Below are 72089 nucleotides of genomic sequence, written 5' to 3'. Positions count from 1 at the left end.
CAGAACCATCACAGAAACATCCACCTATACTGAGCCTTCACATACACTAAATTGGAAGAGTCTTTCTCAGATGTAAGGCAGGAGTGTGTGTGAGCATTCTGTTCTCCCTAAATTGGCTGAACAAAGAATTCCTCTAGCAGATTGACTCTGTGTACAGAAATAGATCATTTTAGCAACATCATCAGATAATGAGCCATTTGTTGCATGAAAAAATTTGCTAACTTCAAAAAGATGAGGCGGGAGAGAGACAGAGAGAACATTTTAATGAAAATCATTTTTAAGACAATAAGTATTCACCTCTGTTTTTTTTAAAAAAAAAATTGTAACCTTTTCTGAATGACATGTCACTGATACCAACATGAGCTATTGCTCCATGCTGGCTCCTATTTTCCCTAAATAGAAATGCCCCCATGATGCAGTAGAGAGTAGTATAGAGACTGCCTGTGCCTAAAGCATCCTCCAGCTGTGGTCCTGTTTGAATTCTTTCTGTTCATATGGGCCTTCTGTCACACCAGCCTTTTGTTCTCGTTTGTTTGCTTAGGTACTGTTTATGGAACACAGTGTGATTAGAGCTGAGGAAGACACAAAGATAACAGGACATTGATAACTGCTCTAAAAGGAGAATATACAATGTCATATCTCATTCTACATAATAATATATGCTTCTTCCTCATCTCTCAGCCCTCTGATCCCATCTTCCTCTCTCTCTCTCTCTCTCTCTCTCTCTCTCTCTCTCTCTCTCTCTCTTTCGCTCAAAGGAAAAACAGAAATCCAATTAGCCAAACTGGTTAAAATTATTTTTAATGGAATCAAGCAGGCTCAGAATCAGGAGATCTCCTTTTAGCAAAATATATGAAATTTATTTTAATGGCCTTGATGCATGTAGTTCAGCTGTGTGGAAGTGATTTATTTCCCATTATTATTTCCTCTAGCATTCCAAATAGATGAGGCTGTCAGAGTAATTACATCTGGATAAATGAGAAATTGGTGTATCGTAGTAAATAAAAGTCAATGTAGTTAGCTGACACTTCAGTGTGACTGTATCATAAAAGCTGAATACTAAGCAATGCTTGTGGTCTGTGTGTAATAGCTTTGGAAACCAAACTGTCTTTCAAATTCTCATTTTACAAATTGGTATTTAACTTCATTCATCATTTGTCTCTGATCACACAGTCAACATACTTAGGAATTAGGATATGGGGAGACAAAATAAGAGGAAGTGTAGTAGTTTGAATGAAAATAGCCCCATCGGGCCCCCAACTGGATCAGGCCACCTGAACGGGTGAGACAGTCAGTTGGCTTGATCTGTTTGGGAGGCAGCTGTGCATTCGTGCCAGGTCCTGGACTCGTTGCATGAGTTGGCTGTTTGAATCCTGGGACTTATGCAGGGACACTTGGCTCGGTCTGGGAGGGGGGAATGGACCTGCCTGGACTGAGTCTACCAGGTCAACCCCGGTCCTCGGGGGAGACCTTGATCTGGAGGAGGTGGGAATGGGGGGTGGGCTGGGGGGAGGGGTGGGCGAGAGGGGGAGAACAGGGGATTCTGTGGCTATTATGTTGAACTGAATGGTGTTGTAAAATAATAATAATAATAATAATAAAAAAACCAAAAAAAAAAAAAAAAAAGAAAATAGCCCCATCGGCTCATAGGACTGTCACTATTGGAAGGTGTGGCATTGGAGTAGGTGTGGCATCTTTGGAGGTGTGTCACTGGGAGCAGGCTTTGAGGTCTCAGATGCTCAAGCCAGGCCAGTGTCTCAGTCTTTCCCTACTGTCTGCCTATCTGGATGTAGAACTCTCAGCTACCTCTCCAGCCACCGTGTCTGTCTGTATGCCATCATGCTTCCTGCCATGACAATAATGGACTAGACCTCTGAACTATAAGCCAGCCCCAGTTAAGTGTTGCACTTAATAAGAGTTGCCATGGCCATGGTGCCTCTCTTCACAGCAATAAACCTCTAACAAAACAGAAGTGTTACTTCAAACAACAAACATGACATGAAACGTATCACCCTTAAAAGGCAGTGTAAGCTGCATGTATAAATAGGTTCAAAAGCTCTAAAGAAAGAGAGCAGGATGGCATATGCTAAACTTGGCAGTCTCTCCAAAACAAACACAGGAAAAAAAAAAATCAAAAGTCACGACACCATTATAACAGCAAGCCTTACCAAAAATATGGATCTAAAAAGACCCTTTTTACTTTTGTTTCCAAACTTTTGAAAAGACACATTTAAAGGAAGTCTGAGGATAATTAACATGGGGTACGGAACATATACGGAACATATACATTTTCGCAGGGGACAGCGAAAGCACAAAGACAAGGAAAATGGAAGTGTGCTTCTCCACGGGTAGTTAGAGAGCAGTGTTTGAAGGGAGATTCAAGTAAGTCAAAGTTATGCATTGTAATTCCCAAAGCAATCCCTGAAGATTAAAACAACGGTCGCACTTCTGTTTCAGGAGTTACCAACAGCTCTCTAATTGGACTGAATGGCCATCATAATAGAAGGGAATTCATGTAAACTAGTCATATAATACTGTAAACCTAGCCAGCTACCCAAAACTAGTGAGGTTAGGGACCTCTTCTCAGGAGAACCTGCTACTGCTCCTTTCCTAAACCAGGATAACTTATAGCTGTGTTCTAAACATTTACCCTCACACCCAGACATTCATGTAGCTCTCACCCCTCATCAAAGAAGCTTGTTTTTGCAGAAGATGGAGAGCATTGCAGAAACACATAAGTGATCAAAATGCAGAGGAAAAACTGGTCATGGGGTGCCCAACCCCAACTGTTACCCCAAGTGTTATGTATGACACTACCCCTAGATGTAAGTCCTAGGGAACATTGAAAAAGAGAGAATGAAAAGATGGTAAGAAACAGAGAACAAGGACATCTGCTTCAAGACGGTGTCTTCTGGAATATATTTTTATAGCTCTAACTACATTCTACTTTTTAGCTTCACATTTAATTTATGTAGATGTGTTTGGGGCCTTCCTATCTCAACTGCCAATCAAAAAATGCCCCACAGATATGCCCTTAGGACAAACCGATGGAGACAATTCCTTGGTTGACGTCCTCTCTTCCCAAGAGCGTCAAGTTGACAATTGAAGCTCATTATGAAAAGTCCCATGACTATTATGGGGGTAACCAACTGACTTCTGATTGGATCTGAGGCCTGCCACAGAGGAGAACCTACAGCTGGTACTATATCCCTGGTCAAGATTCCATAGCTGGTAAAGAGTGTCATGGGTACTAGAGGAAAATCTGTCATTTTGCTGAATAATTATGGTGTCAGCCTTCTTTCCCAAATATTTTTATGTTTATATACATAGACTATTGCGGCTCTGAGCCTTCATCCAAGAAGAGGGATTTTGCACAGAATGGCAGTTAATGCAGAGACTCATACCCTGCTCAAAGTGCAAAAAGTAAGTGACTGTTAAGTGCTCAGCCATAAACAGAACATGTAAGCTTAGGGAACATCACAGAAGAGGCACACACACACACACACACACACACACACACACACACACACACACACACACACGCGAAAGCTGGAGGATTAAAAAAAAGTAGTGTTGCAAAACAATGTCTTCTGAACATGACATAGCAGTGGCACTCAGAAACTCACTGCAAGTGTGGTTATGTGCAGAAGACCTGCACAAGATTAGGCCCGACAACATTCCATCATGATTGTGGGAAAAGGCCCACCCCTTTTAGAGGACTATTGGCAGTTAATGGTTGCTAGGGGGTGACAGAATGTTTTCTTTAGGGATGGAGCCCCTGATAAGTTGCCCATGCTCCAGTAACCTAAATCCCCCCACCCACGTTCATGAAAGCAGAACTAATTAAACTTACACACACACACAAACAGACAAAAAGAACAAGAAAATATGAGGAAGATTTATTAGGGAGAAGAAAGGTATCAACAGGAGAGGGAAAGTGGGTGAAAGAGAGGGAGAGGGGTACAGAAGACTAGAATTCACTACATACATATGGGAAACTGTCAAATAATTAAAAAAAAAAACCAGAAGAGGAAAGTACCTACTCCACTAAGGACAATCACCATTTGAATTAAAGATCACATAAAAATAAAATGGTATACAGTTTTCAAATGCATTCAGTCTTAACAGAATAATTTCAATAAATTAATGAGTTATTAAGCCTATGGTGAATTAGAATAGGAAGGGAAGATGGAATACATCTAGAGAAAATACCTAACATTTCAAAGAAAGCTAGCATCTTTGTCGACATGTATCCTTAGTAGGATCATAAGCAATAAGGTTCCAAACACAAGAGTCTAAGGATTAATCCACTGTAACAATCTAGGCTCTTGAAATGTGCTTCCTATCCTAATTTTGTCCAAACATTATAAATATGGATTTTTTTTTCAGTGCTGGGAATTGAATCTATGACCTTACACATACTGGGCAAACACTCTTTTTTATAGATACATCCCCAGCCCTCTTTAACCTTCAAGATGAAATCTCTGTAGCATAAGCTGGCCTTGAATTTATGATCTTCCTGCCTCAGCCTCCTTTGGAGTAGATAGGATTACAGGTCAGCACCACCAGGCCTGGCTATAAAAGATTCTATCTAATCTCTTCTTTGGTATGGATATTGAACATGGTTCCTATTCTTTTGTTCCAGTCCATGTAAATCCTGGATCCCCTCGCTTTACAGCCTTTAGGTATCTAACTCAAAAGGCACCATTACCTGCAACTATGCTAAGTACACTTTTTCCAATGAAATTGTTGATTTCCCTCTTTGCAGAGTGGAACCCTTAGCTATTTCTGCCAAAGTCACACTTGTATTCACATTCCTTCCTAAAGGGCAGAAAATAGCATTGTTACAAACACAACCATCAGTGCATCAAATTGAAAGTTCAAAGACTTTTGTGTTCTAGTTACTGGTAACATGACTTTAAGAAAGTAGTGTAACAATATGTGTATGAGAGAAGAATAAGTTTTAAAAAAACAATATGAGAACTGATTTTATATATATATATATATATAGTTTACTTTTTGGGAGTCCTTAGACAGATCTCTCAAGGTATAACACATTTTCAATGCAAAATAACTATCTAAATTGGCAGTGTCCACATGTGATTCGATGAGGAGCTGTTACTTTACTCAAAGAAAGACCTGAATTTCAAATTATGTTTTCATTGAATGTTTCTGTAGGATATAGTTCCTTGTAAGTGCTACAAAGCTTAGTGTATTTTACTCTTTAAATAAGAATTTTAGCAATGCAAATTCAAGTGTGAAGATTGTTAGAAGTATGTTTAAAATATCATAATTTGGGAAACTCTGAGAATACCTGGAAATACTGATTTAATATCCTCGAATCTCAGAAAGTAACATACCAGGAATTGAAAACACTAAGAAAGTTGTTTGTATTTTCATTGTGTCTTATAATTCTAAATTGTATAGTTGTTTACAGATAAACATATTTTGTGTTTTTTAAGGAGATATAAATATCCCACTTCTTTAGACAAAAATAACATACTTCACAGAATTGTTATGAATATTCATAGAAATATTTGTATAAATATATACTGTTTTCTATCTCCATTATTTTCTAGAATTAGATGAACAAATAGCATAGGAGTCAGGATCATATTATTATCCTAGTTAACACTATTTCCACAAAGACCAGAGAACATGGAAGCTAGCCCTGGCCTTCTAACCCCTCAAGCTCAGCAGGAGAATTCTAGTTGGATCCTGAAATAAAATTAAACTTGATAATGGCATCTTTACTTGCTTTGTTCTCTATCAACCACTGCCAGTAGCCATAATGACCTGTGCTTCCAGAACACTTGAGGATTGACAAAGCAAGTTCTTGCTGCTTTGGGATGAGGGTTTCAATGACCTGGAGTTCCAACAAAGGAGTTGCAGCATTCAGGTAGATCCCTGGGTAGAATCCCAACAACTGCCAAAGGCACCTAATATAATCACTGAAGGAGCCAAAATGGGGTGTCTCTGTCTCAGGGTGATTCCCTTTTCACTAGGAGAGCATTGACAATGACCAGAGAAGCCCTCTGTGGGCCAACAAGGGCTTTTGCTAAAGAGAGCACTTTGTTTCAAAGGACTCTCTCTCTCATGATCTGAAGAGCCAAAGCAAGGCCAGTCTGGAGGTGGGTGGGGGCATGGTGAGAAGGATCAGGGGAGCGGTGGGAGACCTGGGATAGCAATACATTCTGTGTGTGTGTGTGTGTGTGTGTGTGTGTGTGTGTGTGTGTGTACACGTGTGGGGGGGGAGAAACAGAGGGAGAGAGAGAGAGAGAGAGAGAGAGAGAGAGAGAGAGAGAGAGAGAGAGAGAGAAAGGGGGAAGAGGTGTGTGTGAGAGAGAGACAGAGATTACATATTTACTTAAATGAGAGAAACCTCCTCTTTCTCCTGTTTTCAGAGAAAAAAAGTTTGTACACACATACAATAAATACACCTTCCCCAACCCTCTGTTAATTCCTAGTGTCCCTTAGGTTAAATTAAAGCTTATTTTTATTACTTCTAATATGAAAATCAACTCCAGTCATAGAAATTTCAAGAAATCTACTCATCTTAAGTATTTTTGTGAGTCTAGGGTATTGCAAAGAAGACCTAGCATCATCGGCTGAAGATCCCAATTGTTTTTATCATTCCTCTTCTGCTCCAAAAGCATTCTCCAAACCTCCATTTGCGTCTCTCCTCTCTAATACATAGCTCCTTTAAAATCTTAAACACCCAAGAGGTCAATGTGCCCAGTAAATTAAGTATTTTCAACATTGTTCAGGATACTCCTTTCACAAAAAGTGCATTTAAGTATTGCCATAATTCCAGTTGGTTTGTTTCATTTGAACAACGGGATGATAAGTAAACGAACATATGAATAATTCAAAGACCCGTGACTTTTTCCCCACGTCTCTATGCAGGCGCCAGTCGAGAATTTTCTTTCTTCCCTACACCTGGCTGCCATACAAAGGAAACTACAAAGACACTTCTAGGGCCCCCTAGATAGTACCACAACTGCCACACCCGGCTGATGACCCTATGCAGCTCTAACAAACCGGATAGAGCTTTTCTCAAGTTTCTTAAGTGACACATAGGATTACTTCTTTTTTTATTTAAGAAAATTTTCCACTCATTCTACATATCAACCACAGATTCCCCTCTCAGCTTCACTCCCCAGCCCCACCCTCCATCCAAAAGGGTAAGGGCTCCCATGGGAGTCAGCAAAGCCTGGTACATTCAGTTGAGGCAGGACCAAGCTCTTTCCTACTGCATCAAGGCTGAGCAAGGCATTCCCCCATGGGGAATGGGCTCCACAAAGCCAGCTCATGCACCACAGATAGATTCTGATCCCACTACCAGGGGGCCCCTCAAACAGACCGAGCTACACAACTGTCTAGGATCACCGCTTTAGAAGGGATAATGATAAAAACAGGAGCTAGGAACTGGTTAGGCAGACTTGGGGAGGGGACCCAGCGAGTAACCATGGCAAATATGTTCTTAGTCCAACAGTAAGAAAAGATGAGAGGGAGGCCAGTTTCTCTTTTCTTTTCTTTTTTTAAAGTATTTTTGTTCATATTTTTCCCTTTTATTGAAAATAGATTCTTTTCTCATATAATATATCCTTATTACAGTTTCTCCTCCCTCTACTCTTCCCAATTCCCAATTCCCTACCTCCCCTCCCATCTGTATCCACTCCCTTTCTGTCTCTCTTTAGAAAAGAAAGGCTGCTAAGAGATAACAACAAAGCATAGCAAAATAAAATAGAATAAGATAAAACAAAGACTATCACGTCCAAGTTGGGTAAGGCAGCAGAAGGAAAGGAGTCCAAGGAAGCACACAAGAGTCAGAGACCCATTTATTCGCATACTCAGGAGTCTCATAAAAATACTAAACTGAAAGCTATAATATATAAGTAGATGACCTGGTGCAGAGCCATGTAGGCCCTAGGATTGCAGCTTAAGTCTCTGCAAGTTCACATGAGCCTCCATCAGTTGATTTAGAGGGTCTTGTTCTGATGGTGTCCTCCATTCCTTCTGGCTCTGACACTCTTTCTGTCTCCTCTTTCACAGAGTTCCCTGAGCTCTGAGGAGAGGGATTTGATGGAGACCCAATTCTTTAGCCTACATTCATTACATTCTCTAGGCTACAATTTTTGTTTATCTCCTGGGAGTAAGTGGAAGTTTAAGCTACCACTGGAGCTACTGATCTGGGACCCCTTGACACCTTAAGTCTTTTCCACTTTTTTTTTAAGTATTTTGAAGCAAACTTAGTTAGTAACCACCTAGAAGTGCAAATAAAAAGGACTTGTCTAAGGAGAGTTTCTTTTCAGAGAGAAACCTTTCTTTTCTGAAGGTACAGATTCAGCACCAACAAAAGTTGGTGGGATAAACAGAATGGATTCATGTTTCTCTTGCTTTTTTCTAATAATCCTCCAATTAACCACAACATCTCTTGCTTTGCTATCTCTTACGGTACAGGCACCCAAGTACCATTCCACCTTTATTGTCAAAGCTAAGTCAGGTTGAAGGGAGGGCTTGGTCAGTAGAACACTTGCCTTGTGAGTATAAGGACCTGAATTGTATCTTCAAACAGCACATAAATATGCCAAGCATGGCGTCCCACGCTTGTAATTCCCGGACTGGAAAGGCAGAGACTTGTGGCTCCCTTGAGCTAGATTTCCAACCAGTCTAGACTAAATTGGTGAGCTTTAAGCCAATGACAGACCCTGTCTTAAAGTATGTAAATAGTGTTCCTGAAGATGGCACCTGAGATTTTCCTCTGGCCTCCATGGGCACACCACATTACACACACACACACACACACACACACACACACACACACACACACACACACACACAATTTCAAAAGATAAAAACAACACAGCAGTGTGCTCCTTTGCAGGAAACTTGATGGTGAATATAGAAACCACAGAAGGAGCAGAAGTTTGAGTGGCAGCTAGCATGATAAAATCTAGAACACAGCCTTTTCACTCAGAAAAGCACGTGTTCAAATCTTAGCTCTTCTAGACATTGATAAAAATGACATAAACAAGTCCTCTTCTAGATATTGCCTCTTTGATAAAAATAACATAAATAAGTCCTTAAATCTCCCCCACCTCCTTTTTCTCATCTGTAAAATAGGGAAAGAATAACTATCAGTCCTTTGGGAGTATTGATTAAAGGCATGCAAAGACTTTAGAAACATGGTCAGCCAGGCAGCAGTGGCACAATGCCTTTAATCCCAGCCCTTGGGAGGCAGAGCCAGGCGAATCTCTGTGAGTTCAAGGCCAGCCTGGTCTACAGAGTGAGATCCAGGACAGGCACCAAAACTACACAGAGAAACCCTGTCTTGAAAAAACCAAAACAAAAAAAAAGAAAAAGAAAAAGAAAAAATATGGTCAATATGAAATAGATAATATTAACATTGTTACATTCTTAATTAAATAATATTGTAAAGAACAGAGGAGGCTATAAATATTAAACACATACCTACCAATCTGAGAGATAATAAAAGGGAAGAAGAAAACAATAAAGGATTAGCATGAGGAAAGGGTGGGTGGGATGCTACAATGAGTAAATGTCTATAAAAATTCAGTATTTGGGCATCTTGCCCAAATCCTGGGGTTATGGGGGACAGACAAAGTAGCAATGTGTTATTCCAGCAGCATCCATCAGCTCTAGACCTGTGACTGCTGATCCTACCTGGCTTTCACCCATCAATTTCACTGCTTCCTTTTAAATACATTCCTTATTAGAGATGGGAACAGCTTTTCTCCCCAAATAATATTCCCATGGCTCTCCACTTTACCTTCATCATCCTTACCCACAACTTTTATCCCCAGCCTAACTCCTGAATAGGAAATGGTGTAAGAGAACGAGAAATGACCAAGATGGTTTTTCATGGTTTTTCCCCCCATAGGGTATGGGAGAAGAGAAGAAAGGCCACTGAAAAACACAAAAGGTTGCACAGAGCTGAGCACATCAAGCAAGTCAGAAGTATCTGCAAAGTACTGTAGCCTATTTGGAAACAGGAGTTATGCACTGTGTTATTGCTACAGGAGTAAAGCCAGGAACCAGTGTTGTTTTGCAATAAATTTTCACATGCAAAATCATATTTATACACCCAGAAGGAAAAAAAATACATTCTATGTGTGAAGACAAAGAACCCTTGTAAATCCCACCTTCTTTTGTTAGTGACATTATTTTCCTTTGTTCTAGAATCTTCCAGAATAACACTGGAAGAAAATCTCCAGGTTAGCTTTGACTATCATTTGATGTTTTTCTGCCAAATCCCTTTCTTTAAATCTGCATGCCTTGGAATAAACTTTCTTGTTAGGTACATTTCCACCCAAACTGAAATGTCGGGAAGTTGTTTTATTCTTGAGCAGTTTTATTCTCTCCCAGTTGCTTCCTTATTATCCCTACCGAGAATTTTAGTGTTCTCTCTATTAAAACTCAATCTGCTGCTTTAGAGGTTAATGATTAACTTTAATATGTCTGCGCCTTTAATTGTCATCGAGATTCTGGAATTAAATCAAATGTAATGGAAAGAATAGAATTAGGACCACTGGGCTCTAGTCCCAGTGCTACCAATAAAGTGTCCGACCTTGGGAAAGCATTTGACTTCTCTGGAACTCCATCTATAAAACAAGAAGGTTGGAAGATATGGTCTTCTAGTATCTGTGGCTGTAAAAGTCTGGGCTCCTAGAAACAAGGAGCCCTCAAATTTGAGTAAGTTAACTGGTTGTTAGTAGTAATTTTCTTGTTCCTTACTTTGGTCTTAACAGACAAGAATTCAGTACACTGTTTTCCTTTAACACACAATTGGCATTTGGGAAAGGAACAGGAGAAGAAAAGGGGTCCTTCTCTAACAGTGAGCAGTGAGGCTCAGAGAAGCCAGCTGTGTGGGAAAGGGGGACAAGCACATCAGGATAATGGCAAGATGAATGAACTATCCCTCTGCCCACTCTCTTCTCCAGGGAAGAAAGCTCCAGTAAGAAGGAAACATGGCAATATGCAAAGTTGTGGAGTCTAGTCCCAAAATAGAAATCTGCAAAAACGCATACCTAAGGTTCAGGGAACATTGCAGAAGATTGGGCAGAAAGAGTGTAAGCACCAGAGGCCCAGGGACTTGACTGTGAGGTTGTGTCTCCTTGTAACATCAGAAACTATAGCCCATAAAGTCTCACCAACATGGCCACCCCAATGTGAGCTGAACAAGGAGGACACCAATAAACATGACAAACTGGATGGGATGGGGTGGGAGAGCGGAAACCCACAAGGCTGCAACTCTACACAAAGAATTAACGGCCGCTGAGTAAAGCTGGGGCTGGGAAGAAGTGGTCCTTCCCAGAGAAGAGAATACCAACAAGTTGTTCAGTGCCAGTCAGTCCTGAAAACAAACATACAAGTAGCTCAATAGGACTCAATAAGTTATATTTAGGAATATATATGCATATATAAATGATGAAAGAAGGGGGCATGAATTTTAAGGAGAGTGGGGATGGGGTGGTTGGGAGGTATATGGAAAGGTTTGAAGGGATAAAAGGGAAAGGGGAAATGTTATAATTAAAATACAACCTGAAAAACAAACAAAAATCACTCAGCAACAATTTAAAAAGGGAAGATGGAAATAATAATAAAGCCACCCAGAGCTAAGCCACACAGGGAGGCCCTTCAGGGTAAGTGTCATCAATCATTGTGAAGCCATAGGAGAAGGTCTCTCTCTCAGGGGAAGGACAGCAGCGACTGGTAAGCTAAAGTTTGCTAGTGATCTGATCTTTTGGGCTTTTAACTCTGAAAAGAAAAAAATCATTGTGATGCATTCGCCTAATTCCTTCAACCTCTTCTTGCCTTCCTTTAAAAATACCTCATGGTGGAGCGAAAGGATCCTGGCCCTCCAGTGAGGCCTTCTTCCATGAAAAGAGAAAAAGAAACTAGAGGGGAAATAAAATTTCTGTTCCAGGAAGAGAAATGATCGGGATGGGAGATTCATTTAAAACTGACTCTGGCTACTGCACCTGGTAGAGATCAACAGTTTGCACACCTTCAGATCTAAGAGAGAAGCACCCTGGGCTTGAGAGGCAGCCGTGAGCTGGGGGGGGAAGCTGAAGTATGCAATGTGCTTGGGGTTGTTGCTTTTATGTGTGTTTTTGAGTCTCCCTAATGGAATCTATTTTTAAAATGGAGGAAACAGGCACTGAACTTTCTGGTTCAATCGTTGACAGCCTTTGGCAATAGACATCTCTCTTCCTTTGGTTGCCAGGCAGGGGTGATGCTAAAGGCCTAGGTCTGGAGTTGCCTCATCTAAGGACTTCAGTGGGTGTGATGCTCTGGGAGTCAATCAGATGTGGTTTCTTTTCTATAAAAATGAGATAAGACTCAAGAATATAGATTGGTTGCCTATAAGCAGCGTCACCATGAATAATTCTACTCAAGGCTCATTTGTAAATGCAGACTTAAGTAATTATCCTTAAAAATATGATAGTGTTCTGGGTGCAGATTTCAAATAGCTAATTTCTCCAGTTCCTCTTTGCCTTTTCCAGAGATGGAGGGGGGATGAATTAATTTGGAACGTACAATATGTGGGGAAAGTCCATTTTAATTGTTATATGACGTCGGAGTCCTGCACTTATATGATGAGCTGAGTTCATGAAGCATCTCTCTTGGGTGTATTGCCCTAATTCGCATGGTGATGACTGATTTATAACTCATGTTTTTCCTTATTAATAAATCAGCAAACTAAAATTCTCAAACCAGGATGGTGTGTGTGTATGTCAATGAATACATTCATCCTCCTTGCAGATTAGAGAATATTGATTGCATTATAGTTGAGGAAATGCCCCCATGTTCAGGATTTGCTCCACCCCTCCCTGGAATGAAAGAGGAGTAGATTCTCCTCCCACCTGAATGAGGAGCTTGGCCACACGGTTGCTTTGCTATTGAGAAGGTGAGAAGATACCATCCAACATACCTTTGAGGCCAGTCTTTAACACTTGCCTGTTCTTTTGTGACTGCTTGTGCTTCTGACCTGCTTCTTGAGAAATCCTGGCCTGAGGTAGCCACTGCTCCTTCACCCAAGCCACAGAATGAAAAATCAACCAGAACAAACTTGAACATCTACAGCCTGGAGGACAGCTGCTGTAGCCAACTGCACTGACCTGTGAAGAAAATAGCAAATGTTTGTTGTTGTAAGCCACTGAGACTTGGCAGGGGAGGGGGGCAGGAGGGTGACCATTGTGAAAATTGCTTCAGCAAAACCTGACTTGCACAAAGAATTCTTCTACCAAAATACACACAGAAATAATATAAACACCTTCAAACTGACATCCATGTTAGACATCCATGTTTTTAGACTTTTTTAAATGCTTTATTGCCATATATTTATTACATTTAGTAATGGTTTTCATTATGATGATTTTCATGTACATATACATTTCAATCTTATTCATGCCTCCTGTTACTTCCTCTTGTCACCCCCTCCCACCCACCCGCTTCACCCGACCACTAAGGCTGTGTCACTCATTAGTCATTTCAACCCTTAAAATTAGCCTGGACCTTCCAAAGGAGTTACATCGATCTCTTTCTAGTCATACACTTTGCGTCTCCAACACTGCTACCTAGTCCTCCCAACTCTAAAGTCTCCATATGTTACAAAGAATTGGTCAGTTTTCTAGGCCATGCATCAAGCAAAAAGAATGGTCCTCTCCTAGGAGAGAAGCATCTTCACAGAAGGGGAGCATGATGTCTGTCTCACAATAATGTTCCTCTGTGTCATATACTCACACATGGAAGAGTCAAGTAACATGCGCTCATATTCTCTCTCTCTCTCTCTCTCTCTCTCTCTCTCTCTCTCTCTCTCTCTCTCTCTCTCTCTCTCCTGCAAAACTAGTATCTTCCTATGACTGTGAGGAAAACGATGCAGTGTGCTACCAATTAACAAGGAAAGCTCTCTCCTGTTTCCCCTTAAAGTTCAAATTCCATTAAGCGATGAGTGCTTGGCCATCAATAATTAAGACCTATCCCTGGGAAACATTCCCACCAAAAAAGCTAACAGTGCTGCTTTCTGAATAATAAAGCAGAAAAGGATTTTTCCAAACCACAATGATTTTCTTTTTTTATTTTTGCAATCCCCCAAGGAAGAAGCAGCAGCCATTTTATCAAGGCCCCCACAGCAATTCCGTCCCCCTGGGTAGCACGATTACCACAAAATACTCTGTAGCTTTGCCCAGTGTCAGCCACATACAAATAATGTATCACTTTTGAAATATATGGCATAATGGTCTTTGGAATTAAAAGCTGCTTGAATTTGATTCTAAATTCTAAACAACACCAATGTGTGTCCTTAATTTTCTTATCAGGGGATGCAGCTCTGATCCAGCCTCATCACCACCACCCGCTTTACTCCACAAACATAGAAGAGGGTAACAGGGAGAGGAAGTACATTGTTGATGTCTGTTATTCACAAAGAATTCCAGAATCATGGACGGTAGAAGCCTCATCTGCCTTAATCTGTTGACTTCTTAATTCACCTGACTCATAAAACCATGAAAGAGTTTTGCAAATTGAGAGCTGGAGCGATGCATCAATGGTTAAGAACACTGGCTACTCTTCCAGGGGACCAGAGTTCAATTCCTAGCATCTACATGGTAGCTAACAACCATCTAGACCCCAAGGAATTCGATGTATCCTCTCGCTTCCACAGGCATCAGGCACTTGTGTCGTATACAGATATACATGCAAGCAAAACACACTACACATAAAATAATTCATTTTGCAAGTTTTAAAACTATACTGTAGCCAACCACCTCAAGCATCAAAATCATGTAAATAGGAGTAAGAAGCAATGCACTGAGGATGTTCACTGATTCTGAGTCCTTAAGCCAATCAACATGCAAAAGGCAGTTAACTATGGACGTAGTCAGAAAAAAAAGGGGCAAATAGAAGAGAAGTCAAGCACAGTTTAAGGAACATGGGAGATGTCATCTTAAGATGTGGTGAAAACTGACTATTACCCTCCAAAGTCCAGAGTGAGTGCGAGTGAACTGGACACACTACCTTAACCATAATCTATGGCTCTCAATTTCCAGACATTTGGTCCTAGAGGTGTTTGTTTGTTTGTTTGTTTGTGTTTGTTTGTTGAAAAACAAATTTCTTTCATGCAATATACTGTGAGCACAGTTCCCCTTCCCCAACTCCTCCTAGATGCTTCCCACCTCTTCTTCCACCCCACTTCATACCTTTACTTTCTCTCTTTAGATAACAGATGAGAGAGAGAGAGAGAGAACACAAGAAACCCACGTAAACAAACAAAAACCCAAAATTGGAAGCCATAGTATACAGACAAAAAAACCAATCCAAACAAAGCAATATGAGACCAAACGTCTACAAAAATACCATTGAGGGTTTTTTTGTGTTAACCATCTACTACTGGGCCTGGAGCTTGCCCTTAAGTGTGGTTAACAGGACCAGTGAGACTCCACTGGAGAAAACTATCTTTTCCTTTTCAGTCGGATGTCAGTTGGAAACAGCTTAGAGAGATTTGTATTTTTGAAGTGAGGGGCATCATGTTAGTAACTTTTGGGTCAATGTGACCACACTATCTGAACAAGGTAAGTGAGGAAAGACTCATACTAACTTGTGATTTCAGAAAGTCTCAGTCCATCACAGCAGGAATCCAGTCTTATTAGGACCCATATTTTGGACTGTCACATGGAGTTCTCTCTGGAATGTGACGGAGACTAACTCTGCTGCTTTAAGCAGTCTCCATACCTTAGGGGAGGAAACGCTATCCGGCACCTTAAAGGATGAACAAGAGCTAGCCGAAAACAGAGGGTCGGCAAGCAGAGTACCTGGCAATGTGATGATGCTAACATTGCCAGATGACCCTAAGAAAGGATTTCCCTACTGCCATTTGCCAATATGATTTGTCCCCAAGAAAAGGTAGTAGAAATAAAATCAATAACTAGGGGTTGCACTCTTATGAACCTATATTGCAATTGATTTACTAAATCACCATGTAACCAACTTCACTTAATGCCTTAATAACTGGTTAGTTCTCCCACTAGGAAGCCAGACCTGCACATAGACACATTCTCAAGGCAATTGTGATGATGATGGTCATTCAGAATAACCTCTTAATGTCAGAGAAAAATACAAGCAAAGGGAATAAGGAACTACGGCACCAAAACAGATAAAATAAGTTTTCCCAGTTCCAAAATTCCACTGCCACACATTTAACCAATTAGATATTCAGCTGTATCAATGTCCTTCAATTTTTCTTTCTTTTATTTTTCTTTTTGGATGTAGTTTGGAGGTCTCACATAGTCCAAACACGCTTTGAATTCCCTATGTAACTGAGGATGATCTTTATCTCCTGAGCCTCCTGCCTAAGCCTCCCAAATATTGAGATTACAAGTGTATACCACTGTCTTAGTTTTATTCCTGTTGCTTTCAAAAACACTACAACTAACAGCAAGCTGGGAAGGAAATGGCTTGTTTCAGCTTATAGTTGTAGTCCATTGTGAAGAAAAGTCAAGACAGGAACTCAGAGCGGGAATCTAAAGACAGGAACTGAAGCAGAAACCATGGAGGAATGCTCAGACTGGCTTGTTCCTCATGGTTTGCTCAGCCTGCTCTCTTATACCCAGGTCTATCTGCCCAGGGATGGCACCACTCAAAGTGGTCTGGACCCTCCCGTGTCAATCACTAATCAAGGAAAATGCCCCAGAGGCTTACATACAAGCCAATCTAATAGGGGCATTTTCCCAATTGAGATTTCCTCTTCACAGGTGACCCTAGCTTGTCAATTTGACAAAAAGTATATGAGCAAAACCAGCATGCCCTGCCCTTCTTCATTGACAGCAGAGAATGGGATAAGTAAAGTAATGCTAATCATTTACTCCTTTGTGCTTTCCTCGTTTCAATCAATAGGGCATCACTCTCTAATGCTAAGCTTTTCGGCTTCTCTTTAATCCCTACCCCCACTCCGCACCAGAACTTATAGGTGTTTTCTTGGTTTCTATCTCATTTCTGTAATAAAATATGATGACAAAAGCAACCTAAGGGAGAACGGGTTTATTTTAGTTCTAATTTATGGTCGAGTCCATTACAGTGGAGAATTCACAGTAGCAGAAGCTTGATGCAGTACCATATCCATAACTGAGAAAAAGAGAGGGATGAATGCAAGCTTACTTGTGCTCATCTCTTTTCTATTTTATACAGTCCAGGATCCCCGGCTCAGAGAATAATCCCACTACAGCAAGAACAGCTTTCGCACATCGATTAACATAATAAAGATGATTCCTCACCTGTCGGCCCAGAAATCCATCTCCCAGGTGCTTCTAAATTCTGCCAGGTTAGCAGTTAACATTAACCATCACAAGTGCTAAGCCTTGGGTCATACAGAGTTGTTTACAGAAAGCATCAGGGATGGATGTGGCTGGTTGAAATGGCACCCACAATTTTTTTAGACGGGCTGTTCTTTCTCAACGTCTCCACCGCCCCACTCCTGTAGTAGAAGTTGGGCACTCCAAACACTCATGAAGTATAGTACTCAATCCCCGCATTTCTCTTCAATTAGTTGACCATAATAGTCATCTCTAGCTAATAGGATTTAAACCTAAGTCAGCTGGGCCTTCTAGGAAATCTCTGGCAAAGGAGAGACACAAGTGGTGCCAAAGTTTGCCCCCTTCACTGCGCCTTGACAGAGACCACAACCTAAGGAAATGCCAAGAGACTGACAAGCAGCCTTCGTGTTGTCAACTATTAAGTAAATGTCAACAGCTAGTTCACTCCAGATTTCTCACTTCATGGAGGGGATCAGGAAAAGAAATTGCTTATAGCACTATTGGTTCTGTTTTGTCACTGCGATGAAAGAATCCTTAACTGGCACAGTTCCTGACTCGTTGGGAGAGCTCAAGTCTAGGCAACCAGCACTAACGCCTGAAAGCACACTATGGAACTAGTCAAGTAAGAGCCATCTGTCTACTAGACACCACTGTCATTTCTGTGCCGGGAACAAAATCCCATTACAATAACCCCACACTGTCAGCCCTGGACACATCTTGGTCAGATCCCTAACTTTGTGGCACCATATTCCATTACTGTAACTAGACTCATACCCTAAAGTGGTTACAAGCAGTTGGTGGAATATGGGTCCCATACATGTCTACCTACAAACGAAGCTTAAGTTATTTGGAATTCTCATCTTCTATGTATTTATAAGGTAAGGTTCACCCACGCATAGAAAAAGGGCTGTGGTGTCACCCAGAAGGACTGTACCTCATCTTTTCAATCCTGTGACCTCTCTAGACCATTCTTGCTTCATTAATCTCCAGCCACTGTATTTGACATGATCAGTGGGAATGGCTCTAAAGTCTTAAATTCTGATCCAAATCCTGTTCTGACAGTTCCTTTCATACATTACTTCTCCCTTGATGTTCCTATAAATGTACTTGGAAAATAATGGATCATCTATAAGATGGTAAATGTGTAAAACTGACAGAATTTGATAACTGGGCTGGAAGAACATAAGGACATGAATCAAGAATGGTACCCACATTGTGGGTCTGGATAGCATCGATATGATTACTCAAAGGGAGAATTAAACATGAGGGAAAGATTCAGAAAGCATAACCCTTCCAGTTTACAAATATGCTGGGTTTTGGGAGCATATGGACCACATGGCATCATTCTCTGAAGAACTGGAAGTGTGGCTGTAGAAGACAGAGAGACAGACTGGAGGGATTGATTTGAGAGTCAACAACTTACAGGTGATCAAAGAATCATGACTCTTTCTCATCTACCTTCATCTCCCACTCCAACGAAGGGCACTCAAGAAGCTCAGCATCCTACCCTCAGGCTGACCCTCCTTCTAAGCAAAAGTATACCTAGCTACCAGGAACCAGTCACAACAATCACTAAGAGCTGTCTCCTGATTTATACCTAACTCTACTTCAGCTGCCTTCATTCAGCTCTCACCATCTCTCACCTGGAAGTCCTCAGTCTGTCTCTCATCACACACAAACACACTTACTGGGAGAGACAGAGACACAGAGAGAAACAGACAGCAACAGAGACAAAAAGAAGTTATGCTAATCCTTGGAGTTAAAACTGTCAGCAACTCCACATTACAAAAAACCATGAGGTCTCATTCTCGAATTAGATGCATGAGAGTTGGTCTCTCTGTGGGTCTCCAGCTATGTCTCATTGTCTAATTCATCCAAAATTGGTTCAGCTTAGTGAAGACTATACCCAAAATTTTCTCGAAAAGGATGTTGAGCTTCAACCTATATACAACATATTGTATTCAGGAAGGGGGGATTCCCTTCTCAAACTTATGCTAGGAATATGATTATCCCAATTTGCAAAGTGCCTGTTTGTATTCATAGACAAAGCAATTTTAAAAGTAGTAGTGTATTTCTTTTAAATGACTATAAATGTGCTTTTTTAAAACCACTCAGTAAAGACCTATTGGTCCTCACAATGAGTTTCTACATGATCCCCTTGGGTCCCTCTTGTATATTATCCATCTGTTTCATTTTGTTCCCATCTGTGCAGGTCTTCCTTGGCTCAGCAAGTGGTCTACCGTGTTTGTATGTAAATGCAGAGGTCTTTAAGAAACCTTTCTCCGAAGAGCAGGAGCCAGCAGTCAGCCTCAACCAATCCATCCTCAGGGAGACAGTGGGAGGTAGAAGGCTAAGCTCTTGAACCAGAGGCTATGAGGAAAGAACGCAAAGGTTAAGCCTCTTGAATCAAAGACTTTGGTCTCTTATCAGCTGAGACAGTTCACTTTGATGATGCTACACAGAAACATCAATCCCCGAGTTATTTTTTCACTCTATTGAAACTTCCCACTTCCTTGCAAGATAAAACTAATGCACCGACTAATGAATGAATTTGGTGCCTGCTATGACACATGAGACTGTATTTATCTTCAAGAATCTGATTTGTAATAGTTATAATTTAATGGCTAAAATGCTCTAAGGACTTGCTATTGAACAAGTTAAAGGGTTGAATCCTTACAATTACTTTATAAACCAGATTCTATTGTCACCTTCCTTTGTGCATAGGGAAACTGAGGCTAGATTTAATAACTTCACCAAGACCCAAGTATGTAAGTGATAGCACTTGCAAGCTGTTTCAAGGGACAAGTAAAAAAATTTTAAGATTAGAACATGGTAAATGAGTGAAAAGCCTGAGGAGTATAAACTGCTAATGTGAGAGAAGAAAGACCCAGTCTAGGAGGATGAGGATACTATTGGATGGAGGTAATAATGAATTTCTGCTCTGCGAATAGGAAGACAGACAACATTCATAGCATTGTAATGGACATAGCATGTTCGATGACACACCTAAGGTGAAGAATATGAACAGAACTTTTTCTCTCCCAGAGACAAAAAAAAAAAAAAAAAAAAAAAAAAAAAAAAAAAACCACTGTAATCTCTGAGCATCTCTTGGCCTGTGACTGTGAGGATAAGAAACTAGAATGCAAAATCTCATATGATTTGCTTTAAACTGGCTACTGTAATAAACTATGTTACGGTGAATTGAGAGATTCACTCATTCATCAAATAGATGTTCACTTGCTACTATATGCCAGGGCCTGTGCTAGACATAGGGAGAAAGAGAAAGAAAAATTGCTTACAAAGAGGTAAAAACGGTTTAGGTTAGCCCCTAAAAAATGAGGTTGAGGAGATGGCTCAGGGGTTAACAAGCTGGCCTTGCAAATAAGAGAACCTGAGTTAGGATCCATGGAAAATCTGAAAGTAGCCGCTCAGATCTGTAATCCAAGGACTGGAGGTAGGGCTAGGGACTGGCTGAGCTGCCAGCTTAGCCAAATCAATGAGTTCCAAGTTCAGTGAGAGACTGTTCCAAAAAAATCAAGTGAGTCAGCCTAGAGAGATGGCTCAATGCTTAAGAGTGCTTGCTGCTCTTAGAGAGGACCAGAGTTTGGGTCCTGCCACACACAACCAGCTCCCAACAGCCTGCAAAACTCTAGCCCTAGGTGATCCAACACCCTTTTCTGACTTCCACATGTGCCTTCACCTACACATGCAAGTGCACATATGTGCACGTCCATATATCACACACACAAATTAAAAATTAGGAAAAAAAAATCTATATACTTCCATGGATTTCACTGCATGTTTATAATTACAGTTTTATTATGTTTTGTTTACATTCGTGGGTGATTTTGAAACTTAATCAAACCTGTAATTTGAAAGCTAGTAGAGGAAACAATAGAGAGAAGGAACAAAGAGAAAGCGAGAGATCAAGGGCAAATGCCCAGCAGGCTCTTTGAAAGAAATATTCGATCCCTCTGAGAAACAGCTCGAGAAATACCAGCAGCAGCAGAAAACCAGAGGATAATTCATCTCGATAAAGCCACAGGGCAGCTGCATCTCAGATGGAACACACCAGTTGCTTCCATCGCCATTCTTTTCTTCCTCAACTTAGAAGGCTCTTGGGGCCAGACAAAACAGGGTCAGTCCCCATGAATGATTTCCAGAAAACTTAGATGTTCTCGGCACATCTGTAAAAGTAGTTCCTTCATCTCTAATTATCATCTCTGAGCTTGCCAGATGAAATTCCAACCCCTACCCAGTCTTAAAATACAAGAACTCTGTGAACCATGCATGGGGCCATCTTTCATACTATATTCCAATTATGCTCCTGTAATACTTGCTACTCTTGCAGAAGATCTGGGTTCCGTGGCCAGCACCGACATGGCTGCTCACAACAGCCTACAGCTCTACCTTCAGGGGTTCTGATGGTCTCCTCACGCTTCCACAGGTACTTCACATATGTGGTTCAAATTCAGGCAAAACACTCATGCTCATAAAGGTCAAGTGTTTTGTTTCTCTATAAGGTGTTATATTGGGTTCTCATAAAGAGCAAAGAATGGAGGCAAAATTTAGTGTAGACAACAAAAATCTGCTTGGTGTTGAGAGGTTTTGTTTTCCTTTCATTGTGGGCTTGGGGTGTGTGTGTGTGTGTGTGTGTGTGTGTGTGTGTGTGTGTTGTGTATAGTGTGTGTATAGTGTGTGTATAGTGTGTGTGTGTGTGTGTGTGTGTGTATATATATATATATGGACACACTTCAGTTTGCAGTTTGACGAATAAATATGTGATGGAGAGGTGGGAAAGACGGAAGAATGGAGTGACCATGCACGGTGGAGAGAAGTGGAACTACAGACCACCACAGTGACAGTTGTGGGAGAGGGCAGCGGGCAGGAGAACACGTCATTTCGGCGTAGAGTCAACAGCTTCGTAGTGTGTAGCAGCTTGGAGCTTTTGCAGACTCCCCCTCCCCCACCCCAACATGCTGCCCACCCCACCCCCACAATTGCCCTGGCACTGAGCAACGACAGGTTGTCTGAGATGGAGAACATTCATTTTTCTGGATTGGGCCTCCTCGAAAGACCCCCATGGTTCATGCTGCCCCTGGGTGCCATGTTGATGCCCATGGTCCATGCTGCCACCCCGGGACCACGTTGATGCCCAAGGGTCATGTTAGTGTCTGAGGTCCTGCTGCACCCAGGGGTTATGCGGATGTCCGTGGTCTGTACTGCCACCAGAGACCATGCTGAGGTCTGTGGTCCATGCTGCCACTAGAGGAAATGTGGAGGCCCGTGATCTGTACTGCCACTGACTGTAAAGCAAGCTTCTTTTGCAGTGGTATCGATGAATGCAGACTCGTAGTTGAGAATCAGAGACATAGAAGGATTCTGTGATGATTTCTCCCCACCCCCACCCCCTCCCCAACTTCCCATCCCCCCACAGTCTAGACAGGAAGTCATTGAATAGAACTCTTAAAAATTGTGATAGGGATGCTGAAGTAAGTGTAGCTCTTCACAGCTGATGGCTTCTGGCAGGGGTGGGGGTGTGGAAGGACTCAGTTTTCTTAAAGGGTCGCACCACTGGGAGTTTGACCATGCTCCAGTGAATATATGAACAACACAAATTGGACTTAGTGTATTTTTTCTTTTTTTTTTTCCCTTCTTTTTTGTGAGAGAGGTCACAAGGGTCGGGGGTGGATGTGGGAGGACTGGGAGGTGAGTGGGATTGGGGAGCATTATGTGAAATTCCCAAATAATCAATAAAAATATTATGTTAGGGGGAAAAAAGAAAGACATTTTTCAATAAAAATAAATAACTGTTTTCTTTACATGACTCAGAATTATTATGAAACAAGTTATTTACAATGCTGCATTTTACTCAAATCCTCTGTGAGTTTGGGGCTGGAAGGCCATTGAACTCACACTTAGGAACTTGAACTTGCAGAATTCCATAGCATTATGATATAGTTATGCCAACATATACCTTCAGAGCTCATCAAATAAAAAAGACAGCTATATAATCCACTTAGACTGATATGCAAAATGCCAAAACTAGATTACTTAAACACCAGAAGATTTTTCTTTCTCCCATAGTACTAGAAGCTGTGAATCCATTGCCCATACAGTCAAGTTCTGAAGAGCGTTTTTTTCCTGCTTTGCAAAATGCCCAACCTCTTGCTGTATCCCCACACGGAAGATGGGGAAGGGTGGGAAATAACACCTTGTAAGGCCACAGTTCGGTCTGATAAGGGACCCACCATCCTAACCCCAATTAACCTTCAACACTTCACTAAAGACCAGATCTCCAAATACAGTCACACTGGGAGCATCAACATATGAATGGGGTCACATATTAGTCCCTGGCACAAGCTTTCACCCAGGAGGGACCCACCCTTCACATTTCTTTCAGCAAAGGAAATCACACAGCCATGCCTAAAGTCAAAGGATGGAATATTTTTTCATATTCATGGAAGGAAAGGGGAAGTGGAAATACTGAAGTAATACATACCCAGAAACACCAGAAAATTTTAAGCAGATTTGTGACATAATCATATATGCATCATAGAAAGATCCCTCTTGAACTATGTAGAGAATGGAATTGTTGCAATAGAAAAAGGTTCTATTTGGGGTTGTCTAAATGGTTCAGCAGGTAAAGGTGCTTGCCAATAAGCCTGACACGTGCACATATAGACATATACACTCATGTATACACACACACACACACACACACACACACACACACACACACACACCACAATAATTAAACTTATAAAGGCTATCTCGAAATTCTTCATATAGTCTAAGGGAAGAAAACCCTCAAAATAAAGGTGTGGTGGTAGGAATGGAAGAAACCATGATTGGAGACTTTCATAGACAATGCCAACTTTGACTTCCTTCTGCAAAATGAAGATCCAAAAATAGAAATTCTGCAGGGTCATACAAAAGTGTCAGAAATGTGCCTCCAGTTACAACTATATGTTCCAGATCACTTGATTCTTGAATTGAAAACATGTTTAATTAACTATCTAGAAATACAAATCTCTCTATACATCTTTAAATTGAAAACATGCTTAATTAACTGTCTAGAAATAAAAAAAATCTTCATATAGCACAGAATACATTAAAATAGTTTGGGTTACTCTCAAACTGTTATTATGAATATCATTTGCATAGTGATCTTTAAACAAGAAAGCATTTTGTGTTCTTTCAGGTCAACAGATACAACTGCCTATACAGTTTTCTCTTTTTTTCATATTTTTCATAATCTCACTCCACCAAGAAAAAATATGATGGAAGAAGATACATCAGTATCAGTACAGAGAGATTCATAAAAGTGAGTGTCCCCAAGAATTATAAACTCAAGATGCAGCCAGTATATTATAAAAGTACTTTGAAAATTAAATTGAATCTTTTGTGCAAGTAAAAGAAAGCTACAGCCTAAACACATCCAAGGAAAGAATGCTTTAATGGGGTGGAAATTATTTGTATGACTGTTTAAAAAAAAAAGAACAGGCAAAGACTTGGAATGACTGCTTATTTCTGGCTCTACCCTAAACCAAAGAGTGTGCTCTGGTTTATTTGGTAGTAAGGTCTTCCCCATAAATTAATATTTGTCATTAATGTTTATATAGTAATATCATCTGAATTTAGTTAAGGCAGTTATAAGAAATTAATCCACCCTTCTTGTGATAAAATTCTGCTCACAGCCTATATAGGCACTTTAATTTGGATTCTCCCTAAGCAAAGCCTGTGGAAATAATGTAACATAAGTCATTAATTTCATAGATAATCTCAGGAACAGGAATCAGAGAATGGGAAATATGATATAAGAATGGATAGAAAATGCTACATGGTGAAAAGCGTGTCTCTAAAATCTTCTGAGGACTTCTAAGACTTGGGCAAATGGGTCTTTTAGATTTGCCCAACTGAAGGACAGGAGCCTGGAGCCCTTATCCACTTGACCTCAGCCTTTTCCTAGTCAGTGGTTTCCCTCCAGGTGTCCTCTCTGTCTATTTCTATCTCTATGTATCTCCATCTCTATCTCTTTATCTGTCCTGTCTTTGAGCAGCTCATTGTGCTCCTCTTGGTGCCAGGGAGAAGTCCCTAATAGACAGCAGAGACACATGGCTTACACTTGAAGTAGAACATTCTTAGCCTAGAAGCCCAATATCAGCTTGGCTTGAATAGAACTACCCAGGGCAGCAAGAGCTGAAAGCAAACATGTTCTAACCGGGCTATGACTCGGGGCTGGAGATACTGCTATGCTGGGTAAGAAGAAAACCTTGAACCTCAGCTCTCACAGTGCCTAAGTCGACAGCAGGCATGAACATGAAGACATTTTGTCTTGATTCTCAAAATGTTGCATCTCATCTTTAATTTGGAACTTACCTTTTCGACCATCAAAGCTGCAATTGGAATTACCAAGTTGTCCAGCTGACCTGAAGCAATGTTTGTACCACAAGAGCAAGTCAGCCAAAGAAGCTGAAAAATACCAAATTCATGGATCTAATTAGGGTACAACAATTCCTGAGACCGCTTTCTTTTTGAGCTGGGAAAAAAATTACAGGTTACAGGATGAAATGAAAACCAGAGCATCAGCAAATCAAGAGGGGCCTGCAAGCATGGGCAAGAGGGAGCACTTGATTGTTGGAGATCAGTGCAGCCTGAAGACACACTGGAAGAATTGGGAGAATATGAGGAATGTTGGCTCTCCTTCCTTAAGTTTGTCCAGTGAATGTTAATCTGTGCTTATTCTCACAGGCTTGAAAAGAAAGCAAGTCAGAATTCTAATTCCACTATTACTACCTGTTCCTCATGTGACCTTGAGCCAGGTGTTTAATTTCTCTAAACCTCTAAATTCTCATCAATAAGGAATAATAATTTATGATCTCCAGGACTCTCATGACAATTAAAAGAATAGAAGAGGTAAAACACTTTAGACAGAACCAGAAACATTGTATGTCCTTGATAAATGGCTGCAAGGGCTGTTTTGACATTGAAAATCACAAGCTGTAAGACACCCAGGAAATGCTCAGCATGAAGTCTGGGTCAGTGCTCCCTAAATACTGGCTCTCCTTTCATCCATGTTTCACAAAAGTTGAGAATTTGCCCCCCAAAAAAAAAAACATTCCAACAATGGGCAGTGATCCCTATTCTGAAATAAGAGTTAAAAGATGAACAGCGTGAAGGATGTTTTTCTCTAGGAAATTCACAATGAATGAGACAAACCCTTTCCCTGGCAAAGCTGTGTTTAAGAGTGAAGGTAAAATGTTGGAGCTCAGCTCTGTCTTGTCTTGTTAAACACAGCTTCGACCTTTGCACACATCAGGACACCATCTATGCAATGAAAGCAAGCATCTATACTTGCCTCTCCATGTTTGTTGGGTTGACCTCCCCTGACAGTGGATAACTTTACTTCACTTCAAGTGTGTAGCTAATAAGTAAGAGTTGATGTGAGAAATAAACAAAAAAAAAAGAGGCCCATTGTATGAAATCACAGATGATGGTATCATAACACAGTTTACTCAGTATGAGATGTCCTTACATGTTATGCCCTCATCTTTTAAACCCAATATATTTCCCTGCTGCTTCCACTGACAAGTTTCTATGTCAATCATGCTGAAGATGTCTACCATTCTTCTAATCTTTAATAACCAATTTGGCCCTTTCCTACTGTGTCTGCACAGGATAAGTGACTACTTGATCCCAGCCAGCAATCATTTCAAATGATAGCCTCCAAACTCAGCAAGTGCTAAAAATGTATTATATATATAAATATATATATATATATATTTCAATTGACTTGATTGAGAAATCATGTGAGTTCACCAGAGAATTTTGACCTCTATTTGCTTCTCGGCATTCCAGGAGAATAGACATCCCCGATGTGTAAAGTAGCCACGTCATCTTGAACCAGACAGAGGCCAAGATTGTTTCAATGACCGTAACTAGTCATACCTACTTTCCGTTGCCTCTGTAAGATAGAGAGGTTAGGAAAATGCCTTTAATTTTAGGCAACTGTGTGTGGAAAAAAAAAAAAAAGTCAGCCCAGTTGGTCCAGAGGTAAGCTATACAATGAAATTTGGATTCTATTCCTTAGCAACCTACTAGCTCTCACACCACAAATTTGAATCACAAACTTCTTTCCCCTTCTACATCCAATCAGTGTCTAAAGTAATTAGCCCAATTTATTAACATTTCATAGCCTCCCTTTCTCTCCCACCCCAACTCATCTCAGATTCATTTTACCTCCTATGGGCACCGCTGTAGCCTTCTAGTGGGTCCTCTTATCGTGAGGCATGATCTCAATCCCTAACTCTCCAAACTCCCTTCCACATGGTCACCAGGGCAGCCTTCCTAAAAGTTTAGTTTTCTCGTATAGATGTTTTCTTTAAAGGAATTTGGTGGCAGTTCATTCCTTAAAGGGTAAAGACTAAATATAATCTGACAAACAATATGCTGATCTCACCTGTGACCCTTTACATGACCTTCCTGGAAGAGCATGAACGTGAACTGCTTACAATTCATATGTCTCTGCCTCTGAGCTGAGATGATTTTTCCTTCCAAATCCCATCGCTTACCTGCAGTTTGTTCATCACCTGACAATCCTCAGTCATCTTCAGAGCAAGGGCACTGTGTCCTTTTTCTCATGCCTCACATTTGTTTTCACATGTAGCCACCCTGGAGTAAGAGTACTGTTATTTGAGAAGAATCACTGAGTAAGTGAAAAGAATAAATCAAATGTCTTCTGGTACCAGAACTGTGTGTTCACCAAAACATTTTTTCCTTATTTATTACTACCACTCATTACTAAAACTCGGGTAAACTGGGTCATTACCATAATCTCAGTTTTCAGGTTTATAATCAGAATTTCAAGTTCAAATTCTGGCTCCTTCACTTGCTAAACTCTATAGCGCTGGATAATTTACAAAAAAAAAAAAAAAAGTCTATGTGCCAGGGATCCTTCATCTATGAAAGAGTGATGATGATGGCAGTTTCTCCCACACAGGGTCACTGTGAGGTTAAACAAACTCATCAGTATAGATGCCAGCGTGTGGCATCTAAGTAGCACTTGGAAATCTTGAAAGTAATAGTACGTTAAACAGGAATCTTTGTGTGTGCTCAGAACTGGCAACAGCAGTCCAAAGCTGTGGACAAAGCAGCTGTACAAACCCCACGTTTTAAAACAGATCTGCCAACACCTGGGGCACCGCGTCTCCCCCAGAGATCATGAGCCTAACCCACATTCTTCTGCTTTCCACCACCACCGTAAATCTCTCTTCCTTCACAGTCCATAAATGATAGCGCTCGAGGGGAGATGTTGGGAGGGAACGAAGTCATCAGTGATGGTCCTGCCTTCGTCACCATTTCCAGAGTCTTTGATAAGATGTTAGGACCCCACACCCCAGGAAATAAACAAATGACTTCTGGAGAATGCCTAGGGTGGTGCAGAACGACCACCAGATGGGGGTATGGGCATTCCGTGACAGTCTTCAGAGTCACACATCAAGTTCTTTGCACTTATCACACACAGAGAGTTACTGGGGAAATTTAAATGCCAGCCTTTAGTGAGAGGTGATTTTCTTAAAGTGATTAGTGCCTACTTAAATCTGTAAGATTTTTCCAGAGAGGCTCCTCCCATCAAAGTGAGAAGGGCTGTGTGGCACAATGCCCTAGAGGAAAAGGATGGAAGCCCCTCACCCTAGCATCCTACAGCAAAGCTCTCAGCATCTCCTTCCCATGCAAGAGCACAGAGAGAAGGCAGAAATCTGGGGGCCCCAAGTGAAAAGCTACTTTTCTAGATGGCTGACACTCACATGGCCCAATCTCAGGCATCGAGAAGGAGGATTGTCTTCTCTGGACAAACCTACAGATGTAGAGGGCTGGTGGATGCTAGTCTCACTCAGTTCACCAACCAGGAAAGTCATGGGAAGGAGGCAGAACCACGCTATGTCTTCCAGGCCTGACATGCAGATTGGTAGCATGAGATAAGCCTGATGTCACTGTCTCCCTCCAGAGATAGAAAGCCCTCCAATGCTGTTATCGTAAACCCTTCAAAAGGATAGAAGTGAGGACATCTCTGTGAAAGCGCTTCCCACCCACACTCAATCAATCAATCAATCTACCAGGGGAAGAAAAGTAGAAGAATGGATCAAAGAGCTTTAGAACACAAGCAATAGATTAGACTGTGCCAGGGGAGGGTGCTATATATAATATTTGAGTCACATGAATGACCCAAATTTAAATGGAGCTCTATTTTAATATTTATACATATCTAGGAAACTAAATAATCTTTTTCAGGATTTGTGGGACTTTTGTCATTGCAGGGTTGCAGGTTTATACAGAAAAAAATTTGTTTCATGTTCATGCCCCAAAGAGTAACTACAAGAAGAATTACGTCCTAGAGAAAACTGCGTGTTAACAACAGGGGAAACCAATGTGCCTGGGCCCAAGGCTGCACAGAAGACCAAAGAGGAGAGATAGAGTCCTGAAAGTGTCTACCCCTAGAGCTTTATGTGGAGCAAATTAGGGAAGATCAAGGTGGGAAATAACATGGGAAAGGCAAGGAAATTACCAACAATAGAGCTGGAGGGCCCACTAGTTCCAATTAGTGACAATAAGGAACAACACAGGTTGACTGAGTTTAAAGGCACCATGTTAATGCACATCCCTGAAGTCACTGGGGGTCTGCTAGGTTTTATCTTCATGGAGATAATACATCTTTGAAAATTAGTATTGCCTCCCAGCTGCTTGTGGCTTCTCTGGTTACCCCTGTTTCCATGAAGTTAAAAAGTTAAGCCTCATTTCCCTTCCTTCTTTCCCATTTGGTGAGAAGGGTGATGGAGGGAGGGGCCTTCATCCCCGCATTGACCCCAGAAGTCCAAACCAAACTGGTAGTTGTGAAAATCCTATCAGTTCTAAAGAGAGTGAGCAGGACTCATCCACTTTGTGCTAAGCAGCTGTGCAACTTCCACAGGCATGATAAGGCTTTCAAGATAAAGTAAGAATAGTGTGAGAGTATTAGACCTCAAACTAGAAAGCTGTCCCCCCCCCACGCACACACACACACCACACAGCAGTAGCTTCTCTCTGAGAGAATAGCCTACAAAGGATTAACTCTGCAGGTGACTTCAAAGTGGTCCTGCACACTGGCACAAACTCCTGAGGCAAGCTGTACAGGTGCCCGAGATATTTGCAGCTTACCCCGACCGTGGGAAAGGAAGTATGGAAATTCTTACAGCTGCTAAGCAGCTCAACATGCCCCCCCCCCCGAACAAAGCCCTGCCCTAGGGCAAGACTTCACTATCCTCCAGTGCCCCAAGTCTGCAAAACAGCCATCAGGTTTGCCTCCCTTGGGATGCAATACCATCAGGATGAGTGTGCAGCTGAATACATCCTGCCACAGGATGCCCTCAGAGAAAATGGCCTTGCTACAACAAAAGAGGAGGCACTTGCTTTTCAAGTGAGTTGACTCCCTGAAAAATGCCAGCCTTCCACCATCTGCGATGCCCTGGGGTAAGCTGTGATGTCAGCCACGATGAATTCAGCTAGAAGGCAGTTACTTGCACACCCAGAAGCGACATCAGCCCCAGGTGGTCACTTGTCACCTCTGCCCCCAAAATATACTCTCAAGAACAAGAGAGGACTCGGGTTCTCAAGTACCCTTCTTGCTCACAGATCCTCCTCCTACCACAGAAGAACACTTGAGCTTCTGGAGTTTTATGTAACTTCTGATTAAAAAGCAATTTACAAAATACAAAAGTTTAAGGAAGTCCCTCCCCCCGCCAAAAAATCACCCTTACTATGTTACCCAGACTGACTGATAAATTTGCTGCCAGAATTTTATATTATGTTAACTATGAGTAAATACATGTGCACATAACATAATAAAATTAAAACATAACTTAGAAACGTGAGTCTACAGTGAACAGACATGCTAGAAGCCTGGGAATCAACTGCTTGGGTATAAATCCTAATTCTACCTCTTGCTGCTAATAGATTGGATCTAACAGGTAAATAGTACAGAAACCAACTTCAAAAAGTTGCTAAGAAGTAGATTAAGGGGCTGGAGAGAGGGCTCAGTGATTGAAAACACATACTGTTGACTGATGACTGGAATTTGGTTCCCAGCATCATGTCTCCATCTCCAGGAGCTTCAACAACTCCTGGTTTCCATGGACACCGGTCCCCATGTGCACAAATAGACATACTCACACATACACATAGTTAACAATAAAGTAAGTCTTCATAAATTGTAGAGCAAATAATATAGGTAAAGGTTGTACAGTGGGACCTAGCACATAGTGAACACCTGCAAGTTTTATGCAAGTTGGTGTTATCGGTTACATTTTGCTTTTTTATACAGTAGGCAAGATTTGGTTTTTCTGTGATGCTTTATAGGAATTATCACTGCTCATGTGTCTGAAGCATCACAGAAGCATCAAATCTAGAAGGCTGTCTGCATTGATACCACTCTCAAAAGAATGCAGTGACATTGCCCGTCTCTTCCTGCAAGAGGTTGATGAGACAGCATGGCCGGGGCCAGCTGGAATACCTGAAGGGGCAACGGAAGGTTGTGGAGGTCTCAGCCGTGCCAGCCTCACAGCTGTCCTCAATTACCACAAACAGATGTTGGCAGCTCAACTCATTAGGAATGCAATCCAATCACCTTGGCAGTCGCATCCTCTTACTGGAAACTCTGGAGACGAACTTCCCAGTCCCCGATTCCAGCAGTCATGTCAGTGAAGGTCATTTTTCCAAGCAAAGACTTCATGTGGCAAATCTCCACAGGGACAAGAGCAGTAATTCTCAAGCAGAGTTGACTGAACTCCCCCCTGCAAGATGTTTGGCAAAGACTAGAGATGTGTTTGAGTATCACACGCTGAAGGAAATGGCTGCTACTGAGGTGGGGTGGGCAGTCCTCAGATGTGGCTAAATACCCTATAAGGCCCACAGTGGCATCCCCACCAAAACCATAAATAAAAGAAAAAACAATGGGTGACATCTACTCTAAATGTCACCAGTGCTGAAATTAAAAAAAAAATAAATAAATAGTTGGAGTCCACGTAGGTTAAATACAGACTCAGGGTAGAGGGAATTGTCTGGCCCCAGTGGGGTGGGAAGTGTTGGGGGTCTGTAGCTGACATCACAGACAGGAGCAGATAGGTTGGATCCTGAAACAAGTATATTGATAATGCCTTTTCCTCAGAGTGGAGAGGGAAAAGCAGTCAGAGGATGCACGCTTCCTAAATAAGGGCTGGTACAGTAATCACCCAACTCTATATCATAGAGAGAACAATGAGCCCTGTGGGACCTTAGAGTTAGACAATCGATGCTCAGCTGCAGAAGATACATAGTTCCTCCTGGTGCTCTACGGACACTTAGCTGTCATTCTTCACAACAATTCCAGCCCAGCATTCCTTGGTCACCCTTCCCCTGCCCACCTGACCCTGCCTCCTTCTCATCACCTGTCAGGCTTCTCTTGCTTCCTTCCTTTATCAGAAGCCAGGAATCTTGCTGCTCTAGCTCACAGTTCTGTCCCCATGGCCCAGCACGGTGTCTTCCACACTTGAGAGAAGGCAATGTTGGATGATGGCTCACGGAGTAAATGAATCCAGCATGGGCCCGAAGAAGGCAATGCACAATGCACAAACCTGTGTCCTGTGTGGATCTTGACCTGGTTCGTTTGTTTGGCTTGCATTGTGTCCAACGATTCTAATTTACAATATGCCAAGGCGCTTTTAAACCTGACCATTTATCTTTAAGATAGGAGCAATTAGGTGTGTTCCCAGATGAGGAAAGCAAGACTGGTGAAGACTGTAAAAGCTCTCAATATCGCTGTGCTGTTTAAGGAGCGGAGGCCAAAATGATAGCCAGGCCTAACTCGAGAATTGTCTGCTTTTGTCGTTGAGTACACTATCCACACATGTAGATACTGCATGTGTGCCTGTGGTCGGAGCTCACAGTGAACTGATGAGCCAGGGTATGCAGAATTTGAATCAACGGCACACAGTCCCACTGCAACTTGCAACCATATGCTTGGAAGTGTGTTTCCAACTGCAAAAATGCTGGGAGAACTCAAGGCAAGAAAAGTGGAAAGAGGGGAGATTCCTCAGGAAAATGGTTGCTGTAGCTAGTTATGGTCATGGGCATCGAAGTGAACTTGACAGGGCTTGAATGGCAGTCCCACCTTCCCCAGATGAACTGATCAAAGCTACTGACATACTTGAATCAAGGCTGTCATCAATTCAGTGCATATAACTAGCTACTGTGCAATCAGCAAGGCGGGGGGGGGGGGGGGGAGCATCAGTTAAACATATACGTGATTTGGAAGGCTGGTTATGACAGCCATCCTAATTTCTGAGATGATAAGATATAGAAAACTAAGCCTGTTAAGACCATGAGACTTTACACTTAAGCTCTCTGAACATCCGTTTTCTACCTGCAGACTAGGGATGATAATGCTCAAGCCACATGGTTACTATGGGCAGTTCCACCTGAAACATTTGCAGGACCCAGCACAAGAATTCCAACAGAGGCTCACTCACCACACACTTGAATATTTATAAGTTACAAATCAAGTCAATAAACTATGAAGAAATTAACCTCTTAGCTGGACAAAGACATCGGTATACCAAGCTGAAGGCCAGGCCTGAATTAAAGATCCCCAGGTCCTCAGAGGTGTATACTAGTACAAGACAGCACAGGCAGAGCTGGCCCTGATCCTGCCTGCTTCTTCTACCACCTTCTTGAACTGTTTGAGACCTCACACATCCACTAATGGCCAACTTGGTCCAAGCCTTGACCATGGATGCCTCCTCCCTACAAACAACTATTCCTATGTTACTTCTCCAACCTATGGATACACAGTCTTACTTTGACCAAGAAGCTCAGGCAAGTCACAAACAAGAGTATTTGGAAAAAGAATTCCAGTGTCCCTATATCTGGGTGTGGGTATGGGCTTAGTTGGAATAGACTGAAGATCTCTGAGCTCGTGGTGTTGAATACAGGTAAAGACAAGCAGGCTCCAAAGCTAATCTTACCTGGTCCCCAAAGTGGATGGGCTCAGATGATAATGAAGGGGCATGGCTTGTCAACAACCAGTGTATCGTTGAAACTCTGCACTTAAGTATTCCTGCACCACAGGAAAAGAAAAGCTAGACAGATCCCATAGATGAATGAGTAACTACATATTAGCACCTGTGGCCTGATAGAAAGATGGAAGATATTGGAACACAAGAAAGGAAAGAGCCCCTCATCCATACAGACCTGGATCTGACTCACCTCTCTTGCTTATTGAATCAAGAGTTTCAACATAGGGAGGTGGAGAGATGCTTCTGGAGAGATGGCTCCATAGTTAAGAGCACATATTGCTCTTGCAGAAGACCCAAGTTGGGTTATCAGCACTCCACATAGGCTGGTTCAACTGCCTATATCTCCAACTTGAGGGATCTGACACCTTCTTCTGCCCTCCAAGGCACTGCACTAACATGCATACACACACACACACACACACACACACACACACACACACACATGCACATTTTTTTTTTAATTTTTAAGGGGGAAAAAAAGGAGTTTCTACACAGCCAGTTGGAATCTTCTCTACACAAAAACTACATCCCTTTCTACAATAACATAAACAAACTAGCATAGTAGCCAGAGAACCATGCTCAGGCTAAAAATATATGTCATAACCTCTTTATATGACCTATCTATAGAAAAATTATTTTGATTTTTTTTAAATTTTATCCACAGTTTGTCTTAATTATATTTCTTTCTTAAGTGTGAACCTGCTCAGCATCCTCAAATTTCACTAAAAAAAATTTTTTTCAGTAAGGAAATGAGAAGACCAAAATATTTTCCCTCTGTTTCCTCAATCATAGACATCACTTCCTTTTACACAGTGTAACTCCAGAAGCCCCAGAATTGCTTACACAGCTGTTACTGAGGTGCTGTGGTGAATTCCTCTCTTGTCACCAGCACTGGCACCCTTCAAATGCAGTGTAGTGGTCCTTTCTCCTAATCAATAAACTCACTAATTTTTGCTTCACCAAGCCTTCCTAAAGCGCTTTCGGGTGACATTAAAAATCTTGGCCGTACCCAAGTAGAGAGACTGCTAGGGCTCTAAGGGGAAACTGATCAGGCTTCACAGCCGTCAACGTTGAGCTGGTTCCCCACTGCTAGTAGCACACCTAGGTAACCAACAGAGAATATACATTCTCCATCTGTGTTTTTATTTAATTAGGAGAACTGAAGCTATGTCTAAAGAGGACACTTTGTTCAGAGCTGGGAGGTCCTGGATGCCAGGCCGGGATATCTCACTCACCTGGGAGGCACCACTGCCATGGGAGCATGACACTTGAGGAATGAAGATAAACCTTGTCAAGGACTCAACTCCTGATGTAAACAGTAGAGACCTCAACCAAGGTTTTGATGGTGAAAATTAAAAAAAAAAAAAAAAACGTGGTAGGGAAAAGGAATTTTAGAGCATGAATAACTGAGGGCCTTGAAAGGTACAAGGATTTTTAAAAATTGACAAAACTACATTTTCTTGGGGAGCTAAGGACAGAAAAGTACTGCAGACAGAAACAGCAACATTTTGAGGAAATCTGGCTTTCAAGGAAGGAGATAGTCAGCCGGCTTGAAGGGATAAGTACATCATCTAGGTGTTTGAAGCCACGCATTGAGTGTGCCGATAGTTTCTCCTTCTCTGCTTCTGCCTGCCGCTAGCATCCTCCAAAAATCATCCCCACTGGCGCCACCACAGAGTGCCTGGAAGCAGAGAGACCATTCTTTTAATTACATAATCTCCAACTAGACATTATTTTTCAGTCTGTCAGTAAAGGCAACCATTAGTGTATTGCCACGAAAACTACTCTTTTATGATACTCCTAAAGTTTAAACTAGGTTTTAGGGCCCACACTAATAAAATGTATGCATAATATTTGCTTATCTCCCACCCTGCCCTTGTACCAGCACCTGGAAATTCTGGGTAGTAAAACTGTATCATTCCTGAACTTTTAAAACCAGAACCAGAAACTAGAAAACTCTAATACAACAGTGCCATCTAGTGAGTAGCCTATTTCTTAAAAAATAGAATAATGAAAAAATAAAAAATAAATTAAAAAAAAAAGCACAGACCTATCCATTTCCCAATCTAAAATGCACACAAACAGAACCACTGACAACCAATACAAATCATCAGGCTTCAAAATAACCCTTCCATGCCAGGTTAGACTGTCACATTTGCCAAGATAAATGAGAGAATTTGGGTGGGAGGCTGTGGTTTCTCTGTAGTCAAATGTTAGATAACTGAAACCTAACACTGATTAATGATAGGGTCAGCAATAGATTCTAATCTCCTGGTGCTGAGCTCAATATCATCTCTGTGATCCTGCATTGATGGAGCTGTAGCTCAAACTGAGAGACTGTGTGCTTGTCCTCGCCTGTGCATGGTGCCTGCGTGACATAGGACACTCATGGGAAGAAGGGTCTGAAGGAGGCGTCTTAGGGAAAGCCTATGACATGTGGTTGAATATAACTAACATTAGTCCTTGTCTACTCTGCTCCTTTGTCTTTATCTACATATTTCCCCAAAGGAGAATGATAACACTAAATTTCTTTGAAAACTGGGCATTTGCAATTTCACTTAACAAATGTTGACTCCATGTGCTGAGTACCATTTTAAGTCCAAAAGATGAGCAAATTTCCTCCACGATGAAATGAATGTAATAGGAAAGGCTCTCGGTAGAAAAATAACCCTGAATCACGGTATGATGAGAAATTGTGGTCTGGTTCAGCTATGACAGAGTGGAGCACCTCTCAGAATGAATTTTGATTCCACTAAGAGGAGATAGTGAACAGATGCTGACCCTGAGGAACATTCCCAGTACTCTCCCAGCTGCTACCTCATAGAGTCAGCTCATAAAGGTGAAGAACAGTCTGAAGTAAAGGAGAGGTGTTTGCCTGCCCAAACCAGCATCCTGTCCCATTGGCCACGCCCTCCATGCCAGCATCCTATGCCTCAACCACAACCCCAATGCCAGCATCCTACCTCCTCGATCATGTCCCCCATGCCAGCATCCTATCCCCTGGATCAACCCCACAACAATCATCTGACCCCGGCACCCTTACCATCACCATTCTGGGTTCCACTTCAGGACTTAACCACACTGACAGATGGAAGGTACAAAACTAAGCTTGTCTTCTACCTTTCTCCCTCCTCTTCCAAGCCCAGTTTCCCACAGGGACCTTGAAGCCTTTCCCAAGTGTTCTGAATAAGAATGCAGCATCGTCTATGTTCTGCAATGTCTGCTTTCGGGTCTGTTGCCCATCATGTGGGCCAGCACTCCTTGCACTTCATCTCTGACCTTCCCATAAACCAAGTCTCAGCTGCCTGCCAAGATCTGCCAGCCTGTTTGTGTTTCCAAGGTCCCACATTACACTATCAAAAAAATATCTTTTTGCTGAAAAAATTTTAATTCAAGCCTCTATAATCCCACACTCTGGCTAGATGGTATAAGTTAAACAGATTTCTTTTTGAAGAGTTTCCCAGAGTGCTCAATATTCCAATAAGAGTATAAAATTGTGATACAGTGTCTGCTATATTTCACAAAATTATTTGACCGTAGAAACCCTGCTCTGTAGTTTTTCATGGTAATTCTCTTTACAAAAAGTCTAATTTTAGATCTATCTGTGCCTGCTCTTACTTCAGACCTTCCCAGGACCTTGTTATCTTAGGAAGTTTTTTCTAATGCATCAAAGCCCTGCTCTGCTTTGATAACATAGCCAAATGACTAATACACCCTATCTTTTCAACACTCCACTCTGCAAATGTCTATACCACAGCCTCTAGGACACTTTGGTGTCCTTCATTTATTTTGTGTTTTTCTCTCTTTGCTTTATCACGGATCCCTTTAGAAGAAGAATCTTGTTCTACACGCAAGTTTCCAGGGCCAGTCTTGGGGGCATGTGGCACATAATGTTAATGCAGGAAAGGAAGGAGTCAGGAAGGAAGTTGGGGGCTGAGTGAACCCAGATTAGAAAAAGTATAACTCAAGGTACTGAAGATGACTCGGTCTATAAAGTACTTGCCTCACAAGCATGGGGACCTGAATTTGACACCTCCCACCCCCAGCAGCCACAGTAAAAAGCCTAACATGGTGGCCTGCATGTAGCCCCAGTACTGGAGAGGTAGAGACAGGAAGTACCCCAGGGTTTGCTGGCCAGTAAGTAATTCAGATTAAATTAATTCTATTGAATTCCTAGATATAAAAAGAAATGCCAAATAGTCTCAAATAAGGTGTAAGCATATTCGTAGCTGCTCAGAAACTCTAACATGCACATTATGATATAAGAAAACCAAAACCTGACCTAACTTGGAATGCAAACCAAAACATAATTTTTTTAAAAAAGCAGGAGACACTGAATAACGCACCCACTTTGTAAAGTCACACTTGTAGGAGGCTGTAGCTATCTGGTTATCTAAATGCAAGTCACTTTTGTAATTATTTCTATTGTTAATAAATTCCATCCAGTTCGGGTAAGGCTATCAACATGCTAATGTGAATTTAGATTTTGAAAGAGAGAACTAGCCGATAGTCACAATCGGGTGTCTGGATTTCTCCCAATTACCTCCCCCAATTATATCCACACCTCTTGCTGACATGTTTAATCTCTTTCTCCGGGCCTTACCGACAGCTCACGAGGAGGAAGAGTGCTAGCTTCTACACTGCTCAGTAGAGTGTGGGTCCAATTTAAATAATTAGAAGCCCATTTCATTCCTCCTCTCCCTCTTGTTAAATGTACTTGAAAGGAAACGGCACGCCTGGGCTTGATGCCTTTAACTTGTCCGAGGATGACTTATTGACCTCCTTTAAGCCTTTTTTCCCCACCACCTCCTCTCTGTCCTCTTGGACACAGAGGATAATTTAAAGCTAGTGGATGATAATCAATAAGTCAGGGTCATCTCAATTGCCTGACTTAAAGGTCTTTGATTGAGTAAATCATTAATTTCTGCTGTCTGTTTTAGCCTTCCAGTTAACCATGTGGCCTGGCTGGACCTCTTATTCTTTAAGTAGATGAGGACAGGAGCCCCACAGACATTTCAGCTGATGAAGTGATCTTAAGTTCCACTCAGGCTTGGGCACTGTCTCCAGTTTTTCAACAAAGTAACTTTCCTTCCCACCCCAACCCCCACCCCCCCACCCCCGTCTCTTCATGTAGTTAGAAGTCACTTCCCATTTGGCAAAGGCTTAAGCCATAATTTTATTGCTTGACATGGAGACGTTCATATGTGTCATTTTCATTGATTACATTCCCACTGATGCCAGATTTTGTAGAGTGTAAGTGAGTCAGTGCACTCTCCACTGTTCTGGTTTTGTGTGGAGCACGATTCCATTGTATTTGTGACAGATGATGATTCCATACATTTGAGACTCCTGGAAATCCACTCTTAACTGCTGACCTGCTTTGGGACTAAGGGTCTGTGTTCTTAGGATCTGCATTTTTAACAAGCGTTGTAATTCTTGCATACACAGATATTTGGGGTCCTCTGGTCTAAAAGGGATATAAAGTAAACAACAGCCTTGGCTCTAAAGTGAGTTTATAAGCAAGGGATGGAAAAAGCCACAGGAACTTTGCTTCAGGAAAAGAGGGAGAACAGAAAGACATTAGGGACTGTTTAAGATGTCCCTCACCTGTGAAGGTGACCAAAGGGTGACAGACAGAAGGAGAATGATAATGGTCCATCAGCTGCAGAGACTAAAACCCTTATACCAGGAGTTCAGTGTCCTTAGGAATTTGTAGAGTGCAATGAATAAATGCCTCAGATGCACAATGAAAGTTAACGTTTATATGAAAGTAGGAGATTAAACCAGAAAGGTATTTTGTGGATGGATCTGGCCTGATACTTAATAATTTATAAAAGCATGTATTAGAGGAATGTGGGAAAAAAATAAATGGAAAGATGATCAGAAGTGTCCAACAGCCAATGCTGTCTATGGCTACTTCACACAATGTAACTTAGAATGTTAACGTGGCTATATGGTTAAGACATTATTGTGAATAAACCTGATAGACAAAGTTACTATTTTTTCTTTAAAACCAATGGGTATCTCAGAAATGGCATTTTTGAGACTATTAATTAGTATACCAGTATGTTAATACCATTTTTCCTCAGTCTTTGACCACTAATTTTAGCATCTGTATGTAGAACATCCTTGTAAGAATTATTAATAAATCACCATTGTTATCTAGTGGTGATTTAGTAATTCCCTAATTTCTCTACATTTACTGGATAGAATTCTTCTATAACAAAGAAACTGAGCTCAGGGGAAGAGTGCTTGGCTAGATGCTATTAGCCCCAGGTTTAAGCTTACTGCAAATACACATGCAAGTGTATATATAAATGGGTGTGTGTGTGTGTGTGTGTGTGTGTGTGTGTGTGTGTGTGTGTGTGTAAGAAAAGAATAGGGGTACTGAAAACATAGCTCAATGGTTAAAAGCAGCACTGGTTATTTTTCCTGTGGACCCTGGTTTGATACCCAGCACCCACAATGTGGCTCACAACCATCTATAAATCCACTTCCAGAGGATCTGATGTCTTCTGTGGTCTCTGACCTCCACAGGCACTGCACTCATGTGGTGAACAAACATAAAAGGCAAAACATCCTTACACATAAAATTAAGATAATTTTTTAAAGATTTAAAAGAAGATCTGAGTGTTCACTGCTACTGGAGCATTATGTTCCTAAGTCCTATAAGCAGACATAGTTGAGAAATAGAGGTGGTATTCTAACCCATGCATATATACTCATACCTATTCCTTTATCAATTTTCCTGACTATGCGCTAAAATCTGTGTGTTTGTATTGATACTTCTAGTTCCAACCACAAGCTTAATTCTAGCCCCTTTCCTCATTATCTATATATTCACATACTTGCTTAGTACTAACATGAACAAATGTTTTACTTATAGAATTATTAAACCATACTCGTGTGGCAAAAAAAGATGATCTAGAATATATTTTGTGTACAATTCATTTTTAGCATAGTAACATCCAATCAAAATGCCATTTTCCAAAGTTACATAGTTTAGTTTTTTCCCATTCATTTCACTGCTATGACATTTTTCATTTGTATATAACTAATATTATTTGATTCTAGTTTAATACATTTTACCCAATGACAAGACTCTTGTTAGTGTATTTACTTTGACAGGTATGTAAACCATCATTGTTCATAATTTCCTTTTGACCAATTTAGAGATATAGACATCCAAAAGATGCCAGAGACAATCTGGGTGTTTATTATATATGACTATAAAATACAATATTCCTTTTTAATAGTGAAGACTTGAGTTATGAAATTTTATGCCAGGATTAGACAATTGGTTTACTTTGCCCTCTACCCAAATATGATTATGTCTCTTCTCTTCTTTATCTTTGTGTGTGGAGGCCAGACATCAATGTGAAGTATCTTCCTCATTTTTCTCTAATTTCCTTTTTTTGTTGAAACTAGATCTCTCACTGAGCCTTGAGCTGTTTTGCCTAGACCGGCTGGCCAGTGAGTCCCTGCAATCCTCCTGTCTTCACCCTCCAGTACTGAGATTCCAGACATGCACCATCACTCATGGCTTTTGCATAGGAGCTGGAGATCTGAACTGGGGTCCTTCGGTTTAGATGGCAGAAATTCTGTCCCACTGAACCATCTCCGTAGCCTCTCTTATCCTCGTCACAATGATTCTCCAACCTCATGGACCTACGGAGGCTCTTGCTCCACACCCCATACTCATTCCAAATATAATCATTCCTATAATATAAAAATATATCACAGATAAGATTGTTCTGTTTCACAAGCCACTAATACCATGTTATCTGCTTGAGGCTTTTAGTTATCTCTGTTTCTTTGATAGTTCACACTAGAAAATGACAATATTAATGCTATATTTGTAAATACAAAGACCTACCTGACACCCATAGAGACTTTCAGTGTTCCCAATTTGAGCTGTTCGGTGGCAGCTATCCCTAAGAATTTGCAAGGATTTCCTCAAAACCAACCATGAAAAAAATCCCTGTTTCCAGAATTATTATCTGTGACTAAGGAGAACACTATGTATAATAGGTGAAAGTGAGTTTCTAGGATTAAAAGAGAGAGCTATGTGCTCTCTGGTAAACCTTGTCCTCTCTCTAAGCTGTAATTCCCTCATGTGATAAGTAAAAAAAGTTATATTCATATGATTCAAATAATATTTATGTTATTTTATATAAATACATTAATAATACATCTGTTATACGTTATATTCATACCATATATAAAATATATCACTCTTTACAAATAAATTTAGTTGTTGTGTAAATAAATGGAAGTATGTGTACCAAAATCTTTGTGAATTTTTCAACACACATACAGCACTTAGAAAATGCCAGCCATTATTTCATACCATTATCATTTGTCATTTAAAAGATAAATAGGGAAGCTGAAGAGATTATGGCTCAGCAGTTAAGAGTACTTGCTGCTCTTCCAGAGGACCCAGTTAGATTCCCAGCACCCATATGTTGGCTTGCAACCATCTATAACTCCAGTTCTAGTGGAGATAGACCCTCCTTCTGGCCTCCAGGGGCACCAATCATTCCTGTAAGAAATGCACACAGATAGATAGATAGATAGATAGATAGATAGATAGATAGATAGATAGATAGATAGATAGATAGGATAGATATTATATAGATAGATATATAGCTATTATATAGATATATATCCTATATATATATTAGATAGATAGATAGATAGATAGATAGATAGATAGATAGATAGATAGATAGATAGATAGATAGATAGATAGATATTATTTAAAAAGGAAAATTAACAGAATTTATTAGAGTTATTTACAGATTATGGTCCAAATATTCCAACAAAAGCTGTCTCCTGATGTAAAGTCCAAGAATCCAGTAGCTGTTCAGTCCACAAGGCTGAATGTCTGAACTGGTGTTCCTGAGATGCCAGAATCCTGAAGAAGTAGGCTCTAATGCTAGTGGAAGAATAAACTTGTCAGTGAGAGTTAAGGCAAACAGACAAAGGGCAAAAGGGCAAAAGCTTCTTTCTTCTACCCTTTATATGGGGTACCACCAGAAGGTGTGGCCTAGACTGAAGGTAGAGCTTTTCACCTCAAAAGATCAAGATTCAGGGTGGGTCTTCCCACTTCAAATAATTCAATAAAGAAAACTCCCTCGCAGATGTACCCAGCTACTTGGGTTTCAGTTAATTCCAGATGTAGTCAAGTAGACAATCAAGAACAGCCATCACACTATCACAGTCCAGATTAAGACGGGCCCTGGATTCAAAACTGGTGGAATGATAAGAAGAAAACATACTGAAAAACAGAGAGGGGGGTGACATCATGGGTGGATAAAGACAAAGGTCAGAGTGAGGCAGCAAAGAGATGTCAGAAAGCACAGCAGAAGTGAGAAAGATTCTTCCAAAGGGCTATCAAAGGAGCATGGCCCACTGACGCTTTAATTTTTAACTGCTTGCCTCCAGAACTTAGAGAGGATCCTTCTCTGTTCTTTTAAGCTAACTGGTTTGTGGTTGTCTGTTGTGACAGCCCTAGAACATTAATATACCTTCATGTCTGCCCAGAAATGTCCCAATACCTAGCAGGTGCATGGATGTCATGAGCTTCCCGAATACCCTAAAATTATCCTAACATTCCAAGACACAGAAAGAAGTAGCTGTTCACAATGGATGCAGTCAGATGAACAAGAAGCTCTAGGCTCTGCTGGGGGTTCACAGAAAGAAGCAGCTGGCAGGAATCCAGGCTTGCTTAATGTCGCTTCTCATCACTTCATTTCCCTCCCATTAGCATTATTGGAGGACATGGCTTTCATCTTTATTGTCAAAGACACTAAAGGAATGAACCTTCACTGGCTAAATTACTAAAACCCTATTGCCTTCTCTCTAATCATCTCTCCTCCTTTCTGTGGTTTCTGTGCAGGTTCCATTTTTTCATCTTTACTGTTTTTCTCTTATTCCTTCTTCTTCATTGGACAGATGGGGAGACAGCTGAGGTGTCTGAGAAGTCAGTCTTGCTCCCCACAGGCGACAGCTGTCTCCACAAAACAGCCCTGTAAATGTTACCATAGGATCCATACATCTGGAAATGGAGTTGGTCCTACATCTGAACTCATGACTGAGTCAACAGTAGTGACACGGGGACCCAGGACACACAGATAATCCCTTGTCTTTTCCAACCCTCAACACGAGCTGGACATCCTTGTGAAAGACAGGAACAACCTGGTAAGCTTAACACTAACAACCCCCAACCCTTCCACATAGGCTCTTGTTACACTCATTCATGACTGATAGGATCTTTTACCTGCTGTGATTCACAGGTCATTAGTTTTTTCAGTCTCAGTTCACTGATGAAAAACTATTTCCCCAAACTACAACTTCTGACAAGATGGACTTGGTTTTGTTGTCTTCCAAACCAAAGCTTAATGTTAATCATCTTTCCTGGAATGTAATAAATATAATTCCTCATGGAAGACGATGATCTGAACCAGCCTGCTATTGGCTGTGTGTGAGGGTGGATCCTGGCATTGGTCTGCACAATCACAGTCATATGCCACTTAATAACACAGATACACTCTAAGAAATGCATCTGTGAGTGATTTCTTTCCAGGGTATGCTCACACAAACCTAGATGGTAGATACCTACAAACCAAGACTATAATCTACCGTTCCTAAGTCCATGATGAACAAAACAGCAGGAGATTAAATGAAGGAAAGAGAAAATGATGTGATCAAGACATGGTATTTGAAGCACATACCCTAAGGACTCTACATCCTACAATAGACATACACATCCGTGCTTACTGCTGCATTAGTCACAACAGTAAAAAATGGAACCAGAATAGATCTCCACCTATAGATGAATGGATAATTAAAATGGCACATATATTGCAATGGAGTTTTATTCAGTGATAAATAAAAATAAAATTTGCAAGAAAATAGATGGATCTGAAAATAATTATGTTAGTCAAAGTGACCCAGATTCAGAAAGACAAATACTATATGTTCTCATTCATGTGAGGATCCTAGCTGTTAAAGAAAAATAAAAAGATGATAGACAGATAATAGGTGGATCGACGAGAGAGAGAGAGAGAGAGAGAGAGAGAGAGAGAGAGAGAGAGAGAGAGAAAGTATGAGTAAGAATATAAGTCATGAAACTCAAAAAGGAGACCCCAAGAGTAAAAAAGTATTGAAGAAGAGGAGGAAAGAGACAAAATACGTGTGACATGTATGAGAATTTGAGGCTACTGGGAGTGGAAGGGTACAAGGAAGGGCAGATAGATGAGGGAGAAAGAACAAGGAGTGAGATCAACACAAAATAAATTCTAAAATAAAATCAAATACTTGGTATAGGCTGGGAAGACTTATCAATGGTTAGGCACTTGTAGTTCAAGCCTGACAACCTGAGTTCAAAACTCAGAACCCACATAAAAGTGGAAGGAGAGAACTGACCCTGCAAAATGGTCCTCTGAGCTCCACACTCATGTTGTAGAACATGCATGCCCATGCATGTCAATAATAAAAATAAATATGTATATAAAAACATGGTAAACAGAAGATAAGAGTCTGCTACCTGTATAACAGGAGACTTCACCTGGTAAAAATTTCTTTGAAGTAGGAATACACTCTAAAATGGCAATAGAAATATAGCTGCTTACATAACTCAGTACGATAATTTTGTGTTATCAAGAACAATGCATTTTACACAGTTGTATGTGCTATGCATTACATGACAGCCCATGAAGTAGGCATGTTTACCTGGTCATCCCCACAAACACATGAGATCATATTACACTATGACATCATGGTGTCTATGTATCTAGGTGATAGGAATTTTTCACTTCTATTTTAATCTTATAAGGGCACATCATCATACAAGAGGCCCATCAGTTACTGAAACATCTTTTCAGAGCACATCATTGCATTTCATATGTCTCTCTTCCTTATTCGCAGAGTTAGTCAAGAATGAAAATAGCAGTAAGAATGGCGAGGGGAAGTTTTAACAGCCGTCAGGAATTCTTTCTCCTCTTCACACTTCACAGAAATGTAGTCATGTGGTCCCCAAGATTTCATGTGTGTGTGTGTGTGTGTGTGTGTGTGTGTGTGTGTGTGTGTGTGTGTGTATGTTTACCCATCACTTGAGAACCTTTTAAAAGACTTGATGCCCAGTTCATCAGCCAGAAAAGTTGACATCCAGGCAGGCATCCATACAGCTGAAGACCTCCAGATGATTTCAATATGCAGGAAAGTTTGTAGCACATAATAGCCATCAAAGCTACAGTCTCACCATCAAGAATCTCACCTGATTACATAAGCTAAGCAGAGTCAGACCTGGTTAGTACTTGGTTGAGAGAAAAATGGGTTACGAAAACGACCAAATATTTAGAACCTACCATGGCTCTCAGATTCTGGAAAAAAAAAATGGAAATCACATTACTCCCTAACAGGAGTAGATTTTCAAAGACAAAGGGCTTTGAGGTTCTTAGAAAAAGACATTATGCAAATATCGGCAATTATTATTGCAAGTTGGCAGGTGTCTGGGACATATATTTCCTTCTCTTTAATCATCCAAATGAGGCCAAATATCCCAGGGATGTGGAATCAACCATCATTATGCCTAATGGGTACCAAGAATCAAAATGCAGGTGTTGTGAGAGGTTGCAGAGCAATCACTGAGTTTACTTTTACTACTGGGACAACCTTCAGCCTCATGCTTTATTTGCAGCATCCCCCACCTTCTGCAAGGTTCTGAATCCACTGCTATTCACTTACAGTTCAGCAATGTGTGTGCAGAACAAGCGACCTTTTCTTCATTGACTGATGAGTAGAAGAAAAAGAAAAAAGAAAAAACCTTATCCCTTTCTGTCAGGCACATCTGTCTCATCAAGAAAAATGAGAGTTTAATATTAAATCACTCGTTTGAGTCTAATTCAACATAAAACATAACTCAATCTAATGGTAAAGTCTAGAACTGCTGATACCACACTGTAACCTCCTGAGTCTTGTTGTTATTTTTTTCTTCAGCAGTAACTGTAGCAATAAAAGACTGGGGGACAGTATAAATATTTAAGGACCAAAATAAATCTTTAAATGTTGAACAACCGGGTTATGTAGTTTTACTGAAACTGGAAGCTAGTCCAGAGATGGCAGCTCATCGAATAATGATAGAAACAACAAGACCCTGGTCATTCCTCTCCAATCAGCACAGTGTTGGTGCTTGTCAGCCTTGTGGTAGCTTAACTGGCCAGCTCCAGCAGATGGTGTTTTTATGGCCCCACATAAACAGTATTAAGTCATTTTAACTCTTTCTCCATAACTCTTTTCCAATCGAGGCTTCACTTGTCCACCTCTCAGCCTCTAAAGATGCTCACAAGAAAGAGTGCTAGCGTTTATGGAACACCTATTATGCGCCAGACACTGTTCATGGGGATTTATTAACCTCGATTTACAGAGAACAGCTAACTAAAGAACAGAGCCAGGATTTAACTGATGGTTTGATTTCATTGTGGCAGCTCCTCCAACAATTGCCCTCAAATTCTAAACCTCTATTTTCATTTATGAAACACACATGGAGGAAAATCACCAGCTGAAAAATGTCTGGAGAATGGTCATCATCCTAGTCTATAACCAAAAGCATCCAAATTAAGTCTAGCTTTTTCCTGTTTGAAATTGCCACTCCTTAGGGGTCTTTAACGTGTTGTTTAATCTATCAGTTATTCTGCTTGGCCTTTGTAAGATGTATTGTATATTCAAATGTAAAACTGCTATGTGACACTCTTCCTGGAGAGAGCACCAAAGTCCAACTCGGTGAAACAATGAATTTTGCTGGGGTGACTTAGAGGGTGAAGGATTACTTACAGAAACAGAATTGACCCAAAGATAGTTGTGTCGCTGAAGCCCACCCCAGCATGGGTAACAGCTCACAAAAGTTAAGAACCTGGAGCACACTGCACAGCCAGCAGACATCTCAACACGTCGTGGGGTGTCCTTTCCAGGTAGTTCAGCTGGTCTCTGCTTCTTCCCGGCACTCGGACTTATCTGAGAATCTCTCTCAGTTGGTTTTATTGTATGTGGTTGTAGAGGGCAGGGCCAAATAAATTTGGCCAATTTCAGGGACATCCTGAGCTAAGTTGTACACTTCCTGAGTTTCACATGCTTCCCTTCGGAATGGAATGTTTCACATCCCCTTAAACACCTTGTTGCTTTATCTCCCTTCTAGCATCGTATGTCTTAACAAGCTTCATTCCAAGGTGAATAGTTTTAGTTCAGAGGAAATTAATACACAGCACCTGTTTCACAAACCTAATTAATTTTACAATACATTGATTAAACTCCTATTTAAGCATTTCAGGAACTTCAGACATATTTAAGAATGAGGTGCAATTTATGGCTCATGCAATTGATATATTTCAAGCATTTTATTCAATTCATTAATTGATGGAGGAGAAGGTGTAATATATAAACCCAATTAATAAATGCTAAAATAAGACTGCTGGTCCACACACAAAATTGACTAATGTCTTACAGGGCAGCAAACCATAATCTTTGGGGTTATCTCTTCCCAGAAACAGTTATTATTTTCACCTCCACTGGATAAATTTGATATGCTAGCCTATGCCCATATAGAGTTGTAAAACAAACCAGTCTATGAAAAATGAGGTCAAATTAGATCTAACCCAGGGAAGTCTTTTTTGCTTATTTCTGTTTGGGATATATCTTGACGTTTTTAAGACAATGAAAGGGAAGCGGCACTACAGTGTACACACAAAGGATGTGGAGTTAAAGTTTTAAAGTTAAAAAGGAAACAGGTATTTTGCCTGGCTTTGCCCGTGATATCTGATGTAAAGAACTGCAGGTGGGGGAACAGTTGCTGTGGTTCATGGTTCCAGAGGGCCTAGTCTTTACAAAAAGGAGGTATGGCAGAACAGCTCGATTCATGGCCATGGAAGAGTGCAAGAGTGCAACCGAGATCCTTTACAGGAAACCAGGCAGCAGGGAGCCAGGCATCAACCAAGGGCCAGGCTACAACAACCTGCAATGGCCAACCCCTAGTGACCAGTTCTTCCTGTTAGGTCCTACAGCCTCCCCAAATAGTACTAGCAGCTATAAAAATAAAATAAAATAAATACTCAAAATATGAGCCTGAGGTTGGGGATATAGCTTAGTTGGTTTCTTAGTTAGGGTTTCTATTGCTGTGACAGAACACCATGACCAAAAAGTAAGTTGGGAGAAAAAGGTTTCTTTGGCTTACACTTTAGCATCGTTGTTCATCGCTGAAGGAAATCAGGACAGGAACTCAAACAGGGCAGAATCCCAGGGCTGGGCCCTCCCCCATTGATCACTGAATGAAAAAAACACCTTGCACCTGGATCTCACTGAGGCATTTCCTCAGCTGAGGCTGCTTCCTCTGATGACTCCAGCTTGTGTCCAGCTGAAACACAAAACCAACTGGTACAGTTGGTAGAGTCCTTACCTAGCATGAAAAAAAACCCTGGGTTTGATCCCAGCACCATGCAGACTGGGTATTATGGCACTTGTCTTTAATCTAAATCCAGAAAAGGAGAAATCAGGAGGAGCAGTATGGGATGACTCATCCCTAACAGGCTTGAGGGCCAGCTGGTCCAAACTAGTAAAAAAAAGATACTTTCTGAGAGCCAACCTGGGTCTGCCTAAGGGCCTTAGCAACAGCAGCTGAGACATGACCTAGAGATGACCTGGACCAATGAGAAGCAGCCATGTCACATCAGTAGATGCATATTCATCTGACCTTCCCCTAGGGTTGGGTGGAGAGTATCTAAGGCTTGCCTCTTCCTGAATAAACTGAGCTTGTTGTTTCAACATTCTCCCAGAGTCTGTGTCATTGACTCTGTGCCTACTTGGCTCCCTCCTCCAAAGGGAACAACAGCACAGGATCCTGCCACAGAGTAGAAGTTCAAGGTCATCCTCAGTTATATAACAAGCTTGTTCCAGACTAGCCTGGGCCATATGAGACCCTAAGGAAGTAAAGTCTGAAGGATGTAAAAAACATAAAATAAATGAGCCTAGGGAGGAAATTCCATATTCAAACCATAACAGATACATTCATGATCAGAAAGGCATTGTAAGTAATTGGATAATTATGTAGTGTAAAGTGCACACCTTTGTGACAGAATAAGTCAAAAGTAAGAGGAAGACCATGATAAACTGAACTAATTGATGAGTTTGGAAGAGGAAGTCATCTTCCAAACAAAGCTTGGTAGAAATTATAAGATGATCTTGAATGAACATGAAGAAGGGTAATACAGATGGGAAAAACATCTTGACTGTAGACACAGAGAGGAATCTATACCACACTGGTTCTCAATCATAGCAGCACACTGCTGTTACTTGAGGAGCTTTTTAAAGTCCTGATTCCCCAAGCTATATGTACACTGATCAGACTTCCCAGGCATGAGACCAAAGCCTCCATAGGTTGTAAAGCTTCTCGGGTGATTCAATAGGTATCCTATGGCTACTTAAGTGTTACTCAGGACACTTTAAAACATTTCTTCAGATTCCCCCATCTCCTTCAACTCAACCAGGAACTATACATCAAAAAGATCCCCCAGGTGACTCCCATGCACATTAAAATTTAAGATTCTACAAGATAGCCTGTAGATAAGAATCATCCAGAGCACGTGATTGACATACAACTTCCCAGACTCATCCCTTAGAGATCTGCTCATCCTGAGACAGAGTCTAGACAGGAAAGAGTTAACTCTTGTTCTCATGGAGGTTTGAGAAACACTGAAAAGACCTCTCCCCCTTTGTGGGACAATTTGGCTGAATATAAGGCAGGAGAAAGTACAGCTTAATTTTCCCTAGTCTCACATAGAATGACCTGAATAAGTTTTTCAAAAATTACTCCTGAATCCCACCCAATATAGACTACATAATCAGGAAGGAATTCTTGACTTTAATGTACAGTTAGAGCCAAAATTCAATATTTTCTTGAAAGAGGAACACATGTGAAGAAATTGTATTTTAGGAAATGTTATCTGAGAAAAATTGACAAATATAAGAAAACCCCCAAGGAACCTATTAATTGAGTACTGGAGATCAACCAGTAGATGTTCTATAGAATGGAGAGAAATGCAAGAACAAAAATCAGAAGCAAATTAATGAAGATTTGGGGATAATGGAAATAAGGAGGAAAGTTGTTGAAATTCACCTGTGAGTTTGGTGGAGGTGAGAATCTGCCCCATGAAAGATAGTTGAAAAGGGAATGCATTTGATGGATAAATGTAGTGTGTTCAGTTTTAGAAATAATGGCTTATTAATAAAGCACAAGCAGAAATAAGCAAGGCCTGAGACCAAACAGAGGCCATTTATTTGGGAAATGGTAAAGCAAGGGAGTTGGCCACTACCACTTGAAAGGAAGTAGAAAAGTAGAAGGACTCCTGAAGCCACACCCTTCACTGAGAAGTTTTTTGAAGTTAATGGTGGAGATAGAGACATTTTCTCCTCCAATGACGTAACCACTGATAAGGTGCCCAAGCTAAGCGGGGTGTGGTGGTGCATGCCTTTAATCCTAGTACTCAGGAGACAGAGGCAGGTGGATCTCTATGAGTTCCAGGACAGCCAGGGCTGTTACACAGAGAGACCCTGTCTCGAAAAACCAAACAAAAAAAAAAATGTTTAAAAAAAGAAAGAAAAAAGTGCCCAAGCTCCTATACCAAACCCTCACCCATGTTTCTATGAGAATCTATAACATAACTCACTGTATCACATACACACACACACACACACACACACACGCACGCACACACACAGAAAATATTACTAAGGTACTATTTGAGAAGAGGAAAGGGATCAGTAGAAGTGGGAAGGGATAAAAAAAAGTATAAAGGGGATGTTTTTAATCAATATACATTATATAAATGTATGAAAATTTAATGAAACCATTTTATCTATAATTAATAATGCTAATAAATACAAGAAGGAGAGAGAAGGAGGGAGAGAGGTAAAGAGGGGAGAAACAAAGGAAGGATGGAAAGAAGGAAGGAAGGAAGGAAGGAAGGAAGGAAGGAAGGAAGGAAGGAAGGAAGGAAGGAAGAAAGGAAAAAGAGTATAGACAAGCTAAAGGTTGGCTAACTGGGTCAGGGCATCCTATATGACCAAGGTTACTCTAAGTTGGAGGCAAAAGCAAAATTTTGGCATGCTGACAATCATTGGCCAAGTGCTAAATGTTCTAGACCAATTACTGCAATGTTTGTTGATCAAAATTACACACTCTGGCCATTGCCCATGTGTATGTTCACTCAACCAACTCTCCAATGGATAACCTACAACCTGAGGTCCCCACTTCCAAGATGTTTTGTTAATGACTCTTCATCTGGTTAACTGTAGCTACATCCATAGTTACCCTTCTCAGCACTGCTTTAAGAGACAGAAACAGTCATACAACTTAGACTTTGTTATTATTTAAGTATGGTGTAGGAGTAACCAACCGTCTTATTAAATAAGAAACACAGAACCAATGTAAAAGAGAAAGCCAAGAGGTCAGAGCTCAGAGCTAAAATCTCACCCTTCCTCCTGCCGTGGTTCCAGCTTCCCGAAAGAGAGCTATTTCTCTGTAAGTCATTTCATAGTCATTCTGCCTTCTCATTGGTTGTAAACCCAAACACGTGACTGCCTCGTCACTGTCTGTATGTACAGCCCCCCCCCCCAGGTCTTAAAGGCATATGTCTCCAATGCTGGCTGTATCCCTGAATGCACAGAGATCTATGAGATTAAAGGCGTGTGCCACCACCGCCACACTCTGTCTATGGCTCTAGTAGCTCTGACCCCCGGGCAACTTTATTTATCAACATACAATCAAAATCACATTTCAATACAATTAGAATACCACCACAGTATGGTAAGGTCAAAAGGTCAATAATTGAATAGAAAACTTGTGATACTCACAAGTTGAGAGGAGAAACCACACAGACAAGCACCTGGTCATTATAGTTCCCACTAAAAGAAGCCAGTGAGACAAGGTAAACTGCCAAAGACTTGGCCATGTTGAAAAACTCCAGTGGGCACTGGAATGCAAACTGTCTCTGGCTGCCCAGGACCTGGCCCTCGTGTGATTAGGAGGGGGAATTATAGGGCCAAGTGTGAGATCCCCTTGTTGGCAGATAGAGGTCCCGAGGGCTCCTCCTTGCTTGCTTTACATTTGCAAGTGTTGCTGAAGGTACTCAAGGGCAAACTGTTAACCATCTCTAGGAATGTGCCAGCCTTGAAAGGAGCAGTCCATCAAGGGCCCACGGGCCCCTTGACATCAAAGTAACAGAAATCCAAAAGTAAAGGACATGGTTAATACCAGACTTATAATTAGAAATATAAATTCAGAGCCCTCACCCTCTATCACTGCAGCTTCACGGCAGTTGTGACAGCAACCAAGTTACTTAATGTGACATTTGAGACTCCAATAGCATTTGACAACACCATGAATCATGCCAGCCTTGCTGCCTGGAGTGTTAACAGTAGTGCTAAAACATGAGGACCACTGGTCCTCTCTCCTGTCAGGCTTTAGCAGGAAGTCTTCCACTTAACAAGCGTTGCTACTTGAGAACTAATCAAGGAGACGGAGACTCCCACTTGCCCTTGTAGCTAGGACACTGGAGAGTTGCTAGACCCTTGACTGTCCATCATAGCCTCCTTTCCTACGGCACCTGATCTGGTGAAAACAATGTTTTTGCCTGTTTCCTTGGGCCCTAGGGACTTCTCCTTCATGCAGTCTGCCTTAGCCCTTTGTAAGTGAAAGCTTGGGTCATCCTAGTTCACTTATCTGAAGTTGATTTCGATATACATATATACATTTAAGGTTAGTATCCACCTTAGGATATGCTTAAGAATATTCCTTGTAAAAAGAAGACAGTGAACTTCTCTCAACAGCGGGATGAAAGGGGAGAGAATGGCTATGTGTTAAGTAAGCAACATGGCTAATTTGAATATGGAATGCCCTTCAATGCTTAGTCTCCAGTTGGTGACACTGTTTTGCAGGGTTGTGGAACTTTTGGGAGGTGGGGGGGGGGAGGGCTTGCTGGAAGAAAGAGGTCACCAGGAGCATCCTTAGAATGTTATGTATCCAGAACACCAGTCTGCTTCTCTCTCTTTCTCCCTGCCCTCTGCTTCCTATCCCCAAAGAAATGAATACTCTGCTATGGGCTCCAGTTACCAGGATGTTCTGGCCAAAAAGCATGAGGCCAGGAAACCAGGGGCTGGACCTTCTGACACCACGAGCCAACTTAAACCTTTCTTTCTTTAAGTGGTTTTGTTAGGTATTTGGGCCATGGGTTAGGGTTAAGTGATGCAAAACTGACTAATACAGGTAGGTACCTGTGTGACAAACACTTAGAACTCTGTCTTTCTACCTGTGAAACAATACCATGGTGTCAATAGAAAGTAAGAGAGAGGCCCCCCAAACTCAGAAAAGGAATGTTCCAGGGAGGCAGTACCCCAGAACACAGTGGGCAGGGACCAACAATCACAGCGGAAGAAGCAAAAGCAGTTGCCCTTATTGCAAGCCTGTTGTGTGCCAGGCACTGTTCTCAACACTTCCCACCTACACTCAGTTTCACCGGAAACAAAGCCTCCTAGTTACCTTGGTGGGCCATAGACTTGATATGGGTCCTCTGTCTCCGCTCACTTCTAGGTTCCTCTGTATATTGTAATTCCTTTCTTGAAAATCCTCTTTTTAAAAAATGCAACCATGCCTACATTTGCAAAAAGTCTTTGCTTTATTACATTTTTTTTTCTCTACCTGATATCTGTGAGGACAGATGAAGAACAAAATTAAATATGTGTTAGATACAAGGATTGGGAGCAAGGTCAGAAGCAACTGAGCGTAGAAAAGGCAGAAGCCAGTCCTGCCCCTGTACGGCAATACTGCCCTCAGGCTTTATCTCTGGCTCCAGATGCAGGAAACAATGATGACTCCTATGTTTTTATTTGTTTGGCCCCTGACTATCTGTGCCAACGTTTTTCTCAGCCCTAAACTGAACAATGAACAGTAAGGGAGAAGGGGAAAGAAGAAAAGTCTCTTTTTGGAGTGCAGTGCAGGTCTGAGCTTAACTGCACATTCTGTCTCTAGGGCTTTGCTCTGAGCAGGGAAGAGCTTTGTAAGCAATGCCTTCTGCATCCTCACAGCAGCGATGCAAGGGAAGTAGTCTGTATTATTCTCTCCATTCAATCAAATGGGAAACAGAGAAGCTTACGGCAATCTGAAAGAGTCTGCCAAAGTCATGGTCAAGTTCTGAATGCCTTAGGGGTAAAAAAAAAAAAAAATGAGACCCTGGGAGGCTAAACTATGGACCTCCTACTCATGTTAGCATTGATTTATTGTGGAACCCTATGCCTGTCAACTGCAGTTTATTAGAATTAGTATAAGGTAAGTCCAAGCAAAGGAGCTAATATTTGTCATTTCAAAAGCAATCGCAACTACTTTTACTATGAGACGGGCTATTGTATAGCCTAGACCAGCCTCAAATTCCTCATGTTAAATAGGATGGCCTTGAACTGCTGATCCTACCTTATCCTTTCTAGGGCTGGGACTCCAGGCATGTGCCACCATACCTGGAAGCAGATGAAACTTTAATAGAGACTTCCTACCTCAACACCTAGTAGATCCTTAAGTCATAGTCAATTCAGTCTAAACAGTTAGCTCTTTCTTTGCACACCCTACTTACTAGCCCTTATATATGAGTAGGTTAACAAATGTGGAAGTGGGCATGCAGTGTATGGAGCATTTAATGTAGCATGCATTCCTTGTGTCTCAGTATATCCCGATGCTGGGGCTAACACGAGCTGGCACCTGCACTAAGACAATATTTCAGGAGCACAAGAAGTATCTAGGTTAATAGCTGAGAAATTGTACCTGTCTTCCCTACACAGCCAAAGTGCTCAATCGAACTCACATAGAGAAATCCTTTAACCTATTACTGAAACTCAGTCAACGGTAGCAAATAGTAGCCTTTAGATAGAGCCCTGCACAGAACAGGAAATTGTATTCCTGATACCTGGAGATTTAGCTGGTGAAAAACACAGTATTCATGAATGAGGTGATAGATAGCAGAAGCCAGATTTTTGACAAGTGGTATCACTGGTTGCACTGTCTGGAAGCAATAAGAGGTGTTTAATTTTGATACGTCCAGAATGACAGTCCTCTTCTACCTATAAGAAGACATCAGCACCATCTTTAACATCACCCTCAGCAGAAGTCATTTTCACTCTGTATTGGACCAGACACAGGGTCTGTGTCCCAATTTTATGGGATCTTAGAATCTTAGCTATGCTACATTGACACTAATAGACTTAAAAATACAACCGTCTTCTGCTATACTCATAGATCAATGCCTTGTTCCGCCATCAGCAGAGAAGCTTCCTCATGCAGCAGATGGAAACAAATACAGAGATCCACAGCCAGACATTACACAGAGAGTGAGAGAGATCTTGGAGCATTCAGCTCGAAATGGGATGTCTCCATCAAATCCCTCCCCTTCAGGACTCAGGGTAGCATGAGGAAGTAGAGGTAGAAATGGTGTTAGAACCAGAGGGGATGGAGGACACCAAGATAACAAGGCCATCTAAATCAACAAGATCAGTGCACATAATGAACTCACAGAGACGGAGGCACCATGCACAGGGCCTGTATGCATCTGCACCAGATGGAGTCCTGCGGCTGAAAGGAGAAATGGACATATGCTCTCATCAATAAACCAGAAGCAATCTCCAACTGATAGCCACTTGCAAATGAAAATTTGGTTTCCTCTAAGGGAGTCTCACTGGGGAAACAAACTACTTTTAAGGGTAGGCTGCATGGCCAGCAGTAGATGGTCTACAGAAAATAAACTCAATGGCATCTTTGGAGGGTCTTTATCTCATGTCATATCAGGGATTTTCCCTTTTTAATTTTAATTTTTGTTTTTATTTTATTCATAAGTTTTTCTTCTCTCTTTTTACCCTACAAGTCTTTTGCATATATATTATGGCTTCTAGTTTAGTGTTTTTTCTGGGATTCCAAGTGTATGAATGAGTGGGTCTCTATTTTTGTGCCTTCTTTTGGGTTTTTTCCTCCTGTTTATTTGTTTTGCCCTGTTCCAATGTGTTCGTATTTTTTATCTTATTTATTTTGTTATTATCCCTTAGATGCCTGTTTGTTTTCTAGTTAGGGACAGAAAAGAGGTGGATCCAGAAGGGAGAGGAAAGGCACTGAGAATAATAGAAGGAGGGAAAGGCATAATCAAGATACATTATGTGAGGAAAAAAAAAACCTATTTTCAATAAAGGGGGGAGAATACAACTGTCATGAAAACCTAGACCTGCATAAGAAATTACAGGAATTCAAACTTGCGATCAAAATAATTGAGTGATGGAGGATGAAGTTGGAGTAAAAAATTTCATTTTCTGACTGATAGCAGGATAGGACACCAAGCGTACAGAATGAGTGAACACAGAAACCCTCTGTTGATTATTCGGTGTTGTCGTATATTCAGAAGTGTGGTGTCAAAACATTTACGTGACTGAATAGTCACTGACTAGCCTGAATTTCATACAGCTATGCCACTTTGAAAACCACTTTCTCAAGAAAAGATTGTGCTTCAGGAGTCCTTCAAATGCTGGAAAGAAAAAATAAATACAGCTAATCTCCATAAAAGCAAGGATGTTAAGTTACATCCTCAGTTGTCTGGTAGGAAATACCAAGACCATAGAGACTGAGAGGAAGCAAGGATAAGTAGGTATTCATAGACCATAGGGATTGAGGGGGAGCGGGGATAAGTAGGTATTCATAGACCATAGGGACTGAGGGGGAGCGGGGATGAGTGGCATTCCAAGCTCAATAAAAGAGGAGTGTGATGTTTACAAGCAGGAGGGAAATTTTCAGTTTAATGAAAGTTTATCCTGGTACAAATAGCAGAGGCATCTATTCGCTGAGCCATCTATTCACTGAGAAAAAAGTTACCATTGTTGTTACTAACCAAAGAAAAACAGAAGGTGGCATGCCAATGCACCTTGTCCAGTTTGACTGCAAATTGCCAATGAAGAAAAGTGGGTATGAAGAAAAGGAACATCACACAAACTCAGATCCTAATCCTATTAAGCATCAACCCTAAATTAATCCTAGGGCCAACATCATGTAAATATAGTTCACACACACACACACACACACACACACACACACACACACACACACACACACACAAATTCCTTCTATAATGCACCCCCCACTATTACCAGAACAATAAATCAGCCAAGAGCTCCTCTACCAGAGCAGGGTGTAGATGTATTTGTACATACATACTCTTTCCGTGCTATACACTTGAAATTTCTGGACTTCTTGGTTCCAAGCAAAACAGTCACATGGAGTGGGAAGATTCTTGTGGACATCTTTTATTTTTCCAGCTGTGCACAGGCCCTCCACTTCCTGATATACTTTGAGGAAGCCTCCACTGTGTCATAAAAACTACACTCTGGTATAGAAGCTGAAGGAACCAGAGCCTCTCTCTTTCCTGTCCCTGAATAAGCTAAGGGGAAATTACTTGAACTAGGTCAAATGGCTTGGGATAGACCCGTGGATGATGATTGCCAAAACATACACTGTTGTGAGGGTCACAAAGATGCTGCTACAGTGGAAGCCACTCTTAATAGAAATATAATAGCAAGACACAGACTCAATGACTTCTTCCTCAGGACCACTGCCTCCAATGCTGCACATACAGCCTCCCCCCTAAGTTCACTTGGTTCCTACTTGTCTTTAAAGACCAGGCTTTGACTCTGCCCTTAAATCTGAAAGTCCTTGATTTCCTTCCAACAAACTACCTTTTGTTTACACAGGCCCGAGGTGGTTTCTGCTACTTGCAACTAAAAAGACTGGCACACAACTATAGATTCTGCACTGTCCCTTTCAAGGCCCTCTAGATCTTGGCTCAGCATGTCTAAGGAACCATCCTCTCCATGGCCCAGCTCCCACATATCTGCTGAGAAAAATACACCATACAAGCAGAGAAGACCCCCTACATTCTCCCTTTGTGTTTCTTTGTCTGTAATTCCTTTGCTGATGTACTTAAAGCTTGCTATTTCTCTGAAACTCTGGCTCATCAAATATTCCTGTAACACAGGATTCATCATGTAACGATTTGGATGCTCTGGGAGACATTGAAGAATGTACAACCAGACAAAATGCAAACTTTTTCAATGTTTTAAATCCAGTGCATTCTTACCATGTACCCAGAGCTGTTTTATTTAGTTAGCTTTTGAGGGAATCGGGCTTCTATTTGTCGGGTTTATGGTGTTGATGCTTTCCTCTCTCACTGAGGTGTTCGGAGTCTTAATTAGATAGCGAGTATAAAGTGCTTTGACAGCATCAGATGAAAAGTGCTAGAGAAATCCCTAGAGGGTCGCTTCATTTTGGGTGGAAAGACACAAGAAAATTAGAAAGCCTTAACAAGTCGAGCTGAGCTTTACAAGTAAACTTTTGGGTATTTCTGATGTGCCTGTGTGCAGTATGGCATAAAGTATGAACTTCCATTACTATCTTCTGAATGTTTATCCTTCTAAGTAAAAATGAAAGAGTCATGCTAAAATCCCCTGTAGGTGGGGTTCAAGGTATCCTTGATGGGTCTGTGAGGTATAAATAGTCTAGTTATGGTATGAGGATCTAGAGCTTTTGGGCAAAGGGGACCCCACTCCTATGTTTTGCTGACATTTCCAACGGGAAGTTTAGGATTTAAATCTGAGCATAGTCGTAAGAGGAAACATCCCCAAAACATGTGCTTCCTGAGTAAAGAGTCCCCTTTCCTAAGACTGAGACACCAGAGTCCTATGTGTCTTAAACAGTGAGCTGATTTAGTTGCTTCTCAGTAAGTCAAATCCTTGGCTTGAAGGCAATCAGACGATAGCAAAGTGAACAGCAGTAATGTGGATCAAAACCCTTTGTTTTTAAAATTAAAAGTTGGGAGAAGGCAGTTCTCATCAATGAGTCAAACTCCTCAACCAGAAAAAAAGATGCTCAAGATAGAAGGTTAACCATCCATACTTACTGTGTATACATAAATATAGCATGATTCCACCTGTGAAAACAAAAATATGCTTAAGAGGTAGACTCACTGACAGTTTGGAAAGAAACTCAAGAACACTTATGGTGATTTTCCTTGGAGACTACAAACTTCCTTTTCAGTTTTACTCCTTCATGCTCTCAGTTTTGACCATGAACTTACTTTTTATTTTACAATGAAAATCTAATTTTTAAAAAACAAAAGTCTCGGGGGCTGGAGAGATGGCTTAGGGGTTAAGAGAACTGACTGTTCTTCCAGAGGACCCGAGTTCAATTCCCAGCACCCACATGGTGGCTCACACCTGTCTGTAACTCCAGTTTCAGGGCACCTCGACACCCATGGCAAAAAAAAAACACAAATGCACATAAAAATAAAAATATATTTAAAAAAAAAAGTCTCATCTGCCACTTGAAATCAACTGCATCAAAATTTATATTAAAATTCCAGTCCAAGACAGAGAAGATGGATTCTATGAGCAAGAGGCATTAAGATCATGATGGGGAAACCTACAGAGACAACCAAATCAAATTAGTGGGAGCTCATGAAATTTAGACCAACATCTGTGGAGCCTCCATGGGATTGGACCAGGCCCTCTGCATAAGCAAGACAATTGTGTAGCTTGAAAAATTAGTAAAATATTTTTAAGTTATATTAAAATTAATGGGGCAGGAGAGATGGCTCAGAGGTTAAGAGCACTGGCAGCTCTTCCAGAGGTCCTGAGTCCAATTCTGGACAATCACATGGTGGCTCACAACTATCTGTAATGAGATCTGGTGCCCTCTTCTTGCAGGCAGGCATACATGCAGGCAGAACATTGTTTACATAATAATAAATAAATAAATCTTTTCTAAAAATTAATGTCAGCTGGGTGTTGGTGGCCCATATCTTTAATCCCAGTACCCAGGAGGCAGAGCCAGGTGGATCTCTGTGAGTTCAAGACCAGCCTGGTCTACAGGACGAGATCGAGGACAGGCACCAAAACTACACAGAGAAACCATGTCTTGAAAAAAAACCAAGACACAAAATAAAATAAAAATTAATGTCTTCGCTTTATAGAGTAATCTCTAGACTCTGAAGATACAAACTTGAAAGTCAAGCCCTACACTTCTGTTTGCTTTATGTCTAGGATGGAGAAAAGAAACTGCCCTCCTTGAAGAGTAGATTAGGAATGACCTCATCCTTCAAGATACGCATTGCCTTCATTAGCAGGACTCCAAACCTGCACAGACTGAACTCACTGTCACAAACCACAGCCCTTCTTGTGATTCAGAGTAAAGAAGGCCCCTCCTGGGGAGGTGGGGGTGTAGGGTCTTCTCCCCTCCCCCAGAAACTGTACATAGCCATTCACTGAAAGGCTTTCTCATTCACTCAATGAATTATTCACCTTTGGAACTTGTCCCTCCAACAACCTGGGTCATGGGATGCAGGTCTCATATATGAGCCTACGCTCCACAGGAACTGCAAGTCTATTAAGCCACAGATACTGAGTAATTACGAGGAAGAGGGAACAGGAACGCCTGAGGCTTTCATGATAGGCAGAGGTGTCTCCCCTATGGCTGTATAATAAGTATGATTCTCCAAGCATCATTGCCCCTTTCTCCAACCCCTTCTTTAATGTGAACACCCAGCCGCTGCCAAAGAGCATGTTTGATAATTCTACGGAGAGCTCAGAGGTAGAGTAATTTTCCAGCTTTCCACGCTTCCTGCTGGCGGGACTCCAGAATCGACATTATCCCCCCACCCCCCACCCTTGTGAGGGGTGGAAAAATTGAGGTCAAGGTATGATTTATCATGTGGAGACAAACCTGCCCCTTTAGAGCTCTGAGCCCCGAGTGGCCTTTACCCAGAGACCCTTGGTGGGTACACCTTTACTGTGAAGATCAGCAAGGGGGACTAATGAGAGGAAGTGGCCTGATCCCACTGGGAAGACAGCCCTGCAGAGAGAGCCAAATCAAACATTTTTTTTTGAGACCCAGGTAGAAATTAAAGGTGAGGACAGTTCTGGGAGGTTAAACAGAGGAACATGGCAGCTTCTCTCAGCAGCAGGCCCGAGTTAGCACGGCTATAATGAATAGCTCTGCTTCTCCTTTAGTCTGTAAGTTACCCCAAGAGGCCTCCAGAAGGGCTCTCTACCCAAAAGGAGTAAGAAGCAGCCTCTTCACCTTCACAGTAACAACCATTCAGCCATGCAGAAATAGCCAGCACGTCACAAATCCAGTAGGAGATGGTGGCAGGGTCCTCTTGCTATTTTCTAATAGCAGTAGATCTGGGTAGAAGACTATACTGCTCGATGTGACCTTATAAGAAGTAAATTAATGGAGAAGAGGTTTAATTTGGAACATGGTTTGAAGGACTCACAGTCCACGGCAGTAGGGGAAATATAGTGGAGCTTATGGCCACCAGAGCATGAGGCTGAGATTGCTCCCATCTCGTCAGAGCAGTAAACAAAAAGGGGCGGGCTTTAAATCCTCAAGGGTGACCAGAGTGCACCACTCCTCCCTCCTCTTAAAGCTTCCACGGTCTCCCAAAAGAGTTCTACCAGCTGCGGACTATGCATTCAAAAGCATGAGCCTATGGGACACCATCAAGTCCCAACCATGACTGAAGAGATGGAGGCACAAACCTGGTCTCTTGGATTTCCATGGCCTGATCTCACACACCTCTCTCACAATCTCTCTAGAAGAGAGTCACCTTATTTAAAAAAAAAAAAAAAAACCCTAACCCTAACCCCTACTACCTTCAAACCTAGAAATGAAGTAATCCAAGGCAATAGTGAGTTTGCAAACAGTGGGGTGGCATGTGTGCTTGGCTGAAACTTAGCAAATTCAACCTCCCCTGCTCTTGGGGAGAGCTATCGTCTCTGGGATTCACAGTCAAGGACTAGGGAGGGACAGCTGGTATGTCTCACAAATGTGCAAGGAGATCTCAAATTTTGCATATGTTGACTTCAAGGGAAGTTAAGCCAACAATAAATGAGATACTTGTCTTCTAAAAGAAGTGAAGTAAATTTCATAATTCTTATTTTATCGTTTCATAGAAAAATAGCAAGTTGGGGGAGAGGAGGGAACAAATCACCATAACAGCCAAGAGGTAAGTCTCGGGAAATTGACTTTACCACTTCTGTCTCAACTTCTTCACCTCAAAGAACTTGCACCTCACAGATCTTGGGAATAATTTAACATACACTGTGTGCCTAGACAACATGGATATCTGCTCTATAGTTAAGGGTCCCCATTTGGTGCTAGAAAGCTATGGTAGAGATAACTTCTCTCTGATATAGAGAATAGCATAGTTTCCAAAGGAAAGAGTGTCCCACATTCTGTCATTGCTCTCTCTTAACCCTACACCTCCCTTTCATTTTCTCAGCACACTGCCAGAACCTCCTTACTGGTCTCTCTACCTTCTTGTTCCTAACTATTCTTTCATTTTTTTAATCATACCTACCTTTCAAATATCAGGCTCCATCCACTATCAATCCCTGTCTACCTATCAGCCATTCCTACCTACAGAGGAGCTCTTCCTCCTTTACAGATCTGAACAAAAGTGACTTCAAATTTTGCCTTAATTTTCCACAGAAGATAAGATATAAGATGAAAATTGTCTGAGCAATGCCTAAGTAGGCAATTTGTCACTGTGTGTGTGTGTGTGTATATATATATATATATATATATATACATACATACATATATATATATATATATATATATCATAGAGTATACATACCCAAATCCAATCTATCGCTGAGCATAGCATCTCAACATAATTGGCACAGTAGAGGTACTAGACTGCTGCCAGCATAACACCAAATTCTGTTACACAGTAAAATTTTTATGAGTCAAAGCAGTACACCTTAAATAATTAGAAGTAGGTACTTTCATATCACTGTGACCACAATACCCAACAGAAACAACTTAAGGAAGAAAGACTTGTTTTGGTTCATTGTTGCAGAGGAGTATGGTTCATCATAATGGAAAAAGCATGAGCAAACAGAAGAAGCTGTTCATACCAAGGTCAACTAAGAAACAGTGAGGCAGGACCTAGGGGACAGTTTATAACCTTCAACCTCTGGGAACCTCTTTCTACCAACTCGTCCCTACATCCTAAATTATGCACAGCCCCAAACACCAACAACTGGAATACGGCATTCAAAACTAAGTTAAGGGTGGAAGGATATTCAGATTCAGATCATAGCAAATGCCCTGGCCCCTCAAGTCTCATGGCTATCTCAAAATGAAAAGTGCATTTAGCCCAACTTTGCATATCCCCAAAGACTTAACAGCCCCAGCACTATTCAAATGTCCACAGATCAAGGTCTCTTCTGATACTCAAGGTAGACTATTAACTGTGAAGCTCTATGAATTTATTATGAGACCTTATTCTTTTGGGAGATGTTTAAAAAAAAAACTGTCCCCTTCTTATAGAGCACCCAAACAAAACTTTGATTCCACCAAAGTGCAACTGGAGGAATCAATACACTTACTTGGTTTACTTTACAGAACAGGGGTGAAGGCTTGCTCACAAGAACATAGGTGACCCCCAAGCAACTGAACCACCAGAAAGACTCACCCCAGGAGGTATGACAATTTTCCTATAGCTACATGGATGGACTCTCCCACTGCATAGTTAACCTTTCACCATCTGTATACTCTAGAATCTCCATAGACAATGTCCTTGAAATTAATGCAGAATTACATACAGTGGGATAGATGATGCAGGAGGCAGTGTCCAGAATTTCAAATGACAGCTGGCTGACCCTCCTTACTCCCTTCTTCCATGAAAGAATGTCAACAGTCAACAAACCCAATTTCAGGATCTTTCGAAAGTAGTCACAGTTGCTTTGATGAAAATCGTGGTTGTTGTACTTAGAGGACAGTCCTCTACAAGAATCATTCAAAAGAAAGATAAACACTTTCAGGACATAATGACACAAACATTCCCTTTCAAAAGTGGGGGAGGGGACAGGAAAATGACAAGGAAAGATTGGACCAAAGCAAGACCAAACTCTAGCAGGACAAACATTAATTATGTAGTTCCATGTCTAGCAGCTGGAACATATAGTGACATCACTTGAATTCCAACAAGCTATTTCAGTGTAGTCTCTATCTGTAGAGCCAGTTCCACTCATTGCCTGTAGCTTTTCTGGGCATATATCAGCATCATAGAGTCTCTGTTTCAACTTAGGCTCCACCGTCAAAGCTTCATGAATTGACCTCCCAGAAGATTCCTACAGGGAATACACCTTATTCCATATTATCTAGTCTTATGGGATTGTCTCAAAAATCTTGGTGGGAACCTCCATAAACTCTTTCACTCCACTTTCCTACAAAATCAGTACCATGTGGATGGTGCCAAGTTCTTCCACCAGATCAAAAAGTAGTCATGTCCCTTGGACCATATCTGCAACTGCATATGAGTACCTGGTGAGCTAAATCTGGGTAAACACTCCCTTAAGCAGACTTGGCCAGTTTTAATCTAGCCTTGCTCAAATTTTCAGGACATAAGCAAATTACAGACAAATTTTTTTGCCATATATAACACAAATGGTCTCTAATTTAATTCCCAGTAAAGTACTTAAATTCTGCCTTTACAATCCATATTTCTAGCAGTGTTATTGTCTTTTAAGCCCTTAACAGAATTACCCACTAAATTCTGCTTACAGTATTTTAGGACTTTTCTAACCTGCATCTCCAAATTTCTCAAAACCCTTACCTCAAATCATCTCCAAAAGTCTAATAACCACATGATCAGATCTAGTCAGAGCAACAACCCTGCTCCTGGTACCAATTTTCAGTGTTAGTTACTTTTTACAGCATAGTGACAAAATTCATGACAGAAACAACTTCAGGGGAGAAGTTTCATTTAAGTTCACAGTTTCAGTTCTTTATGATGGAGTAGATATGGTGGGACAGCTCAGTTCAAGACAGCAGAGCACATGTCAGGAGCAAATCAGCAAACAAGGCAGGAACACTCGCCTGATCATAGCGACCTACTCCTTCCAGAGGGGCCCAATTCCTAAGTACACACACATACACACACAGAGAGAGAGAGAGAGAGAGAGAGAGAGAGAGAGAGAGAGAGAGAGAGAGAGAGAGAGAGAGAGCTGGGGAACAGCCTTCAAAACATGAAACTGTGGTAGACGTTTCACACTGTGCATGTACTAGCAACATTTACTGATCGTTGTTATCAAGTATTATGCATTATGCATAATTACATTGCTGTGCATGGGTTTGTTTACCCCTCCACAAACACTTTATGTGTTGTGTTGTGACATTGCTATGGCTACTGTGTCACTGAGGCAATAGGATTTTTCAGCTTTGTCACAGTCTTGCAAAATAACACCACTACCTCCTCTCAGTGCTGCATATGCAAAATGCTGTTGATCAACCACATCATGATTCCATTCCATCATCAACAGTTTCCCGGAGGCCTCGAGATAGCACAAAACACTGGATGCCAGAAAAATCATGCAGCTCCTAGACTTGAATGTCTCTAAAATTTAATTAAGCCTGGTACACTCTAAGAAATTCCTTTCCTTGGGCAGAAAATCTCTCCCCTCCCCCATGCTTAAAATAACTGCTTGCTCTGTAATAATTAGGACCATTGACCAAAGCTCAGAGAGCCCCAAGCTAAGGCCAACCTTGTAAGTGATCCTTTTCTTGTTTCCCACAAGTTCCAATAGACATGTTAAAAATGTCAAACTCTTCTCAAGGAAACCAATCACTCCCTGGAAGAATGAGAAGAGATCAACCCACCAACAGGAAGACCAAGCCACATTTAAGCCTGAGCTAGTCCAACCTCCACAGCATGGTGTGTTGATTAAGGCTATAGCCCCAAGTGTTCACTTCCCCAGAAATACCTTCCTCCATTCTCAGAGTCCCTGTAGCTCTTCCTGGCCCCTTGCATTCCTCAGACATTCACTGGAGCAAATTAACACCCCTAAACCACAGCTCCCTCTTCCTGCACAAAAAAAATAAATAACATTTCCCTAAAAATACTGCATGTTCAGATACAAAAACCTGACAACACAAATGTTCACAGTTTACTTCCTTAGAGCCACATCCTCTACAACACTGATTACAGTGTGACTGAAGTCACCTACAAAAGTGTGTTCAACTGGTATTTCCAGAGAACAGAAGCAGTCTGCTTCTAAAGTGTACTCTAGCCATGATATTATCCATAAAAGAAAAATTGCTTAGAGCTTAGAGACACACTAGTTTATCTACTTCTGTCACTTCTTTATATGTTTTGAGAAACTTGGGGCCAAGGTTCAGTCAAAAAATCAGACTCCCAGCACCCGGTGTTTCTCACCTGGCCGAGGAAGACAGACCAAGGAGTGGGACCTCAGACCTGGCATTACTGCATCAGAAGTCTCTCTTCTTTTTCCATGATTTGCCCCCACAACAAGTTGCCATTTCCCTTTGCAGGTGATAACTGAACTTTCAGGAAATCCCCGGGCTTCCTATTTTATGCCGCTTTGGAGCCCAAGAAGTACGTAATGTTGTACAATCTTTAAAGCAATCCTGGCACTGGGGAAGGCAAGGTCTCCCTGTCCCTGAATGCAAAGTGCCTCATACAAGTGTCCATTCTCTTTCTAAATGAATCTCTCATTTTGACACAAATTATGTTGAAGGGGTGGGGGAGGAAGGCCCAGAGAAACAAATGAGCAACTTCTCAAAAAGCTTTCAAAATCAAATGTAAAATTCATTAAGAAAAGTAATGGAAATTTTATGGCTGGTGCACAGATAAATTCATTGCTGCGTCTAAATTCATCAAGCATACATACGGGAGTGTATACCAAATTAATTGGAACTAACAGCCTCTGAGAAACTCTAACCAGCTGCAGATTCAAGGTAAACTAGTTGGAACAAAACAAAGAACTCCCCCTCCTCCTCCTCCTTCCATATCCCTGATTGAATTAAAGGCTAAGCTTTCTCAACTCTAAAGATGTTGAGCAACTTTATTCTTCCATGATTGCCAAGCCATCTTCTGCTGTTCTGGCCCACGCAGAGTCAGAACTAGACACAAATGGGAGGTCTTTGGATATAAGGAACTCCAGTCCTGCTCACATAGCTATAAGGATACTGTTTGGGAGCACTTGAATAGAAAGAGACTTTAATAATTGTGTCAGATGCCTGTTCTTACACAGGTACATGGGCTAAAGAAAGGAAGATTAGATTGAATTAACTTTCTGTTACTTCATAGGACAAATTGGAGAGAAAGTTCTTGACTGTGACAGTCTACTAATATTCTAGTTTTCAGTAATAGTTTCCAGGTAGGCCATCCAGTAAGTGAAACAGTAAAAGCAAAGGTATTCTGGATATATCACTATAATTATTTATTTGGAAAAAAAGAATATGTTAACTATTATAGAGTCTCTAATGTGCCCCCAAAGACCCATGCATTGAAAGCTTGGTTCCCAACTCATGGCACTATAGAGAAATGGTAGAACCTTTAGGAAATAAGTTCAAGTGACGGGAAGTTAGGCCATTGGGAATATGCCCTTGAAGGAGACACACAGACTCGAGACCCTGCTGTACAGCTACCATAAAGTGAATAAGTCCTTCACCCCATACTCCCACAAGGATGTGTTGCCTTGACATGGGCCATTCAGCCATGGACCAAAACTTTGAAAACCATAAGGTAGAATAAAATTATTTTTTTCTCTTTGTAAATTGTGGGGGGGAGGGGTCCAAAGATCAACCACGGGTGATGTTCCTCAGTAGCCATCCACTTGTTTTTTGAGATGGGATCTCTTACTGGCCTAGAACTAGCACAGTAGGTTTGGCTAGCCAGCAATTCCCCAGGGATTTTCCTGGCTCCACTTTCCCAGCTTTGATATTATAAGCGTGTGCCACCATGATAGGCTGTTTTCATGTGAGTAATGGGGATCAAACTCAGCTCTTCATGCTCACAAGGCGAGTACTCACCATCTCCCAGCCGTCCCTCTTTATAGGCCGATTTATCCCAAGCATTTTCCACAGTGATAGAAAACTAATGCTCAAACCATGTGTTCCTGAAGACAAGTCAACTCCACCTACCTTAATCTAAAATAAATTCTTTCTTTTTACCTCCCCTCCCATCCAGACATACAACCTCTCTGTCTCTCATTAGAAAATCAATAGGCATCTAAGATATAATAATAAAATAAAGCAGCCAGATCAGAATAGGACAAAACAACCAAAAGAGAAAAGAACCAAATAAAAGGCAGAACCACATCATAGATGTAGAGACACACACATTCAAACACACAAGAATCCCATGAAGACACAAAACTAGAAGCTATAATATATAGCAAAGGACATGTAAGGTTAACAAAAATGACCTAACTTCATATTATGAAACAAAGAACCTCCAAAAATACAATTGAGTTCACTTTGTGTTGACTGCTGGGCAAACTACCTTTAGAGTAGTTCTCTTCCCCTGTGAGACTCCCTTGGAAGAAACTAATTTTTCATGTGCACACAGCTATCAGTTGGAGATAACTTCTGGGTTAGAGATGGGGCATGTGTCCACTTCTCCTTTCAGCTCCAGGACCCAATCTGGTGCAGACCCCTGTAAGCCCTATGTAGCATGATGCCTCAGTCTCCATGAGTTCATACATATGCTAGTCCCGTCAAAAACACCATTTTTTCTTTACAGTTAGTAGAAGTCCTGTGCTGTACAGGTCTTCAGAGACAAATAACTCCTTAGTTTGAATGTCCATCCCTTCTGTCACTATGCCTGTTGGGGAAGGAGAAGCTCAGTCCACCTTCAGAGGACATCCCTGGAATCAGTGAAGCCTAGCATGAAACTGTTCACTGGCCAGGCCAGCCTGTGAAAACACAGGTTTTCCCATCATGAATGAAAATGAATCAATCCTGATTTTATTTATACAGTGCTCAGTATATCCATATAATAAGTATTTACTAGTCCCTTTCTGTGTGTCAGGCTAACTGAAGATCTGGAGACCCGAATATGAGTGGTTTTAAAAGTTCTTTGTCTCCTTTAAATGTAGAAAGTGATGTTCCAAAGAAGAAATTGCAGTAATGTTAAATAAGGGGATTCTGGGCAAGAATATGAAGGTAAATGCTTTGATAGTTTATATTTTTTCAAAGATGTAAGATATCTAATTAGGTCTCCTGAGATCTGACAACTTCATATTTGCAGTGTTTTGTGTATTTGTTTGTTCTAATTGTGTTTCTGGATGACTGCTTAATTAGCTACTTGCAGGGAGTAAGAAGAAAGCAATTGCATGCTGAGTTTTGTCCAGCGGTAGATTTGGAAAGGCCTCCTCATCTCAGATATAAATTCATTTCTGTACATATAAGGAAATTAATTAATAGTGGCTTACATAGATAACACATTATCTGCCTCACATAAAAATTCTGGAAGTGTTTCTAAGCCTGGCAAAGAAGTCCAAGACTCATTCATTATAACTCATCTCCTCCACCTTTTCTGTGACATCCCTAACATGCTAAACATGCTGACCTTCATCCTCATGATGGTTGCTTCTTGATCCCTGAATGGTTGCCACATCACCAGGAAGCAAGTGAGGTCCAGGAAGGAAGTAGAGAAAGAGAAGCACCAGACAGTTCAGGCTAACATTGCATGAGCCATTTCTGTCACATGGCCACAGCTCACTGCAAGGAAAATGAGAAACTCAATGTATTATTTGTTTTTTGTTGTAATTTAATAGGCAGTCTACTAGAGACAGAAAGAAAATTAACATGTTGGAGGTGATAGCTTGGTCAGTTAAGGCTACCTACCATTGCTATCCACTACAGAAGGCAGAGCCATTTTTCAGGGTGTCCAGACAGAAATGGTCTTCCTGAGGGGCAGCTGAAGTCTTGTTAAGTATCCCTTGTTGGTTGAAGGTTGCTATGTGGATGTTGACTCCTAGGCATGTTTGAGTTAAGCTGTCCTGGCAACCTCCCAAGGTGCTGGATAGGGCTTTCATGTAGAGAGGTGAAGAGCTGTGAATGAGGGAAAGTCATCAAAACTGTGATCTACTTCAAATATATAGTGCATATATAAAATTAAGATTTTTAATGCAGTAAGTAGAAGGCAGAACCTAATTTGTCAGTACCAGCCTTTGAAAGACCATGTCAAATCCTGCCTCTCTCTGCCTTCCAATTGCTCTTCAGAGCTTCATGGGAAGCCTTGATGATAGGTGTTCTATACTGATCAGAGCGAGTCTACAGGCTTCTCCTACCAGTATCCTAAAGGAAAATGAATCATGGCAGTCCTCACATAAATCAGACAAAGAGAATGTAAAGTCAAAAGCACAGAGAACATTCTCAAAAGAATCCACAAAGTACCAAAGGACTCTGTTCAGTGATGTTCACAAAGTAAGAAAGGACAACCTGAAAATATCCACACAGACTGTGATTTGCATATTATTTTGAAGACAATCACAGATATTTTTATGACTTTCTCAGTGAATGTCTTTCTTTCGGTGGCCCTAGCTGTATTTCCCAAACAGTAGCCATGAGCCACTGGCAGGTTCTGAGTACTAAAATGGAACTGGGCCAGATGGAGCTGTGCTCTAAATGAAAAATGCATGCTAGATTTCAGAGACTTGGGGAAGAAAAGGGATGTATGATGATTCATTAATGATTTCTTTCCATTGAGTATGTGTTGAGATGATAATATTT

The 72089-nt window shown here is 41.2% G+C and overlaps 1 long non-coding RNA gene across 1 annotated transcript; it reads right to left on the bottom strand.

Moving 5' to 3' along the window:
- Positions 1-57018: 57018 nt before the first annotated feature.
- Positions 57019-71095, bottom strand: LOC143268547 (uncharacterized). Its single transcript, XR_013044608.1, has 3 exons — positions 70924-71095; positions 60442-60471; positions 57019-57083 (listed from the first exon to the last, which is right to left on the bottom strand). It is a non-coding gene; the product is annotated as an uncharacterized LOC143268547 (long non-coding RNA).
- Positions 71096-72089: the final 994 nt, after the last annotated feature.

The sequence above is a fragment of the Peromyscus maniculatus genome, chromosome 14, assembly GCF_049852395.1.
Source record: "Peromyscus maniculatus bairdii isolate BWxNUB_F1_BW_parent chromosome 14, HU_Pman_BW_mat_3.1, whole genome shotgun sequence".
In the NCBI taxonomy this organism is placed as follows: Eukaryota; Metazoa; Chordata; class Mammalia; order Rodentia; family Cricetidae; genus Peromyscus; species Peromyscus maniculatus.
This window is presented reverse-complemented; position numbering and strand designations above follow the sequence as displayed.